The sequence below is a fragment of the Camelina sativa genome, chromosome 17 (assembly GCF_000633955.1).
Source record: "Camelina sativa cultivar DH55 chromosome 17, Cs, whole genome shotgun sequence".
Lineage (NCBI taxonomy): Eukaryota > Viridiplantae > Streptophyta > Magnoliopsida > Brassicales > Brassicaceae > Camelina > Camelina sativa.
This window is the reverse complement of record NC_025701.1, coordinates 10,225,099-10,296,166: the sequence shown is the minus strand read 5'-3', so window position 1 is coordinate 10,296,166 and position 71,068 is coordinate 10,225,099. Positions and strand designations below refer to the sequence as shown.

Here is a 71,068-nt window from a genome sequence, read left to right as displayed (position 1 = left end):
TTGAAACAAATATGCATGTTGTCACTCATTTTGTATCTGATTTTTTTTTACATACATAGGAATCCAAATAATGTAATTTATAAGTTTTTATCGCGTATATATACTAAAGTGTACTTAAAAATCATTGCTACACGGTTTTATCTTTCGGAAATCTTAGATCCTATGCCAACAACTCATAGTACACACACACACAAAAACAAAATAAAATTATAAACTCCGTCAAACAATGTAACTGAAACTCGTTTGGTTATGTATAAACATTAACCTTAACTTCAAAATAATTATATTTATCGACAGGTGGATATTTTTTTAATGTTTGTGTTATTTAGATATTAGAATTTACTTACCAAAAAAAATCATAATTTTGAAGAAATTTGATGTGACAAATTTTCATGAAATATTCTCTGAGGTTACAAATATCCCATATATGGTTGGTAATGGAAAGGGAGAACAACTACCGAAGAAAAACTAGAATTGTAGAGAAGTAAAAAAAAGAAGAGCGACAGAGAGAGACTCATTCGAAAAACCACACCGGGTTGGTCGCATCAGGCTTCATATCGTACGTGGATGGGTGTTGTCCCTCCTTGTCCAAGATAAGAGTCGCAGTGTAGGAAGAATCATATAACACTGCATGATTTAGCTACACAAAACCTAGCTAAATCATATTGTTTATCATAAATTGTACAATATCAATACATTTTAAATTTTGTATAAGTTATTATGGAGGCTCAAATTAGTTTGAAGAAAACATGCAGTGTTCTGATCATTACATGCAGATATGTGTATCAAACATTGTGTCTCAAAACAATGTGTTAAAGAGGTGATCAAAAACGCCACTCCTGCCATGTGTGAGGATGCTTGCAAAAAACTTTGCAATGAACAACATGTAGGTCAAGAAAATTACTTTAAACCGGGTTCAAGTCTGTATTGCACATATTTTGCTAAATGCTCCTAATTTATAATCACAAAAGCTCTCATTGTTTTGTTAATTAATTTTCCATTTATATATTATCAACATCTTGTACATGTGTCTTTTTTTCTCAAGTAATAATTAATTAATATTTTTCTTGAAACAAATATGCATGTTATCACTCATTTTGTATCTGACTTTTTTTCATTCATAGGAATTCAAATGATGTAATTTATAAGTTTATATTGTATAGTGTACAATCATTACTTCACGGTTTTATCTTTCGGAAATCTTAGATCCCATGCCAACAACTCATAGTTACCACACACACACAAAAACAAAAACAAAAATCTAAACTCCATCAAACAATGTAATTGAAACTCATTTGGTTCTGTATAGTCTTGACTCCTTCTCGTTTGACTTGACTCTCAAATCAAAATGTGACTCTTTGTTAAGACGAATTTCATTTGTTAAGGTTTTGGAATTCTAAATCGAAATATATTCACAACTAATAGAAAAAGAAAAAGAAAAAAAAAACATCATATAAGCATACACGCGCGTATGATAAGAACTCATAACCTATAGAGGAACAATTATTTTCATTTTATCATTTACATCTCTCTCGGTCGTTCATGTTTCTCCACCCGCTAATCTTGATCACTAAGAGGTTCTGGCGTCTCTGCCTCAACTCCTTCTCTTCTCCATGTCTTTGATAAGTTCTTATTTATCACTCCTATATATCTAATCTACCTTTCAAATTCTCTGGGTTGTCCTTGTTGAGCGACGTAATTTGCATATAATCAGCCCCGGCGCTGACCCGGTGCCGGAAGTGCATTTGCACCATGTCAACCAATTTTTTTTTTTTCTTTTATCTTTACCCTAATTATTATAAAATCTGAACTGAATCAATAAAACTATTTATACTTTAACCTAAATTTAAATATATTGTTTTCTTTTGGCAATCTATAGTTGTTTTTCTAGTTCTCATCAAAATCTGGTAAGTAATTCGAATTTTTAGTGGGTAAAACTTGTTTTTTCTCCAAAAAAATTCAAATATTCAGTGATCATCGCACCGGGTGTAGCTGATGTTTAAGCCGGCTCTGCATATAATCAACAACAACTCTTACTTCCTCGTTGATGAAAGATACATGGATCTGTTCTTCTTTGATCTAATGAAAGATTTGAAGGCAATGTATCATCATCATGGACTCCTAAATGAAAATCATGTAATTTCCAGCTATTTAACAAAACTCCAATTTGAATGCCTTGAAAAGTGAAAACACATATATATATATATATATATATATATATATATATATATATATATATATATATATATATATATATGGCCAAGAGTTTTTATTTATTTTCTATCTTGAGAAAATTAATATTACGCAACTACGCGTAATAGATATATCTTTTCTCACATGGACTGATGGACAAGCTTAGGGTCCAAAAGAATATTACGAGAGAGTTATTCAAAAATAGGTTTTCTTAACAACCCGTAAGAAAAATAAAACGGTCACTATGATATTGTTTATTTTGTTGGCTTGTAGCATATAGTTACGCAGATAGTCAAACCAATATAGCACCTAAGAATCTAAGATGTCCAAAAAAAGAAACCAAGAACAAATTAACCTCCAACAGTTAAATAACTTTTAAAACTGTTAAAATTTTGTTTATATAAATCTCCTAAAACCACCCATCATTTTCACCAAATCATCTCATTGAAAACTAGAACTACAGTAAAAGAAAAGTTTTTAGACTTATCAGAATACCAACGAGATGGCGGGTCAAATGTCAAAGAGAATATGCAATATCTTAATGATTATAACGTTATGTACGATGATGTTTTCAGCACAAGTCGCTCATTCGAACAAGATAGCGCTAGATGTATGTCTTAGAAACTGTGTTACGAACGTGTGCATGAAGACCGGCAAAAAAGCAACTCCAGCCAAATGTTCTGATGCTTGCAAGCAAGTTTGTGATGGAAACCCATACAATAATGAGGAATACTTCGTCCCTGGAGGTAAAAGTCCTGTGCAAAGGTTTTGCGAGCAATTTCCCCTGATATGTTAGTAAAATGGTAAGTACCAAATTAAGCATACAAAAAAAGTTGTTCCCTCATTTAATCTATAAACAATTTGTTTTTTTTTTTTCTTCATATCATTAGTTTTCGAAAAATAAAAAGTTGTCTTATTTTATTCATAAAATGATGTAAGTTATCAATCTTTTTTTTAATAATAAAAAATAGATAACTTAAATCATATGCTTATGGGCTTTGAATGGAATGGGCCGAATAAGCATATGAAGTCCACTAAAGCTTGTTCTGCTTCTTCTATTCTTGGTTTTCTTTGAAGCTTCGTGAATCGTGAGTCTTTGTTTGCGTGGAGCTCAGTTTCTTCCTTTGATATTGTTGCAAGTTGGTTACGTGAGTCGTTAAGGGAATAAGGCTTCGAAGTGTGAAGGTAACGGAAGAAGTACAATACATCATGATTGTGCTTTCTCTTCCATGATTTCAATCTTTAATTGTTTTATTGTACATGCTACGTAGGATGTGATCATGCCAACTACATTTATCCATGTAATTTACTAAACATATATAACATTTTTGGTTTAAATATCATCCAGATCATTTCATTCACTTAGAAATTCGTCAATATTTACAGCATGTATATATGTATTATTTTATGCGTGAAAAAATGATTTTTGCATAACTCTGAAAAGAAAAATAAGAAAATTCACATGATTCCAGTTTGATATAATAAAATATTAAAATTTGACATGTAAAAAAAAGCAAGGAGATTGCTAAGCTGTGATAATTTCGAATGTAATGACTAAAATGCATATATACGCATGGCTCTCTGTTGCAATTGGCCTTTATCGTAGCCGAAAGTTAAAACGGATGAGGAGTTTTGACTTTAGATCTCATTTGAAAGAGATGTTTGCTTAAATGATAATATCCTCTTTAATCCATTTTATAATCCAACGTTGTTAGCAATAAAAAGTAGTCATGAATTAAAAAAGCTATCAAATGGAAGCAATATCATGGCAACTATACTAAAATTGTTGTTGTGATTTGACTAGTAAGAAAAAGATTGTTGCACTCTCTAGTCTCTACGACGTTTCAATTCAATCTAATTAGTACAAAAGAACCAAACTATTTTATATATACCATACACACACACTTTGATAGAACTTTCTAAACCATACCAGAAATTAGATGAAACAGTGTAATATACATAGCTTGTAGTTAAGTTATGTTGTTTGAAATATAACTAACTAATCTCGGAGGCTAATAACATCGAACTACACCAAACAAGGATGTTTGGTTAAAATGGGGGTTGTTCACGATTTGATTAGATCCAACCATCCTGCTCTCTTTTTTCTAGTATTTTCTTGGCCATTAATATTTTGTTTGAAAATAAAAAACAGATTCCGTGGATAGTAATTGATCGCGGGTTTCAACAATCCTGCAGGCAGATCACCTACCAGATTTCTTACCAAAAATGAAATGAATTCAAACGTTGTTATTGATACACATATTAAGTTATTACTACTCCTATATGCATGATTAGTATAAAGCTGGCTTAGGGGTGATGTTTATGTATGTTTTTTTCTTTTCCTCCAAGGGTGATGTTTATGTATGTTATTAGTTATTACTATGAAAAGTTTAATTTAGATCCATTGAATTGATCTGGTTTTTAATTTAGATACATTTTTATAAAAGTAGTTTATAAAAATGTATATGCTAAAAAGTATTGAGAAATGGCAAAATTACCACAAATTGTTTTTTATATATTATTAATAAATTTACCACTAATTGTTTATTTTCCCAATTCCCTTTGTTTTAGACTTTAGATTGTAATTGACCTTTAGGTGATTAAATTAATATAATTAAACTATTAAGAGTATTAATCTGAAGATAATCCTTTTGTATAAAACTTTGTAATTTTAAAAGAAAAAAATATTTAGGTTAATTTTAATTTGTAAAAGAAATTAACCAAAAATGGTTTTTTGTCTATGAAAATAATTGAAAAATTAAAATTGAATTTAACAAACTAAATAAAATTAATCTGGTAAACATAAGTTATTCCTATGTTAAGTGGAAATGTAAAGCTGGCATCGTGGTGGCATTTTGTATGTTTTATAAAAAAATGATTAAATTTAGACAAAACTATTAGCCTAATCCGATTTGAATAGAAAACAAATCTTAAAAAAAAAAAAAAACATAATTCTAAAGTTTCTTTTGATGTCCAAACTAATTTAACAATTTTATCAAAAAGCAGAGATTTTTTTTCTGTAAATCAAGAAAAAATAAATATATACTGCGTAAAAATAAAATATTATTAGAGACTGTGTTAAAAGTAAATGGCACGTGCCAGCTTTTGCAACAGTAAAAGCTAAAAAACCGTTCATGTTTGGATCCGTCGACCAATGTATATTCCCATCATCACCGGTCACACAAACATCCAACGGCTCTCCTTCTCCTCTTTACTTAATCAACCGTCAGATCTTAATCCAACGGTTCTTATTAAATCTAATCTCATCTCTTTCTCCTCTTTAAATTAAAAAGCCCAAACCCGGTCCATTTCTTCTTCGCTTCCTCTCCCCTTTCTCTCTCTCTCACTGAGCTTCGCCGTTTTTAAAAAAAATTCTCCGGTACCGGAAAAATTAACAACGAAGAGAGCCAAATAAAAAAAAATCACTGTTTATAAAAAAGTAATCTCAAATCTCTCTCTTACTCTCTAACAGAGTCGTGCGTGATGCTACTTACGGTGGTGAAGCAGCGGTTAGTGTACTCTCGCCGGAGAAATCGATTATGACCGGAATCTCACCTCTGTTTTCGTTTCGATAGTTTCGAACTTTTGGTGTTTTTTTTTTTGTTGGAAGAAGAAAATGGAGAAACAGGCGGCGAAGCTAACGAGGACGCAGTCGTCGTTGCTCCGGTCATCTTCAAATGTCCGATCGTCTTTTCAAAGCTTATCTTCAATCGTCGAAGGAGAGCAACAAGATCTAGAAGCCGGAGAGAAAGAAGAGAAGCAGAGACGAAAACCACCTAAACCATTCGGTTCATCAAATCCTAAAACCGGTTTAACTCGGATTAATCCCGGTTTAGCTTTCACCATGGTCTCTCTCTCTTTCCTCAGCCTCTCCTCCTTCTTCTTCTTCGTCGTCTTCTCACAAACCGATGAGATCCTCACATCGGAGAATCTTTTGCTAGCTCTCATCTTCGTCGCCGTAGCTCTCTTCTTCGCTTCCAAGAACATCGCACTCCTTAACCAAACCGTAATCGCAATCAAACAAATCTGCGACGAAACCACCAGATTCTTAGGGTTTCAAGGAAGAAACCCGAAATCTAAACCGGTACAATGGTACATCGGAGACGATACCAACAAACCGGATAAGAAGGTTGTTGTGAAGCGATTCGTGAAAGAAGGTGTTCAATTCTACAGTAATGGAGACTTCTACGAAGGTGAATTTCACAAAGGGAAGTGTAATGGGAGTGGAGTTTATTACTATTTCGTAAGAGGTCGTTACGAAGGTGATTGGGTTGATGGGAGATACGATGGTTATGGGATTGAGAGCTGGGCTAGAGGGAGTAGATATAAAGGTCAGTATAGGCAAGGTCTTAGACATGGTTATGGAGTTTACAAGTTCTACACTGGTGATTGTTATGCTGGTGAATGGTTCAATGGTCAGAGTCATGGGTTTGGTGTTCAGTCTTGTGCTGATGGTAGCTCTTATGTTGGGGAGTCTAGATTTGGTGTTAAACATGGTCTTGGATCTTACCATTTCAGGTATGTTATCTCTGTTCTGTTTTTTTTTTTTTCTGGGTGAATCTTGTTTTGACAAAAAAGTAATAATATTTGTTTTGGTGTTGTGTTTTGTTAGAAATGGAGATAAGTATGCAGGGGAGTATTTTGGAGATAAGATTCATGGGTTTGGTGTGTATCGGTTCGCGAATGGACATTGTTACGAAGGAGCATGGCATGAAGGTCGTAAACAAGGGTTTGGTGCTTACTCGTTTAGAACAGGTGATGCTAAATCTGGTGAGTGGGATTCAGGGAGTCTTGTAACTTCTCTTCCTCTTACGAGCGAGCCTGTTTCTAGAGCGGTTCAGGTACATTAATTTTAGTTCAAACCGGAGTTACTCAACTGTTGTTTGAATTGACACACAAAAAGTAAAAAAGTAAAAAAGTGAAAAACTTTAACTTGAAAAATTGCANAGTATGCAGGGGAGTATTTTGGTGATAAGATTCATGGGTTTGGAGTGTATCGGTTTGCGAATGGACATTGTTATGAAGGAGCGTGGCATGAAGGTCGTAAACAAGGGTTTGGTGCTTACTCGTTTAGAACAGGTGATGCTAAATCTGGTGAATGGGATTCAGGGAGTCTTGTAACTTCTCTTCCTCTTACGAGCGAGCCTGTTTCTAGAGCGGTTCAGGTAATTTTTTTAAGTTGAAACCCCGAGTTGTTGACTCGATTGTTGTTGGAATTGACACACAAAAAAAGTTAAAAAGTGAAAAACTTTAACTTGAAAATTTGCAGGCGGCTCGAGAAACAGCGAACAAGGCAGTGAATCGGAGACGGGTAGAAGAGCAGGTGAGCCGAGCCGTGGCTGGAGCTAACAAGGCTGCTACGGCTGCAAGAGTGGCTGCGGTTAGAGCTGTTCAGAATCAGATGGATGGTAAATTTTGTCAAAGTTGAAAAAAAAAAGACCAAAATGTAAAAAATCTTTTTTTTTTCTTTCTTTCTTTTATTACCAGTCTCTGTAACCCTGATTGAGCTATATAACCAAAAAAAAAATGGTATAGCTTCTTTCAGAGGTTTGTAACAGAGAGAGTAATTTTCGATTTTTACTAATGTAACAACAATCTGTAAATAGTTGAAGAAACAAGCTGGTGTTTTTATTATTTTTTGTTGTAAATCAACGGCTTAAAATGAATCTCTTTCTTTTTCTTTTTTTGGTATATGTTTTTAATCGAATCTTTGGGAACAAGTGATTTTGATTGATAATATTATGATCTTGATCTGGATCACTGACAATATCGATTCCCTTTAGATATTTTAGTTATAACAATAATAAAAATGGCAAATTGTTTATTCGAGATTAAAAAATAAGTATAACTTTTGGTTTTGCCCAAGAAAAACAAAATTTTTTGGGAGGGAAGCATGAAGAAGATTCTTTTGTTCGGCGCTAAGCATTGCGATTTCCCAAAAAACTATCGATTAAACAAACATCCAATGTCGTGATCCAGAGATATCAATGGTCTATGTTAGGAGACTTACCTGTTCTAGATGCATACTTCTATTCTATTCTGGATGTTTTAAGTACCGCCAAATTCTTATTAATTTGGCTATAAGTTCCAATGCTTTTTGCAATATCAATCTTATCAGAGGCAGTAGTTAAAATATATGTCATTCACAAAGCATATAACGTAAGTTTGCTGGTGAGTTTTAAAATTTGTCTGTTAACTACATAGTTTTAGTAATTCTATGTATATTCATCAAAACGTAGAGTTTCCAAGTCGGCGTTGATCTCAATGCATGTTTCGTTTTGAAATGGATCACTTAGAAAAGGCAAATTTGAAATCGTTTTCTTTTTTGGTTACTTCAAATTTTGAATTTTCTAGGTGACAGCAATGTTGTACTTAGTTTTTCTTATTATGGATATGGATAAGAATTTAAAAGGAAAAATGATTGCCAGCTACTTAAAGTATACACCAACACATAGCCACACATACAAACAATATAAATGTCTTATTAACTACGTGAACTATTGTCATCACATAAGGACATCCATAAACAAACATATGTTATGTCTACAACACCATAAACATTCGAGGTTAGCCAGAATCCGGCGTTGACCGGTATTGACCGACGTTGAGCCATATTTACCGGTGTTGACCGGCATTGACCGCTGTTGACCAGAAAAAAATATTCAAAAAAAACAAATTTCCTAATAATAATAATTTTTATTTTTATGTATTTTTGAAAATACAAAATTAAAAATGATATTTAAATAGAAAGAGTATAAATTTGTTATTGTTTATGAAAAAATCTACTACACATCAAATTTTGGTGGTATAGTTTTATTATATTATTTTTGGTATATTTTCTGTATTAAGAAACAGACAATTCGTGGGTTCACACTTACGGACTAACCTCTCTTATTCATCCCCTTTAAATTAAGGAAAAAAATATTAATTAAAGAAACAAAATATGTTGATCAATCAATTTTAAAATTGTTAATTTTAATATTATATTATAGTTTTTAATTATCACATATAAAACCCTAACCATTTATTATAAACTCAATGAGAGTTGTTCACCCCTAGGCTTAACAAAATTAGTTACTTTATATACCACAAATTTTGTTTTTCATATTATTTTTATTTTTATTTTGGTAAATAATTTTCTTGTATCTTTTTGTTGTTATATGTTGTTTTTGTAAATTATACAAATCATTTATTTTTTTTAATTTATTTATCAAAAATACATAAAAACAAAATTGTTATAATTTTTAGAAAAAAAAAAAAAATATTTTTTTGAATACTTTTTTTGGTCAACGCCGGTCAATACTGGTCAACGTCGGTCAACTCTGGCCAATGCTCGATTTCGGCAGACTTCGAATGTTTATGGTGTTGCACATATAACCTATGTTTGTTTATGGATGTCCTTATGTTATGACAATAGCTCACGTAGTTAACAAGACATTTATATTGTTTGTATGTGTGGTTATGTGTTGACGTATACTTCAAGTAGCTGGCAATCATTTTTCCGATTTAAAACTACTCAATCAATCATAGAAATAGGTTATGGTATACTTTTTTCTAATTATAAGTTTTGGTTACGACAGGAACACATCCGATGCATAAAATACATGTTTCGTCGCATAAAAGAAATGTTGTAGAAGCCATGTGTCCTTATCGATCATCATATATATATAGTCTAGATCGAGATATATCATTTCTGATTTTATATTATCCTTATCCTTTCGTTTTCTTCTATTTTATATTTAGTTATAGACGCCACTGATCACATGGTTTCTTGCTGGATTGGTCTCCCTTCGCATCAATATACTCCAAACAAATATTGCAAAATATTTCAATTTATTTTACCCAAAATATTATGAATTTGTAAACTAAAAATAAAGTGTTTGATTCAATTTTCTTTATAATGCTTTCGAAACTTATTCCAAAACCTTATCAAGAAAATACAACACATGTGACATTATAATATTATATATATAGATAATATAGTGCACCATAGCATCCGAGTGGGTTGAGTAGGCTATTCGCTAAGAAAAATTAGTACTACTAGTAATTTACCTTCACATAAACCACTAGACTGTAGCCTAATAATAACCAAATAATTCAACGTAGGTTACTCTTTTTCACGGAAATTCAAAAATATTTGAAATAATTATTCAACATAGGTTACTCTCTCATTCACGAAAATTCAAAGATATACAATAATTCAACATATTTGAAATGGATCACCAAGTAACTTGTATGATTTAACTAAATTCTTATATTTATAAAAAGCGAGATTTCTTTCTTTTTTTTATAATCTTTGTTGTCTAAAAATAATACAATGTTAAAATTTTCATAAAGCATCTAAAAACAATGAAACTCAATTAATATTCATGCAAAAATTATTCAGATTGTTTCATTTTTTTTTCTTAGTTTTACTCATAGAAATTATTGAACTTTTGCAATATTTTCAAAATATTAGTTAAATCTTATACTTCTGAATAATACTAGACTTTGGAATATTTAAAAATCTTGAATGAATTACACTAAGTTTGAAATCTTTGAAGTATAAATCTATATATACATTTTTGGAGACAATTATAAAATAAATCCTCAAGTTTAGTACTATTTACAGAGAATGCCACTGACATTAAATATTTACTTAAATTTATTTTTTTAATAAAAGCTAATTGTTATACATAATAATTGTTAGAGGAGCATACGCCATAAATTTTGGTTTAATTGTTATAAATAAATTCGAAATGTATTTATAGAAACTAATTAGTTCTACCTAAATTATTAAATAAAATAAATATACCTTTTATATTTTAACACCATTTAAAAAATGATTATTTCTATGTTAAACTTAATAAAAATTAAAATATTATGAATCTTTAGATTTATAAATGTTAAAAATCTCATAAAACAGGATTTATTTCAAATCGGGTTATAGCAACATTAGCATAAATTTTAAATTTTATTAATCAAATGCTAGAACATAGGTTAAATTTTAATTAATGTATAAATATAAGGGATAAAGATTTAAAATATACAAAACATTAGTCATATACTCATATATATATATATATAGTTAGTCTACTAATTAAATTATATTTTTCTTTTCTAAAATAAAATATAGTTCCGCGGTGTACCGCAGGATAAAATCTAGTATTACATACAAGAGTATCATATCTTAATCTGGAATATTATTAATCCTTTAAAACAATTTTCAAAAAATAAAAAAATAATTGGAAAGCGTCACTTTCATTAATAAGTTTTGTATTCATGTAAAACTATAGTTGTAGTATTAATTTTTACAGCCCGCATGTAATTGTCTGACAGCATTTTGACTCAAAAATGTTGACTTCAAACTTGGAAATCTAACCACTCCACACATAAATTAATTATCCTGCAGATATAGAGTATTTACTGGTTTACAAATTTCCCATAAAATAAAAAAGTTCAGTGCCTTCAAATATCCCAAATTCCCAATGCATCTATTTTAAAGTTTGAACTAATACATATTATATCTTCATATTGTTTAGGTAGACTGAACTTTTTTTTTTAACAGCAATTTTTTTTTCTTAATATAGACTGATCAACTTTTTTAAACGAGTAAGCTTTTTTTTTTGTGGTCAATTATATTTTAACTAAACGAGTAAGCTTTTATGACAAAATGTAAAACCTTAGAATACTTCTAACAAAAATACGTGCATGAAATATAATTTAATTCCTCGAAAATGGTCGACGACACCATATGAAGTTTACATAACGTATTAAATATAGAGGCATATACGTACCGTCAATAATTGATGTATAGAACCTAAATTTTCTTTAAACAATCAAAATGTCGACCTATATCTTTAATTATTTGCTAGTATTAATTAGGATATAGTATTTTTTTTAAAAACATTAAAAATTGTGGACGAGAGAAGTCAGCAGAGGAATGCTTGTTTCGGCATGCATGTCTCTGCCTCTTTGATTGCGAAATTTATTAAGATGTAAATAGTTGCATATAAACTCGAATAATCATTGTTATGACTTGTGCGTTTTAATTTTTAATGTATTTGAAATTAATTGTTGTGCATATACTGTATATATCTAGTTTAATACAGATTGTTACAATTAAATTAAACTAATGCGGTGATTGCTGAAATTGTTGGTCCAATGGGTGCCATCCACTGACAGAAAATTAATAATACCTTGGTCAATGTAAGTCTTCGTAGTTTTACAGTTCTACAAAATATTAGTATGAGACTAAATTCTCCCATTATTTCAGCACGTACTACACCTCTCTATGTTATAAAGATTGGGCATTGGAAACTATTATGTTATACTCCCTTGTCTCATGAAGATTGATGTTTTGAGACTTTCACATATATTAAGAAAATTTTTAGTTTTTATTTGTTAATTAATTTATAATTATTTTTTGGTAGAGAGAGAAAATATAAATCAATAACAATTTAAAAATATTAATATTTTAAATGATTACTTCTTGAAATTTGCAAAACATCAATCTTTATGGGACAAAAATATATCCTAAAATATCAATCTTTGTGAGACAGAGGGAGTATGCTATTAAAACTTCAGACCCCAACCACTGAAAACTCGACCCATACTTCATACTACTACTTACTTGACACAAACCATATTCGGTTCGGTTTATCCTATACATAAAGATATATGCGAGTAGATACATTGAGTTGAGATAAGGTGGCTATGATTAACGTTGGAGATTTCTGTGAGCGCATATTTTTGTGAGTTTATTTTTAACTTCACATTATTTGAATTCAAAAACAAAAAATGAACTTAGAAGTGAACCTCACCAATGCTTATGCAATCATCACACTTGCAAATAATATTGAAATTTATCTCTTTTGTGTTTTTTATTTTTATATTGGAGCATTGATCTCTTAACTTTAAGCAGGTTACTACAAACATGCAAGCAGACAACATAATTACAACTTGCATTATTAAAACAAATAAAATTGAAGTTGCCTTTTCAATTTTGATGTTCTTAAATTTGGAGTTTGCCAATTTGCTATGGGCCATTGCCAGTTGCCCAATTAGTGTTGGCTCATCTTCCGATAACATTTTTAATGTAGAACATTGCTTACAATCTAAACAACCATCTTTCTCTGCAGATATTGTGGGTTCCAATATAATCTTCAGCAGACTATACTAACTGAAAGTGTTTACCCTTATGATTAAAAGTGTAATTATTCTTAATAATCCTTATAACATAAATGTGCTAACGATATAGAACATATTACAAATTTTAACCTATTTCCTTACTTAGGTTGGTTTTTTTTTTTTTTTTTTGCTTTGAGCAAAACGAACACAATTTTATTTAAATCTGAAACTGGTCCAGTCTCTGTGGACAAAATCTTTTATAAATGTGTGCCAATTTATTGCCAAAAGATTTCTTTACTAACGATTTTCACAAATATTTTAACAACGAAATTTAATGAACTCCCTCCGGATAGAAAGAAACAGACATTCAGATTTTTGCATGGGTGATGGGTTAAAAACCTCTTAAGAACTCCACATATATGTCTGAATATTTCGTAATTGAATTGTGATTAAGAACAATGTAAATGTCGTTATGATTTAAGATCCGATCATAGAATATCAATTATATTGTTATATTATATCGTTAAAAGACAAAGCACATATGACCTTAACTTTAACTCAATCATACATGTATAGAAAGTTTTCGATTTTCTTTTACTAGCAAACAATTCTTTGCTACAAAGTCTATTTTCTCCAATACAAAAGTGCTTGGAATCACATGTTTGGTAATGTAGCTACTGATTTTTTAAAGCGACCAAAAATATAAGTTAGTATTTTGTTTTAGGTATTTTATTGGAATAATTTTTTTTTTCCACACGACAAGTACATGATAACACTTTGTTATCCGCCGCCAATTCTTTCCGAATCAAGATAAGTACAAATAGAAAATAAAAGTCGAGCGAAGACACGAACAAATACAATTTTTTTGGAAACTGTGATGCATAAAGCAAACTAAAAAACCTAATGCTGTTGACGATATTGACTTCTATTTATCCTAATACTACTGCTACATGTTATCATAAAGGTAAGGATCTGACCATGGTGATTCACTTTGTTGTAAAACTTATTTCTTTTTGCTTGTAACTCTATATATATACCAAACAGCATGTTTTCTTTCAAAGATAATCATCAACATTATATATGGTTCTTCCACAAATTTCGTGAAGGGAATAAGTAGGTTTCAGTTTGAATGATTGAATCTACTAGAAGAGAAAAAAAATCATCACAAGTTATCCTATTTTCTAAAACTTCTCATCATCATCATCTAGAATTATTTATTATCGATTGAACCGTATATTTTTCTGATCTGAAAACTGAAAGATGCAATTCTTATACAGTATAACATTTTAGTCCATTAAACTTTGTTAGCCTCATCATTTCATTTGCCTATTATATTCAGAAACTGGAGTTAAATAGTTCAATCTGGGTTGATAAAGCCTTAGCTGAACCAAATTATGCAGGGCTTCTTTCTAGCCATGTGCATTTTGCAATACCTTTAAATTAACCTAACAGATTTAAAGTTCTATATTAACTTAGCCGATAGTTTTAAAATATTCATTACGGTGGCCTAAATCGATAATGGACCCAAGACCAAAGCCCATGTATCCGAATCACATTACTAAAAAATAAACGCTAAAATAAATATAGCTTTGAGCAGGAGACGACAAGTCATGTGGCTTCAAGGTTTCATCCCAAATGAAGTTTAGATGTGCCTTTGACAAAGAGATGCAATATTAACACTTTGATGTGATAAGATATGAATATTATGAATCATATGAATGTCTTATCAAATCACGTTATCTTCTCGAGTATGGGGTCCCATCTTTTGTACTGTATTAGTTTGGCCCTCAAATTTGTGAACAACCCATTTAACTATGTTTTTTTTTCCTGTCTTTAGCTATTAAATAGCCGATAAATGTCTTCAACATTTTTGTTACATTTAAGACCATAATGTATCGATACTAAACACTAAACTCACATGATCTCATCATTTATTCTTTATAATAATATATATGGTGTTCGTATAATGTAGATTCATGGGATATGATCACAATACTTAAACAAGTTCATCTACGCTAGCCAACAAATAATATCGAATCATACACGCACACATGCACTAGGAGGTAACAGTTATGCTTGCGCAAATTCATGTGTATTGAAGAATGTAAACTTGTCTCAAAAACGATGTTGAAAATAAGAATAACAGTTGGAGCAAACTTGTGAAAAAAATATTCGAATGTTATTATTTTGTGTTTTTTTTTTTATATATAAAAATACGAATGGTGATTTCTTCAAGCGTAGGTGATTGTAATAACATCAATACACAGATTTTGAGTTCGCAAGTGAGATGGAGGACCTAGGCTTCTCTTTATGTAAAAAACCTGAGTAACTCTATTTACAAATTGAAGCAAGGCAGGACTCTTACTATTAGCTAGAAGTCTCATACATTTTGGTGCTATAAAATATCTGATTAAAATTAAATTGAATCATATACACTATTGTAGTTATATCCCTTGACTGCAGTTCTGTCTCCATGAGATTCTTTCCCAAAAGAGGAAAAATAAATAAAATTAGAAAAAATATGTTATTTTAAGTTCAAGTTTCAAAGATATGAACTTTGTCCCCAAGCAATGTGTTGCATTATTTGCCATACCAAACTTTTCCACGGCACATGAAACAGTAAGATTCCTCTGAGAGTATAGTACTACACATAATACTATTTAATCGAACTATTTATGAATCATGAAGGACACATCGGGAAAGAGTTGTTCAGATTTGATTAGCACATTAATTTACATATAGTTATCTTATCATCTTAAGAACTTTACTATCATCAATAATGACTTCTAAGTTCTAACTAATGATGCTTGTCAACTAGTGAGGGAAAAAATGATTGTAAGTTATTCACATCATCGCCTTTACTACTTACCAAAACAGGAATTAACAAAAAAAAAAACAAAAATAATGTGTTGGATTGCAAAATCATCACATATTGGTAGCAACTTGGCACACATATATACAAGTAAACGAGTTGAAGAAAATGATACAAAATCTCATATAGTGAATTATCAGATTAGTCAATACGACACTGTTTTATTTATCATTTATTGTTAATGAATTGATTAAAAAAGGAAACTCCACACATGAAAAACAGAAAAAGTCAAAGAAGTGAGAAAAAAAAATCTCTTGTTCATGTGAACTTCCCAAGTTGTATTATCGAGTACATATAAAAACCTTGAATTATTGTATTACTATATTCGTGTCCGTCGTCAATTCTCTCCAAGCAACAAACAACTTGGAAAATAATAGTTACGACAAAGGGTAAAATTAATTAACATATTTTAAAAAGAATTGAAAAAATGATAGAAATATATATATATGATAAACTAATTAAAAGTATGTATTCTGGACCGTCGGATTCAACTGAAGCTCCAAAGTGGAATGTCACCATCTTCGTACGAGTATTCATCGAGCATCGTCGTGAAGTTTAGTTGAGGAGAGTAATCAAACGGAGCTCCATCATCGAACAAGAACATTCCATTATGATCCTGATCATACCATGATGATGATGGATCCATCAAAGGCACATGATTGTCCACGAAAGATCCTAATAGAGATTGCATCCCATCATCATCATTATCATTATCATCATGATCGGACGGTGACGAGGCGGCTGATGAAGAAGAAGGGGCAACAAGGTCAAATGAGTTGGCAGCTTGAGCGGCGACTCTTTGGATGGATTTGGGGGACATAAGGGTCTTTTCGTCTAAGATGTCATCAAGAAGATGATGAGAAGAAGAGGTAGGGAAGTTGAGATTGGCTTGAGGGCCTTTGAGACACAAGAGTGCAACATCGTAAGCCCTAGCAGCTGCTTCAGCTGTTGAGTAAGAACCTAACCAAATCCTTGTCTTCTGATTTGGTGCCCTGATTTCAGATACCCATGACCCCCAGCTTCTCATCCTCACTCCTTTGTACTTCTTAATCTTACTCTTCTTGTTCTTCTTCTTACACGACAACGACGAAGACGAAGAAGAAGATGAAGATGAAGAAGGAGATTGTGATGAAGAAGACAAAGGCATTTCCTTCTTCTTGTTGCTTTGGATCTTCCGTTCTTGTGTCACCATGGTAGTGTTGATTTGCACAATGTGTTAGTATATATCGATCAAGTGAAGAGATTGGTCGTTGAGTAATTTGTTTTTGTTGTTGTGATGGATAGAGATTTTTGGATGAATGTTAAATGTGAGCTAAGGAGATTATATATAGAGATGGGATTGATTTGGGAGGGGTATGGGAGACGAAGAGATGAAATATTTGTTTATTGATATAAATCTAAAATAGGGTCAAATGAAATATATTATGGTTTTCTTGTGTATGAATCTGACATTGTGGTGCATGACAGGTGTTTTTCTTCTATTTTCTCTTTATCTCGCAATTGGCATTAATACAATTTTGTTCCTTTCTCATTAAAAAATAAAAACACACAAAAATATAAAACAAAGAACTTAAATCTTTGGAATTTAATTATTTATTCGAATTCGGATGCATGTTAAGGCTTTGTCCAAGTGAACAATGAACCTGAACATGGCTTTATTTTAACATTTTGCTAGTTCTGCATCTTCTTATTAAAAAAAATACATGTATATAACTAATATTCTTGGTATTTAGAGGAAAAATATAGAAACATATAATGATTTTGATTGGCTTTTTGTGGAATCACAAATACATCTCTTTGATTATTCGATCACGTAAACTTTGTCTATTGCATATTATTGTAAAAAGACAAAAAAAGAAAAATATACATTTTTATTATACAGTTATAAAATGAAGAAAAAAAAAACAAGAAAGCCTCTCCTTAAATTTACAAGGACCAATTTTTAACCAATTAAATTTTCAATATTTTCCTTGTAAAATATTTTTAACGGTTTGTATTCTTACCGAACGGAATTGGAATTGTCCAACAGAAATTACTGATAAAAAATAAATTACCGAATGGAGTCAATTTTGACAGGAATAAATTAATTCGGAGTGTATACATATTACATACATATTGTAGTATTAGTATATAGCTAGCTGTGTACGGAAGCCACTTGATGAGCAAATCGAGGAGAGATGCTAAAATAACCTATAGTATATTTTTAGGTTGAGATATCAAAATTTTCTTTTATAATTTGACTATACACGTACCTATCATCACTATCAGGAGATTACGAATTACAGCTACGTTTTAACTCGTTTATACGAATTTTCCAAGAAAGAGGCCCCCATTTATGGGTTAGTTATGTTTATTCTTTACCTATAAAAAAACTAGTGGGTATTAATTTGTAGCTTATTATACGAAAAAAAAATTCTAGTATCATGTTTCTATAATTTAAGAAAAAAAATTGACGGTAAATTCTCCAAACGTACGTGCACAAAAATGTATATATATATCCAGTTTATAAAAATTAGATTCACGAACTTTTTGGTTTGATTGTACCAAAGTCTAAAGAAATGTCTGGCTTGGTTTAATCTGTATGACAACTTGGTATTGGATTTTCATCATCGTGGCTTGTGAGTAAGTTACGCGTTAACTAAACAGAGACGTCGAACGCCACAGTAATTAGTATAAATACGTTTGATTGTATTATAATCATCTGGTAATATTTATAAACCATAAGGCAACATGTTACATACAAATGCTAATAAAGAGGACTGACATTTTTGGCCTTTTCTTACATCATTAAATAACATACGTACATATATTACTAGATTAGGATCGGTTGAAATTTCTTTTATTTATATTATAATTTTATAATAATATACGATTCTGAAGATCATGATTAATGCTAGATTATGACCTTAGAAACTTTTAAAATCAATCATATAAATGATATTTTATTCTAAAATTATAATATAAATAAAAGGAATTTCAATCCGTGCTCTAGCACGGTCCTAATCTAGCATTAAGGTTTAATTTTTAATTTCTGAATACGATCCCGAAGATCACGATTAATCTTGTTAAATTAGCGAGATTTGATTACTTTTTATGATTGTGAGTATATTTTTTATCCCTTTAATAACTTTTTTATTGATGTGGTTTATCAATAAAATATGTGGAAAATAAATTGGTAATATTGTGATTCTAGATATTTTGAACCATATACGTGATCTTCCGAAATAAAGTTTAGAATATCCATGAACTATCAATTTAGAATAACCCGTTTAATATTTTCTGCTACAATTAAGGTTTTATTTGTTACAATTAATATATTGATTAATTTATAATATATGTATAACCTATTTGTAACCATTTATTAAAATTATAAAATCTACCAAAATAATGTTGTGTACTTCCGTTTTATTATAAAGAGGATGAGCCAATTAAATTAGAGCAATCAATTAGCGGACCATTGATTAATCCAAATCATCATCAAACTAATTAGTTATGTGATAATAAATCTCTATGAAAAGGTCAATATGTACTGAACTGATCGATAGTAGCAATCATATTTAAGAAAAATAAGAAACCTAAAGATACAACATAGAATACATGTATCTTGTTAATAAACATAAAATACCAAAGCAAACAAAAGTTTACTAAAGAATAGTGAAATGAAAATAGCGAAAGCGAAGAGTGAAGTCAGAAGAGTGTGGGAGAAGGTGATGATGCTAATTCGATAAGAGAGTGACTTCAAATAACAGCTGTTCTCACTCTGTCACTTTGCTACCCAAATCCAAACCGCGTTATCTCTCGTCACACTCACTCGTGTATCTTCCTAAATTCTGAAATCTAATTATTTTTTTTATTTTTCAAATTCATACTAGTTGATATCAACGCTAGTAATATATATATATATATATATATATATATATCATACATATCGAAAATATATGTGCATTCCAAATTTATAATACCATCGTCTTCTCCACATACAACTTGTGTTAGTTTTTTTTTCCATTTGTCTTTGAGTTATTTTTTTTTTAAATACTAAAATCAAATTAATTAAGCTCGATTTAGTTCCTACTGTCGATTTAGGATTTCGAATTATGAAGAAATTTTGTCTTACATAATTTTAATAAAGTAGCTATAGCAGCGTAATATATAGGAGCAAACTGTATGTAACTTGCCATATGCTAAAGACTGGTGGTATAAACAATTGAAAAAGGGAGAACAAAAAAAACAGTAAAGCATATATAGCTTTAGGACACGCAAAGAGCACATGATCGTATGTAAGAAAAGATTGGAGATGACATGTTCTTTGTGGACAGCCTTGACTTTCTCACAAAGCCTAAGATTAATCATGGGATGGTACTTTAATTTGTTGTCTTCGTCTTTAGATTTCACACTTTGGTCTTAAGCAAAACTCTCCAAGATGTCAGAGATCAGTTAGAGAAAGAGAGAGAATATGGGCAGTTTTTGTCAGCTTTCCAGCCAAAACATGCGTTTGCATGACGAGACGAAGCATCTCGATCGTGGCTTCTTTCAATTGAACTTTTTTGAGTTTTAACACTTATTTCATCTTTGGCACCTACGTGAATGTCCTCTCTTGAAACTTGAAAATTAAGCAATAAAATTAGAAAGCTAACCATCAAAAAAAAATATGCTAAGAAATAGATTCTTAGTTTCTTAAAGTTATCACATAAAATAATATCTTATTATATAAAACTTAGTTTTCAAAATTAGTTTTTCAAATAATTGCGACATGTGTCAAGTATATTGATAATATTTTGATAAATGTAAAAATAAATTTTATTAAAAAATTACAGGAAAACTTAAAAAAAAATAAAAAAATAAAAAATTACAATTAATATTTTTGAAAAGTATATAAAACTAAAAATAATATATTATATGACTAATTCTAATAGGAAAGTTATCTATTAATTTACTAATTTAAATAGGAAAATATGTACAATTATTTTATATTATAAATATTTATAATATATCTATAATATAATTTATATAACTAACTCTAGTAAGAAAGTTATCTATTAAATTACTAATTTTAATAGAAAAATATGAACAATAATTAATGAGAAAATATGTGTAATTTAATTGCAATTATTATTTATTATAAATATATAATAAAAAGAAAGTTTTACAGAAAAGTGATTAATATATATATATATATATATATAATTTGATGTGTTAAAATTAACATACAATTGAAAATATATTGTTAATTTTCCTTTTTGATTTCTTTTTTAGATATAAATTTTTTAAAACGTGTCAACATCTAATCAACATATTAACAAGTTTTTTTATCAAAACCTAAAAAAATCACAAGTAACATCTTATAATATAAAGCTTAATTTTTTAAAAAGAAAAATTTTAAATTTTAAAAATACTAAAGATAAGAAAATTTATATTGTGACAACATGTTAAAACTTAAAACTGTAAAAACATAATTATAATATTATTTTATAAACAAAATTTTCGTTTAAAACAATTTATAAATAATATTAAAACTCTTTGCAAACCCAAAACAGAACCGAACCTGAGAAACCACAAACTTGGTCGTTGTGCAGAAATTGAAGAACTTTAAAATGAAAAAATGGAGATTTTAGAAGTAACATTGGTCAACGTCTTGTTGCGGTGTCCAATGAAGAACATCGCGAGATTCAGATCAGTGAGCAAAGAATGGAAATCTATAATAGATTCAGACTTCTTCGGAGATCTCTACATCTCTTTCAACTTATCTTCGTCAACTTCATGGTCGATCATTGAAAACAACCCTCACAAACTTACACTTGAAATCGTCAGCCATCATGGATGCGAAAGATGGGTACTTTCTCGTTCTCCAGGATCCTTAGTAAGTTTCTTTGCCGAGACGACGATCACTTAATTTTAATTTGTTAGATTTTATGAACTTTCAATTCAAATTTTATTGGTGAACAATGGATTGACCATGTTCATTATACTTTACGTTAGGTTTTAGGATCAAACATGTCCTGTTTAGATCACCTTATCTGAGTTATATTTGGATTTTGCATGCTAAGTTTCATAGATTTCTAATTTACTATCAAATGACAATGAGTGATTGTTTTATATTCCATATTATTCTAATGTGAGAAACCTAACATAGTTTTAACTTATAACTAACAAAGAAATATTAATTTAAAAAAAAACAAATGTGATCTTTCTTGATGTATGGAAAATCCAATATAATGCATGTATTTATTGGCACCGTACTCTCTCCGTACCAATCGCCAGAGATGACTATATAGTCTCACCACGGTACAGTCTCAACCTCAATAGTTTATACATTTATTATCTGTGTAGATTGATCATAACAATATCGTCGGAGTATTATAGAATGGCATAGAAATTTCGAGGAAGATGAAGGTTTTTTATAAAATTATTATTTCCATTAAATATGTACGTTGAAGGTTCAGCCATATATAATAGATCCAGTGAACTAGGTTCAACCACCGAATCAATTTTTTTTTTTCTTTTTGTATATCTCAAATCTATGATTTAGTCGGTTTTGAAAATGTTAAAAAAGATGTGGGGACATAATATACGTTAGACCCCATACACATTTGTTTGGTAACAAAATTCATATATTTTGTTTTTCGTCTTCATCGAACACACACATATCTATATTGGAATTTGAGTTAATAATATAATGCCGGCACCCATACAAGTGAGTAAAAGCTATAAAGGTCAATCTTATACTTGTTCCCTCTACCTTAGAAAATATACATGTCTTCTGTTCATGTTCTCCTTAAGTATTTACCGTTTAGTAAAAGATTGTTAATCAACTAGGAGTAGAAAGAAACAAGTAAAAAGATAGAAGACGAGTAAAGGTCGTTGACAAATTGAGAAAAACGAAGGTAGGTCGGAAGGCATTGCAAGCCCAAATTATGAATTATCATCGGTCATGTAGATTAGTCGTTGGCCCATTTAAAAGTCGGTTTGTAATGCACTAACCAGCACTAAGCAGGCCTGATGATTACAAAATATTTAAATTTTAATGTTAGTTCACATCTTTAAAGAAGAGAAAATTAATTATTCCTTCTCTTGTTTTATGTTTGCAATTACAAATATCTAAAACCATTTAAATGCAAATATTGATACACAATTTTGTGATTTTAGATGATTACAAAACAAAATAAATTCCAATAACTTGGTGTTGAGTTCATTTACCTTCATAATCACAATAATTTCTTCATTCAATGTTTGTACCTGTATTATAAACGATGGTAATTAAATGCAAAAATAACAAAAAATGATATGTTGAAAAATAGTGTTAGGCCCATAAACGAAAGCCGCTAAATCAGTAAGAAGGTTAAAAGGTCAACACAATGACGCGCCACCTTCTTTAAAGAGATATGCCACGTCGACAATTCTTCAGAATATGATTGGCTCATCTTACGTTGAAACAAGTCACCAAATCCCACTCGCACGATTTAAACACGCGCGCGCGTGTACTCGCTCTAACTCGTTTGTCTTCTTCGTTTCCTGTTTGGTTTTTTTGAGACTTGGTTTGACCTTTTCTCTTTGGCTTCTTCGGACCGTCGCTGCATCTCCGATGGCGATTACTAAAATTGCTCAAGTCTCGTGGATTCTTACGTTTGTATTGTTGTTGCTGACGGTTAATTACGGCGAAGCTGTATGGTTGACGATTCCGGCGACGGGAGGGACAAAGTGTGTCTCAGAGGAGATACAGAGCAACGTCGTCGTTTTGGCTGATTACTATATTGTCGATGAGCATAATCCTGAACACACTCCTGCTGTTTCTTCTAAGGTATGCTTATTGCTTCCCGAATTGTGCTTCAAAATTGAATATTTTTTAATTAATTAGGAGATTGATGATTGGTTCAATGATTGTGGGTCTTTACTTCGATTCTAGGGTTTTGTTTTGTGTTTTTAGTAATTAAATTGTGTAATCTCTGTCTGTGACTTGGTACGGATCAAACTCATTGATATGTGTTGTTGAGAGAGCAGTTAAATTTTGAAGATAAGGGTTGATGTGTGTTAGGGTCCTCTGTTAAATTTTGAAGATAAGCAGTGTATTTTCTTATAACCAATAGCTAATCATTGAACACAGATGATTGAAGTTGGTGCTTCTTCCTAAATTTAGGATAATCAGATTTGTGATTTTTTTTTTTAGAGATTTGAGGATGTAAATTTGGTTTGTATGGCTAATGTGGTTCATGTAGAGTTTATCATTGGCATAAGGTTTTTCTTATATGGTGTTTTTGAAATTTCTGTGATGACTTTGTGTATAGGTAACATCTCCTTATGGGAACAATCTTCATCATCAAGAAAATGTGACACATGGTCAGTTTGCGTTCACAACTCAAGAAGCTGGTAACTACTTGGCTTGTTTCTGGGTTGATGCTAGTCTAAAGCTAGCTAATCCTCTAACCCTTGGGGTTGATTGGAAGATGGGTATTGCTGCCAAAGATTGGGACTCTGTTGCTAAAAAGGAAAAGATCGAGGCAAGTCTTCTTTTCTCATTGTGACACATATTTCCCTCTTTCTTCTTTCTGATATGAAAACTTCACTGTTGTGAATGTGTGTATCTGCAGGGTGTTGAGCTTCAGTTGAGGAGACTCGAAGGATTGGTGCAAGCAATTCGTGAGAACATAAATTACATCAAAGACAGGTATGTGTTGTTCGCCTTGTTGAGTGTTACCTCTTAAATTCTGTGAATCAAATTTGGTATGAATTGGGACAAGAACATAGCGATAACAAGCATATTTTGTTTTGGATACAGGGAAGCTGAGATGCGGGAAGTGAGTGAAAAAACCAACTCAAGAGTGGCTTGGTTCAGTATAATGTCACTCGGGGTCTGCGTCGTGGTTGCTGGTACACAGATATTGTACCTCAAGCGGTATTTCCACAAGAAGAAGCTCATCTAAAAACTTGGCTTGAAGGGTACCTACTATATATATAGTAACATCACACATCCCCCACCTTGAAAAGAGGGATAAAGGATCAAGCTTGTAGAGTCAATTGGTTAACGCCTTTTCGTTTACATTTCAGTGAAACTTTACTCTACTATCGATAGTTACTTTAGAGATCATTGAGTTTGTGCACAGATCGCTTTGTGTTTGATTGATCTCTGTTGGATTAGACAAAAATACAGTAATGTGACAATGTACCAAAGTTTTTGTTTTTGTTTTTTTTTGTTTCTGACATTTTGAGGTCATCTTAGTATCTGAATTCCGAAACACATCTTATAGTATCTGAATTCCGAAACATGGATGCTAGTTAACATGCTTATCTATAATTGTTGTTAGCTAATAATTCAAGATTTAAATAAAAGTAAAATTGGGTGACGTGATCGTTGCAAAGACGACAGATCTGATTATCATGTGGACAAGCTTCTTTGTATGTTATGTCCTTTTCTGTCATGTGTGGGAACAGTTATTAGACATCGAATCGGAGCAAATATAATACATGTTTATTCATAATGGAAGAACCAATATATGTGGTTAGGTCATCTAAGAATTTACCACTAGTTTATTGACAACACTCATTTTTATAAATGAATACTACATGTCAAGTCAAGCTAAAATATGTATATTTGTTCTCTTTTTTTTTTTTGTCTGAATTTTAGTTTTACTGTTGTTTTGCTGATATCATCATCTTGTTCACATATACAATGGATCTCTAATTTAATAACAAATAAAAGTTAATGCTAGGAGAAATAATAGAAACTGGAATATCTATAATATTGATTAAAATAAGAAGAGGTGTAATCCATTAGCCCAAGTTATGGAATGGAGTCCAAGCATGAATCCAACTCCATGTTTCTTTTCACTTTTGCCTAATCTCTTTCGTACGTCATCGTACGAACCTCATACGACTTACCATTACCATTAATCACTTTTACTTCTGTACACGGTAAAATTTATCTGTTGTACATTGTTTATATCTTGTAGACAATTATGCATGTTAACGAAGAACGAATCATTGTAGTTGACACAAAAAGAACATAGCATTCAACTCAACATTGAAATGAGACACATCTAAACTCGAACTAATCAATGCGTTAACCCCGTAGGAATGTATCTTAAGCAAACAGTGGTTATATATTATATATATTCTCATTCTGATTATGTTAATATGTTATAAGATTCCACTACCCATGAAAACAGAACAAATATCCAATTGGCTGGTAATGGGTTACATACCACGTCATTGTTGTTTGTGACGCAAACTCGCAAAGTGTGAGAATTAATATCTATAGATTCGCAGAAATTAATTCCCATATCGTTCTTATTTGCATAGCTAGTAATCAAATCCTTAACACCTTTTTTTTTTTGGCATCAACGTTAACAACTTTTAAAAAAAAAATTATTTACTTCCATATAATCTAGAAGTTCTTATTCCTCAAATAATTTCTTATTTAATCATTAAAAAAAAAACAGAAGTGTAAAAGTCGATTATTTTTAATCTAGATATTATATACAAGATCTTCACAAGCAGTAGAACCTCTATAAATTAATATTCTTTGAATTAATACTCGTTATAAATTAATAAATTCTTTTGATTCCGAGTTGGGCCGGTGTAAAAACTGACACATTTCGATAAAATAATAAATTAATATTTTTTTAAAACCCAGTATAAAAATATGGTCCCATCAATATCATAAATTAATAATCAAGTAAACTAATATATATATATATATATATAATATCTAGTGAAATATATAACTATATTGTTGTTTGCTTATTATTGAATTTGTATTCTTGTTGGAGCTTATCTATAATATTTCTGACTGCAACAAAACTTCTAGTGTTGTTTTCCCAAATTGCATCCAAAAACCATAAAGAGTTTTATAAACGATAATTGATTCATTACATATAACTTGTTATTAATGTACCGAAATATCTTCTTTAACTTCATCATACTATAAAAAATAGTAAGAGTGATTTTTTCTTAACTATGAACTTATACATGTATCATTGTTACGTTGATAATCTAGTAAATTATTGGCATCCATCCTATTACGATAGCCAAAATTATTAATCAAATCATCAAATTCAGTTTATGAATCGTCAACTTCATAAATTAATACTTTACTAATTTATCAATAAATTAATAATTATTAATTTATCGATAAATTAAAACTTCTATAAATTAATAAAATTTCATGGTCTCGACATTATTAATTTATAGAGGTTTTAGTGTATTAGCAAAACTTCTACGATGATATATTATATCCTTTTGGAACGAACGATTAATATGAGAACTGAAAATGGTACATCGATATATCATATAAACCCTTAAAATGGTATCACATGGAAAATCAAACTTTAGAATAAATGTGAAATGCCCGTATATATACTTTGGAGTAATAAGTCGCATCCAACGATATATAAGATATGTTGGAATAAAATTTCGTCGATTGAGAGGGAACAGAGTACATAAGAAGAAGCATCTAAGTAACGTGGAAGATTGATGCCATGCTTAATTAGCTTAAACAAGAGAACATAGAATGTAGTTCCTTTTACTACGTTATGTTTCTTTCTTCTTATATATTTTTTTTCTATAAAAAGAGATATACATATTTATACTTACAGTTACAGGTATAATTTATCAATTTATTTATTTTAACATGCAGAAATAAACGTAAGTGTTATTGCCCCTATAGGCCATGGTTATATTCAGATTTGCTAATTGTTTTCTTTTGCATGCGTATATGTTTGTTTATAATTTTTTAAGGAACACAGAGAAAACCAATCTTACCAATCTTGATCTAATATGAATATAATATAATGGGACACAAAAGCAGGCAGCCTTACTGATGACGAAACGAAGAGCACTAGTAGCCGCGTCGCATTAGAAGGACCTAACCACGCTTGTCGTTTCATGGGACGAATCACAACAAAATGCATCACAAAAAGCACATTTATTTTGCTTTTGCTTCATTAATTTAGGTTTATTGATCATTTGTTTATGGTACTCTTGATTACCCGTACAAAAACGTGGTTCATTTTTACTCTTACTATTTAATGCATGAAATATCCAAACATCATCCCTTTGGAATGTTTTCTTGATTATTTGATATATAAATTTTTGTACATTAATAATATAGATTATGAATATGATCTCGCATCTTTTTTTAACACCAAAACAAAACAAAAATCATAAATTATGAAAATTAAATATAGAAAATACAAAAGCACTAAATTTCTTGTAACGTCCTCCTTCAGATCCATATAAAAATGTAATTTTCGGGCTTCTATAGCTAATTATGATTACATTTTTCACAAACAATATCAAGAGAAACTGGCCAGCAAATTTAATCCGTAATATTATTCAAGCTGTGCATATATATATATATATATATATATTCCGCCAATCAAAAGAAAAAATCAGATCGATTACCATTGATAGTCTAGAAAAAATCAGATCGGTTACGTTTTATCAAGCTGTGCACAGTGCACTATCATGTACTTCGTCTTTATATGTGGTACGAACTAACTATAAATTAGCCTATAGAAAATATTAGAATGGATTAATCTTTGGACGAGATGGTGTCCACTCTTCAAATCACCACAATGTCCCCTATCTGTTTTCGGCGACAAGATGAATCGGTTTATGCTCCCATTTATTTCAAGCACTAAACACAACCATCATTCGCTTCTATATTATGTTAAATATAATATTAAAATCAGCTATCTCATCGGATAAAATTCAATATTTTTGGCTCATTATCTACACGACACAACGGATCATTCACGCAACAGATAATTCACATATGGCTCCACAAAAATGAATTCATAAAAATTAATATAATAAAATTGTTGGAAAATGAAAGAGTCATGTGTCCCGTTAATTCTAGTACTTAAACATATTCTGATTTTGCACATATATAGATAGACATATATATTCGTGGTTAAAACTTGTTGAAGGTGCAAAAAATTATAGTCACTCACGTTACTCATTGCAATAAAGGTTGCATAATGGTTTATATATAAGGTTGCATAATGTTTTATATTATAACTAGAGGTGAATTGTTTCGTGAATATTCAGGTTGATACTAATTTTTCTTTTCCTAGATTCGACAAGTGTGATGAGTGGATAAAAAATGGATGACGTCTGAGTGGATTGTATATCATACAAATAAATAATGTAAGTGCATGCTTTTTGATTCTTAGAAACTACTATTTGCTTATAACTTACGAATTATATATATATGGTTCGGCTTGAACGTTAAAAGTCTAAATAGAATTTGGTGTATATTGGTACATTACACGCTTTTTATTGGTACGATACTTTATGATTCGTTATCAAATATAGTAATACTACATTGACGAGAACATTCTCATTATAGTGATCTTAGATTAATAATCCAGCCAATCTTATTTATCCAAATATCCCACAAAAAATGCGACATTATACGCAAGTGTTCACAACCAATAGTCTTTTATATAAATTAAGTAGGTACGTAACCAACGAAATTACGACCTAATCCGGTTTTGATTATCTAGAGCAGGAGCCAGGAGTATAGTTAGCCACACATAATGGATACGTACTTGGTAACATTTAAAAAAATCAATATTTTAAAAAGTGATATGCTAAAATAACGAATGGATGGTAATATGCACTCGTATATTGCTTTTTGTGTCAGCACAATTTGGCTATATAAGCAAGTACCCTCTTGTAGTGTAAAATCATTCACAGATCATAACTAAGTACGCTTGAATACATCCAAAAACACCAAGAAAGAGAAACTTAGAGAGAAAGAGAAAGATATAAAAATGGGGAGTGAGAAAATGTGGGGAGGGTTAATGAATAGAGTGAAACCATACTTAGCAATGATATCTATGCAATTTGGTTATGCTGGTATGTACATAATCACCATGGTCTCTCTTAAACATGGCATGAACCATTACATCCTAGCAGTTTATCGCCATGCAATCGCCACCGCCGTCATCGCTCCGTTTGCTCTTTTTCATGAAAGGTATATATTTTCTCATTTATTTGTAAACCGGCTAATCATTCCGGACTGAATCTTTAACTTTGTTTTATTGATATGGTTTACGCAGGAAAATAAGGCCCAAGATGACGTTCCGAATATTCCTCCAAATTGCGCTGCTCGGTTTTATTGAGTAATACTCTTTAACTGTTCTATATATATCACACACACACGACAAAACATAGGAACACTCTCTCTCTATGTTTTGCTTTTGTAATTTTTATATAGTTAACGCAAATATCAGTAGTAATAATTTTTGTTAGAAAAGTTAATTAATCATGAGGGTCGATAAAATGACAGGCCGGTGCTGGATCAGAATCTCTACTACGTCGGGATGACTTACACCTCAGCAACTTTCGCTTCTGCTACGGCTAATGTCCTTCCCGCCATCACCTTCGTCTTGGCCATCATTTTCAGGTTTACATTATTTAAAAAAAAAATCTTTTACTTATATTCATCAAACATGTCATGCTTTTAGATTCTTATATATTCCATCCCAAAAAAAAAAAAAAAAAACTATTGTTATGATCAACTTATTTAATGAAATTACCGTTAGAAATTTTTTCTCTTTGATAAAACTATACAGATTTATTTTACTTTGATTCTGATCTTGAGAATAATTTTTTACTTTTCCCATACCGTGGGAACAAGATTAATGGAATCATAGGAAAACACAGTTAATATGTTCGTGGAACTTGATACCACTTGAATAATTAATTAATATAACCACCAAAAAAGAAATATACTGGGTGAGATCATCACTTCCACTTACGTAAGTTGTCATTATAATGTATACGGAACATATAGAACATTACTGTTTGATCATGCACATATAACTAGATATAAAGCTCGTTTATTTAACGATTGTAAAAAAAAAAAAATCAGATTAGAGAGCGTGAACTTTAAGAAGGTACGAAGCATAGCCAAAGTTGTGGGGACGGTGATCACAGTATCCGGAGCACTTCTCATGACTCTCTACAAAGGTCCTATAGTTGACTTTATCAGATTCGGCGGTGGCGGAGGAGGAGGTAGTGACGGTGATGGTTCCTCCCACGGTGGTGCAGGAGCGGCGGCGATGGACAAACACTGGATTCCGGGAACACTTATGTTGTTGGGAAGAACTTTTGGTTGGGCCGGTTTCTTCATTCTACAAGTGAGTAGTACCAATTAATTTACAATTTCCCGGTATATACACACATTTAACCAAATCTAACCGGGTTTTGTCTTATTACGTTAAAACGCAGTCGTTTACACTGAAGAAGTACCCAGCTCCGCTGTCGCTAACAGCTTTGATATGTTTAATGGGAACGTTAGAAGGAACCGCCGTCTCATTGGTAACGGTACGTGACTTGAGTGCTTGGAAGATCGGCTTCGACTCTAACCTCTTCGCCGCCGCTTACTCCGTAAGACTCCAATCATTTAATCTAAGTTTTATACTGTTAATGATTATTAAACTAATGAAACTAAAAATTAATGGTGATTAGGGGGTGATATGTTCGGGAGTGGCGTATTACGTGCAAGGAGTAGTGATGAGAGAAAGAGGACCAGTTTTTGTTGCGACATTTAATCCACTTTGTGTCGTTATAACTGCTGCTCTTGGTGTTGTTGTCTTGTCTGAAAGTATTCATCTCGGAAGGTACTTATTTATTTTTCTATTTGAAAATCAGTATACATATAAAGTTTTTTTTGGACCCAACTTAATTAATTGTTTCTACTAAATTTTTCCAGTGTGATTGGAACGTTATTTATAATCGTGGGCCTATACACTGTTGTATGGGGGAAAGGCAAAGACAAGAGAATGACTGATGATGACGACGAATATAGCAAAGAACTTCCGGTTAAGAGTCCGGTTAAACCAATAGATACCGGTAAAAGCTTAGCCTGTGAACCCGAGATGATAGCTAAAGAAGGCCAGGAGACTAATAAGGCTACTCAAGTTGAGGTTTAAGGATATTAAACGGAGATGAATCAGTCCCATCTTTCCCTTCTCTGTATATTAGTCTATGCTTTTGCTTTATTTGCTTTCCAAGGTTAACAGAGATTTTGGCAGATCAATATGTAATATTACGAGATGAATTAATCATCTTATAAGTTAACTAAAAGTTTTTTTGTGAGATATGTAACTTCAAAAATAATTAAAGAGATCAATAACCAATGTTTTGGTTTTACTCATCACAAAGGGGTTTTTTTAATGCGCGGAAAATAACAATTGTTGTTGAATCAAGATGAGAAAACAAAGGAGAAATAAGCAATGGAGATGAGAAATGTGATACAGAAGTGGCTAACTGAGGAGGAGGCGGTTGAGACGCTACCTGCTGGACCATTAGCAGGGTTACCTGGGAAGGAACCACCGCTTGAAGGAAGCACAGATGATCTTGGTGAAGATGCTATTGATCCAGGACCATCAAAATCCGGTGAAGGTGCTGGTGCATACATTAGATCCTTAGGAACGGTATCAGGTGGAGCTAGAAGCGGCGCAAATTGTTGAGGTCCTGCATTTTTTACCATTGCACTTACATAAGATCGGATGATATTAGCACCTGGTTTATCCTTTAACCAGATATATGGTTTAGAAAGAACTTACCGGGACATCGGGGTTGAAGAGACCTGGTCAGCCTATCAAACGAAAGAGAAAGAATTGGTAAGTAGTTCAGAATCATTAGTAAGGGTATTGTGAAAGAGGTGAAAGACAAGGTGAATTGTATTTTACTAACATGGTCAAGATAGTGCCGTTGGCAAAACCATTGTAATCACAGGTTGTAACATTACAGCCAGCGCTACTCTGCAGCACAGTGATATTACCAAGCATGAGGTTGCTGTTCCTACACTGCATACTTGAGCATGAGACGGCTAAAGAAGCAGGCTCACAATACAAACTGCATCACATCAAACACACACACAAACACCACAAGTAAGTAAAAAATGCAATCACAGAGGATTTGATTAGTAATATCAATCAACATAGCTTGAGAGAGGAGAGAATCTTAGATATCATTACTTGCGACTCCCAAGCGCACAACTGCATTGCACACAGTGACCTGCAGCTAGAGCGTAGCTACCATTTGGAACAATCAATCCGAAATCTGATGCATAGCTGGGGAACTTTGAAGCGCAAGCTGAGAAGAGGTGAAAATACAACAGAACCAAAAACATTAAAACAACTGTTATTGTTTGCTAAAACTCAAGCAAAAAAGGCCACAAAAGAGGCAACACTTTTGGTAGCTCAAACACATACAACGCCAAAAACAATACCTTAAACGAGAATCAAAACAACATAAAGCAATCAAACAGCAACTAAAGAAACAATCAAAAGTCCACAAAGCTACACCAAAACAAAACTCCCAATATGGTAAACAGATTTGACTGTAACTAACAATAAAAACAACTTCTCTCACTATAACATAACCCTAAAGATAGAAACTTTTGATATTCCAATTTCAGTATTTAGAGACCTCACCTGACAAAGGAACAGCAAGAATATCTCCAGAACTAACATCAGGACCACCCATAGCATTCACATTCATCAAATCAGTAATAGTAGTCGAATACCTCCTAGCGATTCCGACCAATGTATCAATCTCCCTCACAACATACGACAAGTAAACAGCGGGCAAAGAATTGTCGGTGCCATTGAAACAAGCGCAAGGCAAGGGTATAACAAGACTGGTCCCAACATCGAGCAAAGACGGGTCATTGACGGAGTTAGCTTCCTGGATCTGCTCGGAAGATACCAAACCTCCGTAAACAGAGTCAGCAATGGATCCTAGAGTATCTGAAGGTCGGGTCTTGTAATGGGTTGAGACAGATTTCCTGATACCGTCGACGCAGGAGCAAGTGATTGGGATTTTGAGGAAGAGCTTGGAAGGAAGGATGTGGTTCTCGACGTCTGGGTAAGAGATATCGATGGCGTTAGCTAAAAGGACAGAGATTGGGTCGACTTGGAAGAGAGACGCGACTTCCGAGACTTTGAGGTCGGTGTAGAGTGTGTAGCCGAGTAAAGAGTTGCAAGTGTCGTTGCTTGAGCAAGGCTCGATTGTTGATTTCGCCGTCACTGTGTAGACGAGACTCGAAGCTAGAAACAGAGTGACGAACAAGAAAAAGGTGGGCTTTTCTGGGTTTCTCATTGTTCAGACTCTCTTTCTAGGGTTTTATGAAATTTTGAAAATCTCTCTTCTAGGGTTTTTAAATCTCTCTTACAGGACCAGTGACAAGAGAGAGTAGTACAATAAGACAAAGAATAAAGTTGGAACTATCCGAAGATGAATCTGGAAATTTTAGAGGTTTGGTATAGAGAATCTCTGTGTTTTCTTCTAGAAAGAGAGAGAGAAGAAAAGTTTTACTTTATTTTTTGAAATGGAGAAGAGAGAAGAGAGGTAAGGAAGAAGGAGACAAGTGTGTTGTACAGACAGACAGAGAGTGAACAGGAAACGGTAGCTTTGCGATCTCCAAGACATACATCTCTTTTTTTATTTCTTGAAGCTGTTATGACTGATTTGCCCTTTACTCCTTAACTCCTTTGACCTGTTTCAGACAACTGTAGAGCATGAAGATTTTTGAAGGACATGGCGGTAAATTCAGCAACATAAGCTGAGGCCCACTTAAGAAAAGGAAAGCCCATTTCAACTTTTTTTTTTTTTGGAGAAGCGAAAGCAACGAATTTTATTTAGCTGTTTGAGAGCTTAAAGAGCCGCCGCATTATTATTCTTTCCCCTCAGACACGGTCTTAATGCTGTCTCTTTCTTGTACTAATCGATCATTGTCAAATTAACGTTGTTAATAACTTTGATCCTTCAAAGATTCCCCAAACTGGCAAAAAAAACTTTCATGTTTTAAGGCCTTGATCTTAGAACATGGGATGTTTTTAAGGTAGGGGGTTTTGTTTCTGAATTAGCTTGTCAATTTGGTATACATATGTGAAATCAGGCCTTTGTGAAATCAGTAGCATAATTCAATACAAAATGAGCTTGCTTTATGTATCTTTTGTGGTCATCTCTTAGTTGGTTTTTATGAGGATTGACAGTTCTATAATATGGGATGCAACTTATTATGTAGCTCTTTCAAATGTACTGATGTAACTAGCACGAGGGGAAGAGTAACTAACCACATCAAATGGTATATATATTGAATTTTTCTCTCTCTAATTTCTCTGGTTTGAGTAAATAAATGGAAACATATAAGTTAAACTAAAGTCACTTGGGGTTGCTTCAAGATCAAATCTAAACTCCTTTGGTTAAGTACTTCTCAGTCTGAAGAATGTACCGATGATATTTAAACTTTACTCTCCAGTTTATCATTAACAAGAGGAATCAGTTCTGTTTTGTTCCTTGGTGTACGAGGAGTACGAGGAGTCCTGGGAGTTCCCGGTTGTTTCTGAGATAGCATGTGGCTTACATATCCATAAAAAGTGCATCCCACTAGGGTGATTCCGCATCCTACAGCATTCATTGGTGAGATCGGGTTTCTGAATATCATCCATGATACCAACACAGCCACAGCAACCTGCAAATCACATAACCATCCATCAAAACAACATTATGTTTGATTCAACTGTTATGGGGTTTGCAATTTGTTCTTTACCTTGAGGTTTCCAGCTACATTGAATGTGACTGCTGTAGTGGAGTGAATGACATAGAAGATGGAGAAGTTAAGACAGAAAGCTAGAACACCTGAGCTGAAAATAATCATGAGAGCCGACCATGGAGACGGGTGTGCTTCAAACCAATCCAAAATTCCATTCCCTTCGAGTAAAAATGCTGGTAGTCCGAGAATCATGGTCGCAAAAGGCGCCATATAGTACACCGTGTTTATGCTAAATAGAGAGACATAACAATGAGGAGGACACAGACACTACACTCAGTTCCATGAATTAGAAAAACACCAAGTTAAGTGATTCACAATTGGACAATGAGGCCATGACATGAACAATCCAACTGTAAGTTCTCATATTATCAGCACCCATCATGTGAAACTGAAGATTATAAACCTCAGAAAGCTGAACACTAATGACTAACCTATCAAATTTGTATCCATGAAGAAGAGATTCAGCAAGAATGGTCTTTGTAGAGGTAGCTAAACACCCAAACAGAGCAGCACAGAATCCAAAAACATTAAAGCTAAGTTCTGTAATAGAAGTCAGAAGAATCCCACCAACAATAGGCACCAACGACGCCCAAATACGCCAATCAAAATATTTCCTCCATACCAACCACTGTAACACAACTGCACATTACACACAAAAAATAAACACAACTCAGAAAACAAAAACAAGACCACTCCCTTTTTTACTCCCAATCTTTAAAAAAAACTCAAAACCTGTTGTTGCAGGAGTGAAAGATTTGATAGTCTGCATAAAAGAGACAGGAATGTATCTAAGACTGATGTTTCCCAACACAATGTTGATACAGAACACAAATGACATTGGAAAAATCCTCTTCCACCGGTCTTCTGGATCAACCACAATCAAAGGTTTAAGCTTTAAGACTTTGATCACAATGTAAGCTCCAATCGATGAACATATGAAATGAACACATGAAACCGACAACGGAAACTTGAAATCCAGCTTCTGGGGAAACAGAAAGATACCAAATTTGAAACACAGATCAGATTTAAAGCTACGTTTTTAATAATGAAATTTAAAAGGACGAGACTTTTTTAAAAAAAACCTGAAAGATCCATTTGTTCATGATGATAACAGTAACGTTGAAACCCCACCACTGAAGAATCGCTAACAGAGATCTGAACATACTCCATTGTTGCCACAGACTACTTCCTTCCTCCATCCTCACTCCTTTTTTTAATCTCCGTTCGATGATTCGTCAAAACGTAGAATTGGAGCCACGAAATCAACCAAAACCCAAAATTTTTTTGAAGGGTTTTGAGAAGAGATGGATCCAAATTTTTTAGGGAATGTGGCAATGCCAAGGCTATAAGAAACCCTAATTAAAGCGCGAGAGGGAAGAGTGTACGTAACGGTAGCAGTATTATTCTAATCTCTCTCTCTGCTTCATGCTTATATGCGATTTTTTCTCTCTTTCGTATGTTTCCATGTAGTTTAATGCATATATCGTTAATGTTTATACAAGTTACCATTATAAGTTGTTACAGATTAATTATAAATGTAACTAATTTAGCTTTAACAAATTTTCCACATATAAGTAAACAGTTTTAACAAAAAAAATAAAAAAGGTAAACAATTGAACAAATAGTTGTTCACACACAAATCAAATCACTAGTTTAAGTATCTTGAAGGATAAATAAAGTACACTTGAAAAATTTATTGTTAAAAAAACACAAATATATATAACTTATGCATCAAGAAAAAAAAAAAAAGACAATTTGTAAATTTTGGTAAATTAGGTACATATCCAGCTAAATTGTCTGCAAAACTTTTTTATGGGACTCTCACCTGGAGGGACAATGTATTGCCCACCGCTGATAGGATCACATAGCATCTTGCAAGGGTTATCACATATGGCTGGAGTCGCTTTTTTTGATGCTTTCATGCACAGGTTTACGACACAATCTTTGACACACGCGTTGGAATAAGAAACTTGTGCTGAAATTGAAAACATCATTGTTATTAGAATTACAATAATCATTGAACTGCAGATTTTCTTTGATACTTGAGCTGCCATGTCGTTTTAAGTATCGCGATCTCTGCAAACTTATTGTAATGTTTGATTTTTTTTTTTCTTTTATTTTTTCCCGTAGTGCGTTTTGAAACGAGATGAGTTGGTGAGAATGTTGGGTTGATGTTTGATGATTTATATAGTACAAATAATTCTACCAGAATTTAGTAGTTACTATATTTAGGAGGTCAAGTTGTTTTTTTTTTTTTTTTTTCATCACTTCTTATTTGGTAAATATGTCGATTGATTTTTGAAAGACTAGATGTGTTATACTGTTTTGGCCATATAATTAAACAACTATTTGCTGTGCATAGATAAGTAATAAGTAACAGTAATTGCTAATATTTAAATATTAGCCTAAACAACACATATCTAAATGGCATTTTAAGTTTACGTTGATTTTAGTAATAACTCAACATATATAATCGTGCTATGTACAGTAATTTTTGGTTGACTGCCAAACTAAAGATAAAAGAACGCTATGTGAATGATATGGCTTCGTTTTGATATAAATGAGAAATTTATAAGTGGTAGAAAAAAAAAACATGAAGCGAGCGAAGAGAGGAGCCAAAAAGTTCATAAATTGCGGTGGTAAAGGAGAAAGAAAGAGAAAAAAGGAGAGAGTCTGAATTTGAACGTGGAGAGAATCAAATTAATCGTATTTAGTTATCATTCAATAAACTGAAAACGTTGAATAAACTGGGTAAGGTGAAAGGTATTAGTCCATTCTGAATCTGAAACGATTTCAAGATTTACATATATATATAAAGTTTCTTTCATAAACTCACAAAATAAGTGTTTTCACAAAATTAAAAATCCAAATAATTTGATTTTTTTTTTCATTTTAAAACTCATACTAGATTAGTACCCGTGCATTCATGCTAGAGCACTTTATTTCATATAAAATTTTTGAATAATTATATATATATATATATATATATATTTTTATGTTGTATTAGCTTTAAATCATAGGCCAATTTGTGTGATAACCAAAATGATAAATAAAATAAAGAATATAGCACATATTTTTTTAAATTAAGAGAATAGAGTTATGGGTAGTTAAAATTACACTTTTAACATTTTGATGGTAGTGGTGGTAGAGGAGGATGGTGGTGGCCGGAGGAAGCGGTGGCCGATGGCCAGAGGTGGCGGTGGCCAAAGGTTGCGACACTGGTGACGGTCAGAGGTTGCGGCGGTGGCTGGAAGTGGCGGTGGCCAGTAGCCGAAGGTTACGGCGGTGGCCGGCAGTCGGAGGTTGCGGCGGTGGTGGTAAAGGGATAGTAGTGGTGGAGGTGGAGAAGATGAGGATAAATTTGATAATAATACATAATATACATAGAATATGATAGATATGTAGTTAGTATAATTAGTTTTTGAATTAAAGGATTTTTTTTGTTATACATTGCAATTCCTTTTAAATCATCTTATCATATAATTTTGACATTCTATATTTAATCCATTGTTTGAAGATCATAATTTATTCTATCATACACAGCACATTATATTTAGAACATGTAAAATCAATAAAAGATCAAAATTGATTATATGATCAGAGCAAAATTAGGAGAAATATAACATAAAGTGATCGTTCAAAGATGGTTTATGTAAACCTATACATATTATATTAAATTTAAATTAAGTATATATAAAATTGAGATATATAAGATTAAATCAGTGGCACAACACGTGAAATGATGAATATATATTTCATACACTCGTTTGTGAATTTCATATGGTTGTAAAAAAGCTACTAATGTCAAATAGTAACTTAAAATAAATATATTTCAAATAATAACTTCAATTTATGATATTTATTCAAATGGTAAGAATTTAATTATGTAAATCTTATAAATAATAGGTTACTTTGGCAAATGTACTTCCGAGTTAATAATAGGAGGATGATCTTCTTATTAAAATGTTTCAAATTATAAGTGAAAATGATTTCAAGTAATATATACTTTGCACAAAAAAAATATTTAAAGTTTATTGGTCAAACCCACGATTGTTTATTAGTTTTGGGTTAGAATTCTATATACACTACAATTTTTTTTCCTAACAAGTTTGTCTATATTAATCATTAATAATTTGTAATATCTGACAATCAAAACCAGTCTTTGGTGTAGAAATTTTTTTATCCACCGGTACGACTAAAGAGATTCTTGTATTTTCTAGAAATTTTGTAAGATGTAAATCATTATCTTATTTAAAATACCATAAAAAAAATTAAAATAATATAATAGAAATGTTACATAACTATTATAAATTTACGATCGATACATTATATATTTTGCATTGACTAAATGTGTACAAAAATTAAAGAAAGAAAGGAAAATATGCTTAAAATAATAATGTTAGAGATCTAAAGTATATTTTTTTGGTTTACATAACTTTACAAAATTTACTTCATAATCGAGTTTTTGACGAGCTTCAGTATTTGTTCTATAAGATTGATACCAACATAACATGTATTATGTTAACTTCCAATTATGCACCTGTTAACTTCCAATTATGCACCTTATGGATTGGAGCGCTATTTATCCTAAAATAAATTCCATCTTCCTTAACTATCCATTCATATATGCTTCCCTGAGGTACTCTTTGGGATCTGGATTTATACACATCAAATTTTTGTTCAAACTTATAGTTAGGCCCATGTCTAAAAGTACACCAAAAAAGCGTATTACGTAGCCAGGTCTCTTTGATAGGAAATTGATATAATTTTCCATACGGCACATATTGTGGTCCTTTGTCGATACTTCCAGATTTACAATGCACAAAGAGGGTTGTGTGTTTGTGATTGGGATCGAGATTGTTCCATATATTGAGCTTGTTTTCGCGCGCGAATATAATGGTGCATTGGCCATAAACAATTAGAAAAACTAAGAGATGTTTCATTGTTTTTATTTTTAGATGTTTTGATTCTATTTTTCTTGTGTTAAATTGCTTTGGTGCTTGCAATATTATTTATACACTTAGATTGCTATTTTTGGATTTGCATTTTCTTATCACCAGGCTTTTAGGAATTTTTGTTTATTCATGATTAAGTAGAAAAATTAGTGTTTAAAATATTTTTGAATTTTGACTAATTTGAGGCTATCTTGTTTACTAAAACTTTTGAACCACAGAAATTTATGTGGTCTCCTGATGGGTTAAATCCGAACAACAAATATATCTTTGCAGGTGAATAACAGTCACAATAATATATCTGGAATTATATTGACGTCAAATATATTATGATGAATCAAGCCGAGATGCTATAATATATATATATATATATATATATATATATTTCTTAACTAAAGGCAAATTAAAAAATAATTTCTTAAATTTTGGCGAGGACACATCAACATTTTTCAGAGAATGCTTAACTATTAATATATACAAAGGATTAAGACATTTTTATTTTTCTTCCATAAGATCTTTAAATGAAAATGCCTAATTAAATATTTTACACAAATAATTCAAAATGCCTGATTAAATCGTAGTACTTTATACTCCCTCAGTTTCACAAATAATATCATTTTAGAGATATTTTTTTTTCTCACAAAAAATGTCATTTTACATTTCAAAAAGTGTTTTAATGCTAAATTTTCTGTTTTACCCTTAAACCCAAAGCTGTTTTCATTGAATTTAATTCATTAACTATTTATTAAATGGGATAAACATGTATAATTCAAAATTTTTTAATTTGTGTGAAATGTGTCAAAATGATACTCTTTATGGAACAAATAGAGTATATTGTAATAATGCATTTATGAATAATTTGTGTAATAGATATTACTCCTAAAATCCATCAAAATTTTTGATCATTATTAAATCATGACTTCTAAAATCCACTATATTTTGGAATTCATTATTTTTCTATTTTGACAGATTTTTAAAATGATCTTATTGGGAAAGGTAACCTATTATATAGTAGTAGATTAGATTGTATCTGCATTGATTTTTAAAAAATAACAAAAATAATAAAATGTACTTTTATTTATCTATTTTAATACTCTACTTTAATTGGAAAATTGTATAAAAGAAAATAGTACATGTTTTGATAAAAAAAAAAATTTGTTTGTGTGCAAATCTTAACTTAACATCTTAACTTAATATGTTAAGTTAGATATCAAAATTTTTTTTAATATGGATGAATAATTTAATAAAGGAAATTAATATGGTAAGTAGATGATATCAAATGATTTTTTAGAATACTCTCTTTAAAATTTTCGGAAATAAATTAAAGTTACACCCACTATTTAATTTGTAACCAATTAATCTATCAATTAATCTATAGCCTATTTGTAACCAATTTATTAAAATTATATAGTCTACAAAACAATGTTGTGTACTTCCGTTTTATTATAAAGGGGATACCTAAACATTGTTACTTGTTGGAATTTTGAATTAAGTTTTGTAATCTCTCTCCTTGTAGGATTTGAGGGCACAGCTCGATAATGGTGGAAATCTTTATTTACCAGATGGAATTCTCATCAATGGTCGCGGTAGTGGCGTGCGCCACCCTAAACGTTTAACCAGGTTTTGCTCTTTCATCACTTCTTTTGTCTCGCTTGTTTCTTGGTGATTTTCTAACAATATATAGTATTGATAAGTTAATTATGATGTGAAACTTTTTTTGTAGGTAAAACATATAGACTTAGAATATCAAATGTGGGATTACAGAACTCTCTCAACTTCCGAATCAAAAACCACATGATGAAGTTAATTGAGGTCGAAGGAACACACACTATTCAGACGGCCTTCTCTTCGCTTGATGTTCACGTTGGTCAATCTTACTCGGTTCTTATTATCTTGTGATCTCTAGTAGGTTTACCTCGAAGATCCTCACCGCTACGGGTGTTCTTCATTACAGTAATTCTGCTGGACCTGTTTCAGATGGACCAACTCAGTTGAAGTGGTCTTTTGACCAAACACGATCCATCAGGTATTTTTTATATTAATTCTTGGATTCAGTGACAAGTACTATAGCTGATTTTGCTCACTTCATGGTGCAAAAACGTTTCCTAGCTCTTTTTTCGTGTGTCTTGTAGGACCAACCTTACAGCAAGTGGACCAAGGCCAAACCCACAAGGTTCATACCACTATGATAAGATAAAGATCACTCGAACGATCAGACTTGCTAACTCTGCTGGACAGATCAAAGGCAAGCAACGATACACCGTGAATAGTGCATCATTTTATCCAAAAGACACCCCTTTGAAACTAGCAGACTACTTCAAAATTGACGGTGTATACAATCCTGGAAGCATACCTGACCATCCCACATATGGAGCAATATTCTCAGTCACTTCTGCAATGCAAACTGATTACAGAGCTCTATTTTTTTTTTCTAAGAATGTAAATATTTCATTAAAATGAAAACAGTTCAGGTTTACAATCAAAAATTATAAACCTATACAAATGGTCCCATGGCAAAAAAAAAGGTAAAAACATGGAAGCATAAATTATAGTATACAAATTTCGGTCCATCCACTCAACCAACGTGTTGAAGCTGAAGGAGGTAGATGAAGCGATACGATTTTGAAGTTCTTCCTAGATAAGTAGCTGAAGTAGAAGGTTGACTGCAACTTAAAAACACCAAATTGCGCTCGACTCTTACCACTAGAAGCTTTTCACTGGAGGTCCGAGGATGAGCTGTCAACGGCAGAAACTCAAAGTCCTCGATCACATACTCCTCCCGCATCATGTGAGAGCGAATCGTCAATCAAATCCATGAGCTTTCCCAAAATGGAACCTCACGAACAGAATCCTACGAACGATGTGAGCTCCCTATACCAAGTTCATTCCCTGAAGTCGGCTAGCGCAGAGCATGATTTAAGCTACTCATAACCACATCGAACACCATCGGTCTTACAAGCTCCTCTAGAGTACAAATAAAAAAAAACAACCAAAGGCGAGAACTCATCGCAATACTAACTTCAACTCAAAGCAACCGCAATAGTTAGACACATTCAAAACCAGGCCTTGAAGCATAATCAACAAGCTAATAAATACTAGTGACGTCAACAAATGAGACAGCAATTTAGCCTCCACCGGAAGCTATACCATCACCAAAATTCAACAACACCGTAGCTACGAAAGTCATAATCTGAGAACCGAGACGATGCCATACACTTGACGCTTCAAACATGGGCACCCTCTTACAAAAACTGAAAGCTGTTGATGAGAACATGGAAAGCTCGACCAACGAACATGGACGTGAGGATAAGCTCGAACTAGAGGAAGCATTGGAGGAGCAGCTTGAACCAGAGGAAGCACCGGAGGAACAGCTTATACCAGTGGAGGAAGCACTGATCGTCCCGGCGGGTCCTATAACAAGGTCACGGTAAAGGAGGTTCAACCAAGCCATTAGTGAACTACTCAAGGAGCTGGACAAGAAGCTAGAAGACGTGGCTCAAACCACTTTCACCAAGCTCACAGCTCAAGGTGCTCGGTAAAGGGTAAAGTGTTGCTTTGGTGCTCTTTTTCCCTTGGTCAAGTTTTGTCCCATTGGGTTTTCTTGACAAGGTTTTTAATGAGGCCTAAGTAACATTTTCAAGCCCCTTTGCCAGCCCAATTCGTGGTCCAAGGTTCCCCACAAAGGCTTTGACCCATTTTCTTTCTATCTCTTTGCATTTATTGCTTTGTAATTTCCAAGACTTTATGCATGAGCTTGCATGAGTATGGACTCTTGCATGAGCTCGACCTTTTCTCCTTCTAGACTCTTCTTCTTCGTTCCCCTTCTTCTATTTAAACTCCTTGTATCTCTCATTTGTTTCTCATCAAACATTTTAATCTAAAACCTTTCTTTTACTTGTTTGATCTGAGAAGTGTGTAATATCTTCTCAACTTGTTTTCTTCTTAGTGTGTGATATCTAAGTTGAATTCGAGCCTGAAGTCTAAGAGATTTCCATCTCTCTTAGAAGTTCATTTCAATCCCTTTTTCATCCGCTGCATCATTTCACCATTCTATCTCTTTCGATCCGCTGCATAAACCACCCCTTCACCTTCCATTTGATCGATCTATTGCATCTTCGTCCCTTCGTTCATCATCAATCCGTCTGAATCATCTTTCAAACCTTGCGAGTGTGTTCTTGGGAGCAGATTCCTCTTTAGGAGTCTATCAGCTATCCTCTAGCAGAAAATGCAAACAGAAAGATCTCATCGTGAAGGCAAGCTAAATCATCAAAGTTAGAGATCAGATTGAAGTCGTGAGGCAGCGGTGCCCTGAAACCTATCTGAAGGAGGGAAGCAAGAGCAATCAATGAAGACCACTCGATTCCATCAGCTCCGACAGACGAGACGATCCACACGGAGGGGACATGGGCAACAAACGTCAGGAACAATGCCGTCAACCAGCAAGAAATCCCATCGGAGATAAGCCCAACCACCGGAAATTGCAAGTCGACACGGCCGATTCCAAGCAGAGACTTGAAAATTGAGAAACCCAAAGAGAAGGAGACGCCACGCCGCAGCAACGTGGTGCAGGGCTTGAATCCAACGCAGGGTTTGCGAAGGAGGAGGAGTAGATCTGAAACAGACCCTCGCTGGTCGACGTCGTGAGACGCAAATAAAAACGCTGGATCTCCGTCGAAACTTAAGCCGTCGACTAGCGAAGAGAGTCGAACGGAGGAGTGCCGTCAACACCACGAGGTGGCCGTCACACGCAGCGGAACTACTCCCCTTCATGGCGAGCTTCAGGGCACTTCAGAGGCTTGTCGATTCACACAAGTGCCAGAACCTGAGCTGAAAAGAAAAATGTGGTGGCCCTCTCACAGCGCCGGTCAAAACCGAACACCGGAGAGGCGAGCAAGATGACGGCGAGAAAAAACTTTAGGCTTTAGGTTAGAGAGAAATCAACGTATACATACTGGCACAATCAAAGTTTCTTACTAATGATAGAATAAGATGGTCTTAATCCATCTTCTGTCAAAAATTCGAAAATGCTATAAAATCTGAAAGTATGAAAGCATATATTGATCATATTCTATCTCAATACATGAGCTACCTCTTTCATCATCAACACCAAATATTTTTTGGGCTTGGAACTCATGTCGGGCGCCTTCAAAAACAGGGAATGGGGTTCATTTCTTCCTTCATGTAGTATAAGAAAAAAAATTTGTTGAACAGTTTTTCAGATCCTACAATAAACAAAAAATATATATATTTTTTGAATGAAAGAGAAAAAAATCATTAGTTTATTTTTCTACATTAACACAATTAAAAGATTAAGACCAACTCCAACCCATCTCCATTTCCATCTGCATAATAGAGTTTGGAGTCAATTTTACTCCAACCCATCTCCAAAATAGAGATCTCCATTTTTTTCTCTATATTTGGAGACCTCTTTTTTGTCTTTACACTACAATTTGGAGAGCTCTATTTTTTACTCCAAAATGGAGTATGGTTGGAGTAAAACCCAACTCCATAATAGAGTTACTCCATTTTGAAGAAAAAAATAGAAATATGGGTTGGAGATGACCTAAGAAGATAATCATAGAATATGAAAAAGAATCTAACCACTTGGCAAAAAATTTATCGTTGGTGCAACTTTAAACAATTTATGCTTATGATTACAACAAAACAAAACAAGAAAGCAAAAGCTACCTAGCTAAAGGCAGGATGCCTTGGGAAGGGATCTAACTAGACGAGCTAGCGAAGACGCTTAATCAATGAGAGTTGATCCTATATAAAAGATTAACCCGACACTGCCAATGACATTTTCCCATGAGTCCATGACATTGGCTCCTTTCTCAATTGCTGGAGGTCCATGCGGAGGATTGATTCCATATTTATTTTCCTATCAGAACATACAATGAAAACTAAAGTCATGAAATGATGGAAATATGAATGTAAGGATAAATAAAAGCTACAAAAAATAAGCATAAAATTCATGTTAAGAAGAGAGATCGGGTCGAGCTACGTAGCTAAAGGTGGGGATTCCTTGGCAAGCTAGCAAAGACGCTTAATCGATGAGAGTTGTATCCTATATAAAAGATCAACCCGACACTGCCAATGTCATTTGCCCATGAGTCCATGACATTGGTTCTTTCCTCAATTGCTGGAGGTCCATTCGGAGGATTGATCCCATATTTATTTTTCTATCAGAACATACAATGAAAACTAAAGTCATGAAATGATGGGAATATGAACAGTAATTGTTTTAATTTTGTAAGGATAAATAAAGCTACCAAAAATTGAGCATAAGGTTCATGTTAAGAAGCGAGATCGCTCTTCCACGGCTTTGATCGATGAAACCAATTGTAGCATAATCCAACCCCGTTGTGAGGCCAAACCACTACCATCGGTTCAAGCACGTCTCCACATGTTTTAGATCCTAGATGAACTAAATTTGTAGAGGCCTATTGACAATCACTTTTTCTTATATACCGTGAGATATAAAGCTCATAGGAACTGATTAAGAAACAAGAGAAGTCTTATTCATGAATCATAATCAAAGATGAAAAAACAATGTTTTGTCTCTAGGACTGCACCCGGATTCCCAATCCCTACACAAGATCCACAGAAAAAAATTTCAACGGAACTCCATAATTCTGACGAGACAATCGGCGTAGAAATCGCTCCTTACAAAAACTCCCACAAACACACCAAACCCTACCTCATCTAGTTACTGAGTCGCACAACCAACAATCCCTAGGGACCGAGTAACAAGAGAGGTGGGTTGGAATATTTGATTCCGTCCACCCATGGACAACACTTTCCCACAAATACTTCAATTCACTATCAATTCCTCTAGCGCCCCCGATGCCCACGACATCACTTCCGTCAATCTCTCCTTATCCAAACCTAACTACAGCTGTCCTCCTAGGACCCAAAGACACAAAACAAGCTGATTTCGACCGACACCACCTTGGTGTCGCTCGACACCACAACTTTTCCACAAAACTGTCTATTCCAGATCACAATACAAACACTTAACTAAAACAAAAACCAACCGTTACTTTCATAAACCCAACGTTGGATATGGAGCCTGTAGCACGACGAAGCTCTCCACCAAATTTCAGCCAAATCGTATTCCGTTTCATCCTCCAAACGTTGCTCCGAAATAGCAATCCCGGACCAGTTCACGCTGTCGAACGACACCAAGCCTGAAACACTATCCGAAGTCGATTGCAAGCGCCTCTCGGCCACCAAATCCTAACTCGATGACCAATACTCTTTTCCGCACGATTAATCACATACCTAACATATTCACAAGGATAACAACCATAAAAATAACCCATGGATTCTTCTTAATCCATTTTACCCATAACCAATCCACCACAATCATCCCAAAAACCTAGATAAACCTAACATCAATCACTTACCTTGGATTAGGAACGAAATCTGAAGAAGGAGCAACAGCACACCACCAGCAGTGTTTCTTCCTCCTCCTCCACGCCACAGCATCACCACTCCACTTCATTCTCATTCCCAAAACCATCTTCTCACCTTCCTAACATCAAAAGATACTCAAATCTCTCTTATTTTCTCTAGGGCAGGAAAACGGCTTGGAAAAGGAACCCCCCAACACGAAGTAGGCGTTTTCCTTTTATAGGAACCTTTAGGGTTTCTCCAAAACCACTAAACCGCACAAAGCCGGAAAACGAACAAAACCGAAAAACTTTAAACAATATGGTGTTGACCGAATCCCTACCTCCAAAAACCGAACTCGGTCCACGGGCATTACATCAATTATCAAGTTTCTTACCATATTGTTTAATTTTTACAATTATAATGCAGATTTTGTTTTTGGTAACCTAATCAAACCAACATCTAAGAATGTTATTAACTTCGTTAAATTCGTAGTCAATATAATAGGGATGTATTACTAGTCAAAATAACAATAAATTACCCTTTTTGTAGTCAAAATACTTTTACTCTAGTATATCATTTTTAGTAATGTAATTTAATTTATATTCAAAATGTTCAAATATAAAGAAATCTTCAATGAACAACTTCAGTATTGTTTTCCTATAAATACTTGTCCAATCGAGTTTATAAAATTCATCACAAAATAAAATAAAATCAATAGAGATCCTTTAAGGAAGAAAAGTAGTATTCATTTATTTTAGCTTTCAGAAATATCAAGAATTTCTCTCAATTTCATTAGATATAGGTATTCTGCTAATTCTATATACGATTAGTTTGTTGTTTCTTGTTGTCTAAAATTTCATAAAATCCAAAGCTATGTTTCTAGCATATAGCTTTGAATAAACAACTTTTGAATGTGAAAAAGCTTTAAATACTCAAACTCATTTATTGATATGAATTTGTTTTTGGTATTGATGTGTGTTTTGCTTATCTACATAGAAAATATTTGCCAAGTAAATTTTTTTTGTTGAAAAATTTAAAATTTAGTCAATTTTTTTTTTGGTTCATAAAATAAAAGATATAGTTCCTAAGTAAATTAATTAAATTGAGTTGAAAATATATTTTCTTTTATCAACAAAATTTGGTTTGCTTTATGTGCCATTTTGTTTTCTCATGGCAGAGAGGGAAGTGGAGCAAAAAAAAAAAAGTGGTATTAGTACTGTTGAAAGAACATATTTTGGTATATTGATCTTTGCATAAGAACTGATGGAAAGTGGCAACGTTGTGAATGAACAACCTGAATTATCAGGCATAGGTAAAAAAAAGAAATAAATTTGTTTCTTATATTTTAATTTTAATCAATAATATTTTTGTTTTTGTTTAGTAGTTGATGAAACCAAAAGCTATATATATGAACAATTATGGAATCTGTGTGCTGGACCTTTGTGTAATCTTCCAAAACTTGGAGATAAAGTTTATTATTTTCCTCAAGGCCACATAGAGTTTGTAAGTCCTCTCCGTTTCGATCTATTCTCTCTGTTTTTTTTTTCTTTATTTAGTCTTTCAACATTTTGATTACTTTTAAAGGTTGAGGCATCTACAAGAGAAGAGTTGAATCAAATCCAACAAAATTTTGATATTCCTTCCAAACTTCAGTGTCATGTTATTGCTATTCATCGTAAGGTATATTATAGCGAATACACATGAGCAACTTTATCTTATTTTTGTATATTTTAATTTCACTATTAAAAGAAGTTATTTGTTAATTGGTTAATGTTTGATTTTTAGGTGGAAAAAAATACTGATCAAATTTATGCTGAGATCACGTTGATGCCAGATACAACAGTGAGTGAAAAAATATCAAATTTTTACTTTTTAGTTAATTGTAATGTTCCTCGAGTTATCTCTCACTGATTTTCTAATTTTGTTAATGTTTAGCAAGTTATAATCCCTACTCAGAATGATAGCAATGATAGGCCAAAAATAAATTTTTTTAAGAAAATTTTAACGGCATCAGATACAAGCACCCATGGGGGCTTATCCGTTCCTAAAAGAGATGCAACTGAATGTCTCCCTCCGCTGGTATTTTTGTTTAGTTTCTCTATTAATTAAATTCAAAATTTAAGGTTTCACTTGAAATTTATGTACTAAATAATGACGTAGGATATGAGTCTACCTGTGCCGACACAAGAGTTTCTTACTAAGGATCTTCATGGTAATGAATGGAGGTTCAAGCACAGTTTTAGAGGTAAGAGATCCTTTTATTTTCAACAATATATGAAAATTGTGATGAAGAAATAATAGCAATATTCTTGTTGCATGCAGGGACACCACGTAGACATCTCATAACTACAGGGTGGAGTGCATTCGTAACAACAAAAAAATTAGTTGCTGGTGATGTTTTGGTATTTGTTAGGTAAATAAATTAGTCTTTTTAAAAAAATCTGTTTTGGGTCAAGATAATTGGCTTTAAACTATTCACTTGTGGTTTCAGGGGAGAAAATGGAGAGTTACGAGTTGGTATCAGACGAGCAGGACATCAACAAGGAAACACACCTTCATCACTAGTATCAACAGAAAGTATGAGACATGGAGTAATTGTTTCTGCAGTTCATGCTTTTCATAGAAAATGTATGTTCTCTGTAGTTTACAAGCCAAGGTAATTTAAAGAACCACTTGAACTAACATTTATGATTCTATTAAAAATTATGATATTAGCTTCTTTAACATATATGTTTATATTTTGGTTTTTGATATGTATCAGGTCAAGTCAATTTATTGTCAGTCACGACAATTTTTTAGATGCTATGAACAAGAAGTTCAATGTCGGTTCACGATTTACAATGCAGTTTGAGGGTGAAGATTTCTCTGAAAGAAGGTAATACCATATGATAACTTGTTTTCTTTTTCTTTTCTTATCTATTCTCTATCATAACACATTTTTATTTATTAACTAAGATATTTTGGGACAATTATTGGAGTTAATAATTTCTCCCCTCATTGGAAGGATTCTGAATGGCGAAGTTTACAAGTTAATTTTCTTTCACACTTTATAACATTACTTTAAATTACAATTTTGAGTGCAATAAATAAAATATCACTAATTAACTCTAATTTTGCAGGTACGATGGGATGAATTTGTATCCTTTCCAAGACCTAATAGAGTTTCCCCATGGGAAATCGAACATTTAACACCTTCTTCAAATGTTATCCAATCATCTTTGCTGAAGAACAAGCGTTCTCGACATGTTAACGAAATCGGTAAAAGAAACATAGACATTCTTATAATCTTCTATTTAATGAATAAAATATTTCTTTTGAATACTTTCTCACTATACATATTACATACATAGGTTCATCATCATCACATCGCTTGCCTCCTATATTGATCGAAGGCCAGGAAATAGGACAGCCAAGCATGACCTCTCCCATGAGTATTCCTCAACTCAGTAATCGTGATGCAGTTGAAGATGCTAAGAAACCTTCTAATGGGATAATGAGCTATTCTGTCCCATCAATGCCTGACAGATATTACAATAATGATCAAATGATTACACCAATAAAAAAAAATATAACCATCAATGTAGGTGGTAGTTGCAGATTGTTTGGAGTTACTCTGACCACTCCTTCAGAGATCAAAGATCCTGTGGAACCAAATGACTCATACCAAATATCGGATACTTCAAAACTCTCTCAAGAGAGAAGCAAGCAGTTTAATTCTATTAGAAGTTGCACTAAGGTAAGCATAAGATCACCATATTCTTACTCTTTATATATGAACATGTTTGATTGACAAAAACAAATATATGAACATGTTCATTATATTCTCAACTCACACAATTTTGATATGGTGTTATTGAATAGGTTCAAATGCAAGGTGTAACTATAGGAAGAGCTCTGGATCTTAGTGTTTTAAATGGATATGATCAGCTAATACATGAACTAGATAAGCTATTTGATCTCAAAGGAAAGTTGCAAACCCGCAACCAATGGGAAATAGTTTTCACTGACGACGAAGGCGATATGATGGTTGTTGGAGATGATCCATGGCCGTAAGTCTTCTTTATCTTTTCTGTTTATAAAATATTTGTTAAAATTTTAAGAGATAATATTACATTTTTGGCATTGTGTGCATATAGTGAATTCTGCAACATGGTGAAAAAGATATTCATATTGTCAAAAGAGGAGGTCAACAATTTGAAGTCTGGAACCAACATTTCAAGCTGAATCAATAATTTAAAGATCTTCTAACATATACCACCATAAGTAAAAAAGAACTATCCATGACTATGTTTTGTGGTGCAATAGAGGTAAAAATAGTTGGAGAGGATTTTTTTTTTCTTTTTAAGTTGTAATTTTTCTCTTTATTTCTATGATGTCTTCTTCTGTTTTTTTTTGTTATTGTCAACAACGTTAATTGTTGTTGTATGATTCTATATTATGACATCTCTATTGTTCATTTATAATAATAAAAAAATCTCCTTCGTCGTGTGATATAATGCTTATGTCTTCTGATGATATTTTTACTTAACCTATTTTATTCTAGTATTTGTAAAAACGAAAACCAAAATGTGGCTCAAATTTTATTATATAGTTCTTTAGATTGATCAATAGCTACATTATTATTAGTATGTTTATCATCATATAGATGTACTATGGAAAAATGCATATAGTCAAGTAGTTAACTGTCCACCTTTTTGATATTTCTTACCAAAGTTTGACTCCAGTAATTCATGTTACCTTGTGACATTCTTTGGAACAATGGGTATTCATATAAGATAAAACAGAATTCTGGTAAACTTTTGAAAAATGAGAAGTATGAAATCTCACTTTGCATCGATCATTTTTTACCCTACAAATGGAAGATTCAATTCTTATAGCAAGCATTTGCAACGTCATCATAACAAATTCAAGAAATAATATTTTTTTCACTGGTTTTGGGGGGAGTTTCTACTTTGTAGTACAATAAAATTTTGTTGATATAGTCTAAGGAAGATCAGCCCATTCTACTCCAACAAAACTAATAAGTCGACATCTTATGTTAACCAAATTCATAATCTACTGAATTCATCAAATGAGGTGAGAAAGGCAAAAGAGAGAAAAAATAATGGAAATAAGTCATCGTCGATTAGAGAGTAATGGCATCATTAGGATTCATATTTGGAGAATCAGAGTAATTTATTCATTTTCCTGAAAATTGGTACACATGGACTGTATAACGACAAATTTCTCAACAAAACACACTTGGAACCAACAATAACATTGCATTTTTGTCTATTTTTATTGTACGTTTATAGGTTTGTAATAAGGTTTCAGGTTTTATAAGGACTTTCAAGAGTCTTTACATGTTGTAACAAAAAGGGACAAAAGGCGAGAAAAAGGGTTTCATGACAATTTTCAAAACATTAGAAGTTTGGCACCTGTTAAAGACCTTCCCAAACACCAGATGTTCAAAATCTTCTTTGAATGGTGCTAATTACGAAAGATGTTCAAAATGAACCATAAATTAACGTATTCACTCTGATTTGGTTCTATGCTTCAGGCATAATGAGCTTCAACCGGTTGGTCGTAATCTTGGATAAGACCTTATAAATAATGTTGCAACAAATAACTGGTGGATAGTCTCGCATGTTTGTTGTGTCGGTATCAAAGACAAAGTTCTGGCGTTGACACCACAAGGCATGAATACATACACGGAAAAATATTAAACAGCCATGACAAAATCTTTTCCAAAAATATCACAATTGGCTTTAAAAATATTTGTCAGATGACTTATTTTGTGACATTATGGTTGCTTCTCAATTGGAACTTCTACAAGAGCCTCCACAAGGTATTTGGGCTATAGATGTTTTATTGATGGCTCTTGAAAGGATAGTGATTTTTTGTAGGAATAGGGTGGTATTATTCCCGTTGTAAAGACCCGTCGCCAACCATGGGGGCTGCAAATCTCTGTCGTAGTTTGTCAGCTTTACACGCAGAGGTGGAAGCACTAGTGTGGAAAATGAAGTGTATGATGAAAGCAAACAAAAGAGATGTGGTGTTCGTAACCGACTGCTCAGATTTGGTGAAAATGGTATCTTTTCCAATCGAGTGGCCCACCTTCTCAACCTACCCAGAAAAGATTCAAAACGATAAGAAAATTTTCACCAAGTGGCTTCACGCGTCCGACTTCCGCTTTTGTATTTGAAAGTGATCGAATATATATAACCTAAAGCCTAAAGTTTACAGAGCTTTTGTGGAGATTGTTTTTGAGAATTGGGAATATATAGTCCAGAGCTGGCACTTTGATGGTTACTCTTTCTACGTGGTTGGGTAAGCTAAGTATTATCTTCCAACTGTTGTCTTTCATCTTCTTTTAGGACTCTTATTTTCTTGAACCTAAAACGCCAAAAATTGCGTCCATATATATGGTAATCAACTAATAATTCTCTAACCAAGAAAGGGTCCAAATTTGTGCACTTCTTCTAACTATTAGAATGGAATTTGGGAAGTGGAGTGCTGACAGTAGAAAAGTCTACAATCTAAACGATGCAGTCTCACGCTGCACTGTTCAGGTTAAAGTCCTCTAAAGTTTTAGATTTTGTTTTCACAATTGGCCATAAAAGTTCAGAATGGACTTGTGTAAAACATTGACCGTTGAATGAATATACATAGGTCTATCCAAAATCATGGACTGCGATATACATATCTCTGGACAATGTAGGAATGTGGAACCTGAGATCAGAGTCGTGGGAAAGGCAATACTTGGGACTTGGGACAACAATTCTACATGCGCGTTAACACAACTTCCACTTCTCTCAGAGATGAATACTTGATTCCGAAGAACGCTCTTCTTTGCGGCAAGGCCAGTGGCCGTCACATAGCGCTGACGTGAGTGAAGTGAGACATCAATAGACGATTGCAATGACTTGCTGAAAAACAGACTGATATTTCTTTTGGGTTCTTGGACATATATGTTTAATGTAATTAACAACATATAATAGTCTGTATTAAATATAAAAAAGGAGTAAAATTGCAACTAAATTTGAAGTACTATATTTTACAATGTGCTATGTTTAGAACACTATGAGGCAGCTGAGGTTACAACGTATGCTTTCATATATAGGTATTGCTGTAATAATTTCAGGGTATAACGCATTAAATGATAGATTATTTTCTACATTGAAATATGACAACGAGCTAATCGATATTGGTAGGTTAATTAATTGGTATATACTGCAAGCCTCATCGATTAACTAGGATTCACAAAATTATTAACCACACTACGAAAGATAAAAATGCAATCGAGAGTTGAAATCTAATGTGTTAAGACTTGAAATTGTGCAGCTACTGCGATCTAGGCGGTCAAAAGAATTAGTGTACCTAAAACTCGTTAATCCATAGACGTGACCCTAAATTGAAACTTAAACTAACAAGTTATAGTCCAAACGTTAAGAAAGGGTCAAGCTGATTTGTAGAAAAAAAATTATTTATTGATCAATATATACATAGCATATAGACATATAGTACTGAAATCTACGTACATAAATCTGCGTATATTAATTGTTTTTTTAAATGTTATGCAATATGGGGACTAAATAATACAGTAAAAACAAACTTCCAGCCTTCATAGAAGTAATGATTCATTATAGAGACATATAGGCGTTTGACCCAAAAAAAAAGAGACATATAGGCTAGCTTCATAAACCATGATCAATAAACCAGAATGTGGCTTCGATCGCATGCATGCATAGGATCAAGCCTTATATCAAAAAAAGGTTTGTTACATTTCGACTAGTTTGATGACTTAGATATTGATCGATCTTTTAATTTGAATAGTAAATATAATTTGCCTGACATATACTAAAGTCTACAATACAAAGAGTAGTGATTGCTAGTTGTCATACAAAATAAGAGTTTGAAAATAGTGATTAAGGAATCTACATTTGTACGGTAGGCTTGATGTTCACGATACTAAATCTTAAGGGATCTATAACCTTAATTAGGGTATGGGTGAGAGCTAAAGTCAAAACTAATTGCTATTGTCATACAAAATTACAAATTACGATCAATTTATTTGGCAATACGACGACGACATAAGAATATCATGAGAATTATTCCTCAAATTTTCAAATTATTAAGAAAAAATGGAGAATGAAGATTAACAAATATTATTTTTTAAAAAAGAAACATGAGATTCACATAAATATAATCATAAAAATATTTATTTTTATTCAAATATTATATCCTTTAGTGACCAGGTAAAACATATAAGTAAAACCAACAACGATCTATCAAAATGATAGTAACCTAATGTTGGAATCAAAAGGACTAGATAGTTGAAAATCGTGATAATAAGATCGAAACAGCAAGACTCTAGACTGTGAAAAGACGAACACATACACAATCCGCCATGATAAAGGTTAAAAAGACCCAGATGATTTCCACCATAATCATTCCACTGACAATGATGAAACGCAGAGCTCCCTTGGAATGACTTAACCAAACAATCACAAAAAAAGCATTCGAGAAAATGTTAAAGAAGAGAGATAACTTCAAACAAGACATGATGAATCTTTCGGCCCTTTGATTCCAAGGATGATCAGTCGGATGGGAAGCTTGTTGAGCTGCGAGAAGAACTGACACTGGGGGGAGAGCAAGTAGAAGTGCTAACTGACTCAAAGCCTTAAAACACTTTCCTGCTACGTGTATGCGTCGAAGGTCTGTGGCTGTAGGCTCTGGATCTGATGGGGTAAGACCAATCTGTGGTACGAGCATGAATGCGAATATGTTGAACATGATGACGAAGGCTAGTCTCATACGACGACCACGATTGTCCACGACCAGATGATGTAGGCGATCAATGTTCATGTCTGAGCTAAATTTGAGATGAAACAAAAGTGAAAAGAAAAAGAGTTGAGAGGTTTTTGTAGTCAAGATGAAATGGGATGTGTCACTTGATCACATTTGGACAGCTTCATTTATAGTAGTTAAATTTTGGGTTACAGAAAGACCTTGTTACATATTTGGTTCTGTTTCTGACTTTCGGTTCAAATTTCTGATTATAACCGGTTTAAAACCTATCGTCCAAAACATTATTGTAGTGATGGTGGATGATAGTTGTAAATAATTTTCTACATAGATGTGTGAGTCACACCTAATCTTTTCACGAATTTCTTCATCAGTATGGTATTTATAGTATAGCGATCAAGAAATTTTGTGCATACGTATGGTATTTATAGTATTGATCAAGAATAATGGAGCATAGAGGATGCTCATTTCTCCACAACAAAAAGAAGCTAGCTGTTTCCATAATAAAAAGTGCAAAAGATAATAAACAACTCATCTTTACATTTTCTTACCTCACGATGAAAAGTTTATGAGTTATCAAGAAATTGTATTTTGAAAAACAAAAGAAAAAAGAGAGGAATATTTCTTCATTTAACGCACCGCTTCTATCACTAATTTTCGAGCACTTTGAATATTTTTATTCATGCATGCACAAATTGATAACCCAACAAGCAACACAAAAGATATATATGAATGAATATCAATATATGTTGTAGATTAAATTAAAAGTGTGCACAATTCAATGCGTGCATGGTTTAGTGGATTCTATTGCAATTCCTTCGTATTCTTATTTTAAATAAGATGGTTTTATACATGACAAACTTAGAACGCAATATTTGTGTACATATATATTTGGTTTTGCTCATAACTATATCTATATCTACAGAACACAGATGCAAGTTAACAAAAAGAAAGCCAAGTAAACGCGTTAATTTCACAATGCAATCTCACAATCGTATATTCGTATCGAAAACAGAGAGATATATAATTAGTTCAACTCGATTTGATTTTTTTACACGGTTCAATTCAAACCAAACGAGAACCGACCGGGTTGCTTCTAAGCCGAACAAAACTCTTTTGCGGATACAAATGATACTTTACCAATCGTAATGTTGTTTTGTTGACGTAGACAACTTGGTTTATGGACGTATTTATTCATAAGAACAATGAGTAGTCGAACACGCGTACATATTATGTCGACGGTTATGGTGATATCAAATAGATAAATACGTATAATAATGCAGAAAATAAGATAACATGAGTTTCTGTAATTGGTAATTCATCAAAACCAGTAGCATCCGTTAAGCAATGTAATTTTGTTACAGGCAAAATCGATAAAGTATCACCATCACGAGATTGAAGGGTATCTTAAAAAGACGAAGCTCCCCGACCCCTTGCGAATCTAGTCAAAATTTTCCTTAAACTTTATAAAACCATTAATCTGATCATCATATTTTGGGTAAATACGTATGTGTATGTCCAAACATTACGTCACAAATCAATATAAGAAAACTGTTAAAAAAGGCAATGATTCTTTTTTTTTATGAGAATGAAAAATTAGAGAGCTTCTTCCAAATTATAGCTACGAAATATAATACTTATAGTTTGTAAGAATAGAAACTTACAACTTAAATCCTCTTAGTTTTATGCAAAAGTAATAGTTAAAAATGTGTATGCTATTTAGTATGTAAACTATGATGCTTGTTGACGTGAATATATTAGTTTGCAAAAATAAGCAAAAGATACACGAGAATGAATAATGGAAGTTACATATGTATTATGTCAATGATATAAGGTATAATACGTCTTATGGTGATATCAAACAGATACATACATATAATAATGCCAAAAATAAAAATAACATGAGTTTCAGTTCAACCAGTTGCATCCGTTAAGATATTCATTGTCACAAACGAAATCGACAATAGGATCACCATCACGAACTCGAACATGATCTTCCTTACCATTTTGTTGTTTGTTGCAGCCTTTTTTGCAAGTTTCTTCACATACTGTAGGAGTAGGTTTCTTCGACGATTTCGAGCACTGTTGGAGGCAATGCTTCACACACATTTCTACATTGTTTGAATGAACAATGTGTGAAGAAAACATCATCGTCAATATAGTTACAATCATGAAAACACTCCATGTTTTCTTCAACGATTGAGTTGCCATGTTACAACTATTTTTCTTTTTCACCCTCTGTTTATAGTTATGAAGAAGATGATTTGGTGGGTAATGTCGGGTTAGTCTTGGTGTTTTATATAGTAAAATTAGTGCTGTCCATTTTTAGCAACAGGCTTTAAATTCTGATTATTATTTCTCTCTCGTGTGATGTATACAGCCAATTAACTTTGTACAGCTTAGTTGTGTTTTACCTTTTTAGTTAACAAATTACTACCATGAAATAACAAATTTTGATATTTATGGCATTTTGGTTTATTCTGTAACCACATGTTGTTACAAATATTTATTTGTGGGAGCACAGATATATATATATATATATATATCAGTATTCAATAATATATATTGGAATAATCTATTTAAATGCATGCATGATTCAGTAATTAATATATGTGATTTGTGAATGAATGCGTGCCATCATTATAACGTAACAAGATCCGAATCTAAATCAGTTAAACTTGATCACAACTCACAACATCTCTTAGCTCAAAAGAGACGTAACTGTGCAGGATCTCGATCGATCGCTATACTATCGTCTTATCCTATTTGTTTTCTTGCCTTTTTCCATGTGATGCTAAAACTTTCAATTGAAAACACTTAACAAAAATAAAAACTTTAGGATTTTCTTTTTAAAAATTAAAGACTCTCGAACCGAAAACAATGAAGTGACCCACAAATATGATACAGTAAAATTTTAATAAATTAATACTCTTTAAATTAATAAATTCTTTTAATCCCAAGTTGGCTGAGTGATATAAACAAAAAATATATATGTAAGAAAGATTAGTAAACATATGGTCCCATTAGTATTATAAATTAATAATGATATATATATATATATATATATAAGAAAGATTAGTGATATTTGATTCTAGTGTTATTTTTTTATTATTGAATTTGTATTTTTGTTGTAGCTCATATTTAATCTTTTTTCTTGTTTCAAAAACTTATAATGTTGTATTACAGATGAGGACAACGAAGATCATATATAAAGAGTAACAATCTCTATGATACCACCAACCACAATCTATGAATGTGATTAAGCAAGGTCTCAACTTCAAACAAAAAAAGAAGCGATTTTTAAAACTTGAGATAAATCTAAGAAATTGTAACAGAGCTACGACAGTGACTACTATATCAGAGATTCTCCAAAAAACAAAACGTCAGATTCTTTAGATTCCAGTGAGCAAATTAATCAATCCAAAATATAGAAAAAGGAGAAGATGAAAACAGAATATGCTCAACGAGGAATCCAAAACCTAATCAATTATAAGATCTGAATTGAATGTGTAAAGCTTTTTTTTGTTTTAATATAATTTCTGAGAGGCGTAGAACGAAGATGAGTGATAGAGAGATACTTCAGCGTCTCCTCGACGGACACAGAAGCGGAGGGATAATTCTGACAGAAGACGAGACTAAAGATCTTAATTGTTAAAATTTAATCTTACTATCATGTGACATATTACAAAAAATGTCATTACATTTTAATTAAATAACTAACAAAATAAAATTTTCTATTGGTTTATAAAATAAGAAAAAAAATATTTTCAAAATTAGTTAACAGATTCTAATTATTATTTCAGAAATCTTAGGAAACAATAACAAACTATTTAGAACAATTATAAAACTTAATTTTATTTATAAAACTAAGATTAAGTATTTATATATCTAAATCGTTTAATAATGACAGATATATTTTAAAACTAAGATACAATATTGCTTATATTTTAAAAATATATCTATATACTTATTTAAGTAATGTTGTTAGAACTTTAACTAGCTTTGATGTGGCATATTACAAAAAATGCTATTGTATTTTAATTAATCTAATAACTAACAAAAAAAAAGTTTCTATTCTTTACAAAATAATAAAAAAGTATTTTTAAAAATATTTAATGAAATTATTTAATACATTCTATTTATTGTTTCAGAAATTTTACGAAACAATAACAAAATATTTAATTGGCTAAAACTTGTTTTTTTATACGCAGTATTCACTATATAAACAATACTAAGTCTATAATGTTGACAATATACATATACATAATCTAATTATAATTTTCACATATAAAGTTAATATATACTAACATCTTATACCAATAACTGCAATTTATAAATTTGGTATATTAAGATTTTAAACACTATCACATCAATTTGTAATAATATACCACATGTCGATACATGTTTTGGTGGGTCTTTTTGCAGACTTTACCGAATGTAACTTGAATTTGATATTGCACCCAAACCAAAATAGTAGTATCGACTACGGATCAAAATCAGATTATGAACTTAAATAAATTAACTATATAATTTTATAAAATAAAATGTATAGAATATATAAAATTTTCTAGTATTATTTTGTAGTAATATTTAATTTAATCACTATACTCGTCTAGTATAAAATTCAGCGTGGAGAAATATTTAATTAAATTTTGATTTGTTTGTTACAAAATAATATTTCTATTGCAAGGATGATCAGTCGGATGGGAAGCTTGTTGAGCTGCGAGAAGAACTGACACTGGGGGGATAGCAAGTAGAAGTGCTAACTGACTCAAAGCCTTAAAACACTTTCCTGCTACGTGTATGCGTCGAAGGTCCGTGGCTGTAGGCTCTGGATCTGATGGGGTAAGACCAATCTGTGGTACGAGCATGAATGCGAATATGTTGAACATGATGACGAAGGCTAGTCTCATACGATGACCACGATTGTCCACGACCAGATGATGTAGGCGATCAATGCTCATTTCTGAGCTAAATTTGAGATGAAACAAAAATAAAAGAAAAAGAGTTGAGAAGTTTTTGTAGTCAAGATGAAATGGGATGTGTCACTTGATCACATTTGGACAGCTTCATTTATAGTCGTTAAATTTTGGGTTACAGAAAGACCTTGTTACAACTTACATATTTGGTTTTGTTTCTGACTTTCGGTTCAAATTTGTGATTATAACCGGTTTAAAACCTGTCGTCCAAAACATTATTGTAGTGATGGTGGATGATAGTTGTAAATAATTTTCTACATAGATGTGTGAGTCACACCTAATCTTTTCACGAATTTCTTCATCAGTATGGTATTTATAGTATAGCGATCAAGAAATTTTGTGCATACGTATGGTATTTATAGTATTGATCAAGAATAATGGAGCATAGAGGATGCTCATTTCTCCACAACAAAAAGAAGCTAGCTGTTTCCATAATAAAAAGTGCAAAAGATAGTAAACAACTCATCTTTACATTTTCTTACCTCACGATGAAAAGTTTATGAGTTATCAAGAAATTGTATTTTGAAAAACAAAAGAAAAAAGAGAGGAATATTTCTTCATTTAACGCACCGCTTCTATCACTAATTTTCGAGCACTTTGAATATTTTTATTCATGCATGCACAAATTGATAACCCAACAAGCAACACAAAAGATATATATGAATGAATATCAATATATGTTGTAGATTAAATTAAAAGTGTGCACAATTCAATGCGTGCATGGTTTAGTGGATTCTATTGCAATTCCTTCGTATTCTTATTTTAAATAAGATGGTTTTATACATGACAAACTTAGAACGCAATATTTGTGTACATATATATTTGGTTTTGCTCATAACTATATCTATATCTACAGAACACAGATGCAAGTTAACAAAAAGAAAGCCAAGTAAACGCGTTAATTTCACAATGCAATCTCACAATCGTATATTCGTATCGAAAACAGAGAGATATATAATTAGTTCAACTCGATTTGATTTTTTTACACGGTTCAATTCAAACCAAACGAGAACCGACCGGGTTGCTTCTAAGCCGAACAAAACTCTTTTGCGGATACAAATGATACTTTACCAATCGTAATGTTGTTTTGTTGACGTAGACAACTTGGTTTATGGACGTATTTATTCATAAGAACAATGAGTAGTCGAACACGCGTACATATTATGTCGACGGTTATGGTGATATCAAATAGATAAATACGTATAATAATGCAGAAAATAAGATAACATGAGTTTCTGTAATTGGTAATTCATCAAAACCAGTAGCATCCGTTAAGCAATGTAATTTTGTTACAGGCAAAATCGATAAAGTATCACCATCACGAGATTGAAGGGTATCTTAAAAAGACGAAGCTCCCCGACCCCTTGCGAATCTAGTCAAAATTTTCCTTAAACTTTATAAAACCATTAATCTGATCATCATATTTTGGGTAAATACGTATGTGTATGTCCAAACATTACGTCACAAATCAATATAAGAAAACTGTTAAAAAAGGCAATGATTCTTTTTTTTTATGAGAATGAAAAATTAGAGAGCTTCTTCCAAATTATAGCTACGAAATATAATACTTATAGTTTGTAAGAATAGAAACTTACAACTTAAATCCTCTTAGTTTTATGCAAAAGTAATAGTTAAAAATGTGTATGCTATTTAGTATGTAAACTATGATGCTTGTTGACGTGAATATATTAGTTTGCAAAAATAAGCAAAAGATACACGAGAATGAATAATGGAAGTTACATATGTATTATGTCAATGATATAAGGTATAATACGTCTTATGGTGATATCAAACAGATACATACATATAATAATGCCAAAAATAAAAATAACATGAGTTTCAGTTCAACCAGTTGCATCCGTTAAGATATTCATTGTCACAAACGAAATCGACAATAGGATCACCATCACGAGCTACAAAGTTATCTTCCTTACCGTTTTGTTGTTTGTTGCATCCTTTTTTGCAAGTTTCTTCACATATTGTAGGAGTAGGCTTTTTCGACGATTTCGAGCACTGTTGGAGGCAATGCTTCACACACATTTCTACATTGTTGGAATGAGCAATGTGTGCCGAAAACATTATCGTCAATATAACTACAACTATGAAAACACTGCATGTTTTCTTCAACGTTTGAGTTGCCATAACGTGAGATGATGATTACTGCAAATGGTAAATGAATACTTTTACTCTTTGTTTATGATTTGTGAAGAAGATGATTTGGTGGGTAATATTGGGTTAATCTAAGTGATTTATATAGTAAAACTAATGTTGTCCATATTTAGCAATTGTTTCTAAGTTTGTTTCTTGTTTCTCTCTCATGAGATGTATACAACTGGCAAATTTTATACAGCTTAGTTGTGCTTTTATTTTTTTTGTTGTCCAAACAGATATTATTTGGCATGGAACAGAAAATTTTGATGTCTATGTTTGGTTTTTTCTGTAACCACATGTTGTTACGAATTTTGATATATATGGCAATTGAGGTTATGTTCTATCAAGAAATTCTTTTAAACACAAGAATGAAGGAACAAAGAGTTAGAAACAAATAAAAAAGAGGATTAATACGAAATTCAAATTTTCTCATTTAACATACATCATCTATCACTAATCTCAGTGCACGGTATTATATAACCGAATGAAGATATGGATATCAATATCTTCTAGATTAACATGTGTTCTACGTGAGCATGGTTTAATTAGTGGATTCTATTGCATGGTATAGCAATTAGTTTTTCCTCTAATTCTATATAAGATGGTCTTAAACACTCAAGGCCGGCTTAATAGATGATACCTAAGAATGAACAACTGAGAGTTAGATCGTTCCTAAAAGTTACTTAAAGTTCTTCACCAATGTGATATTTATATAGTTGAGATAAGACTTCCTCCTTAAAAAACAACACAAGTCATCCATCTTTGTTCTCTTACATGAGGTGTTCTCTTATTTTGTAATGGCCGGGGCACTTTTATTTAAACGGAAATGAAAGACAAATAGCGTGTGCTAGCTACATATCAAAGCGGTAAAGAGAACAGGCCACAAAGATAGAAAAGCTAAAAGTGAACTTTGCAAGAAGATTAATCAGAGGGCAAGCATGATAGTGGGCTAAACTCTTTAAAAGACGATGCTCCCCTTGGGAATGAGGGTGAGACTTGTTTTCATTTGTAGTCGATGGCATAAAACCTTCATGAAAGAAGAACTCACAATTAGGAACACAAAGAAATGCTGGTTTCTTCTTCAACCTTGTTAAATTACTTTATCAAAGTTGTTCAAGATCATGATTACAAAGCATTTGACTGTACCTCTTATTTTATGTAAATGGCTTTGCTCACAACTATATCTACAGAACACAGATGCAAGTTAACAAAACAAACAAAAAAAGCCAACTAAACGCCTTAATTTAACAAAGGAATCTCACAATGTGATCACAAGTCATGGTTTAGCTAAGGAGCTTCATCAAGAGCAAAACAGTCTGGAAAACAAGTAACCGTGACAACCTTGCACAACGTCCAGTAAAGGAGACGTCTGACACGCTTCACTAGCTTCACGATCCATCCATTTCTCTAAAATCGTTTCAGCGACAATAGCAATGCGATGCTGCATCACCGAAGCACCCATCGGTCCAACTAAGTTCAATCTCGTAGCAGCCGAGACAACATCTCTCAGCGTTACAAACAGATAAGCTCTCTGAGAAGTCTCGGAATCCATGCAGAGTAGACCACACACAAGCCCAAATATAGGTGCATGGTGGAAACACACGTTCTTGGACCCCAAAGAGGCGTCCCGAATCGTTTTCAGATTAGGGATCTCAGTGAAAACCGAAGCAGCTATACGAAACAACGCTGATCCTTGTGAAACAGAGGCCTTCGAAGAGACTTGGTTGGTTAAAGTGGCGTCAAGAGTTCGGTCTAGTTTGTGCCATGTCTCTAAATCAGGAGACTTGAGAGCAGAGTAGACAAAAGGAAGCAATAAGCTAGCCGTGTTATCCAACAGATGAATGATATGAGTTTCCAAATCTTCAGGAGATGAAACTAAACGAGTCTGAACAGCTGCTTCAAGACCAAAGGAATGAGCAAACCCTCCTGTTGGTAAAATTGAATCAAGTAATTGCCACTGACTCCACTGCGTAATACAAGATGCTCTTAACAACGCAACACCCTCGCTTCTTTCGTTTTCCTCAATCGTTTCTTCCATCAAGAGAATGCTGAAACAGAGAATTAACACACAAATTATGCATTTGTAATACACAGAAACCATGACAGCTCAGATCAGATTACAGATCAGAACTCAAGAATCATCTTTGTGAAACTTCAGAGCTCAGATCAGATTACAGATCAGACAAGACAACGAACTTGATCATATATATAAAGAGTAGTAGTCTCTGTGATACCACCAACCACAATCTATGAATGTGATTAAGCAAGCTAGCGATTTTTAAAAATTTGAGATAAATCTAAGAACAGAGCTACAACAGTGACTACAATATCAAAGATTCTCCAGAAAATAGAAAAGTCAGAGTCTTTAGATTCAAGTGAGCAAATTGATCAATCCAAAATATAGAAAAAGGAGAACATGAAAACAGAGTATGCTCCACGAGAAATCTAGAACCTAATCAAAATCATAAGATCTGAATCGAATGAGTAAAGCTTCTTTTCTAAAAATATAATTACCGAGAGGCGTAGAACGAAGATTGAGTGATATAGAGAGAGAGAGAGACTTCAGACTTCAGAGTCTCCTCGACGGATACAGAGGCGGAGGCATAACTCCGGCGGAAGACGAGACTAAGGCAGTGAATGGAAGACACAAATTTGCGGTTTTCAGGAAAAAAAAACCAAAACCGCCAATGTACACCCAATCAGAGCAAAAATAGTTAATATGTGTTTTTCAAAAAAAAAAAAAAAAAAACAAAAGCGGAATTGTCCAGCAGATAATGCCATGGACCGCCTTTCAAAAGTATAATGGGTAATAATACCCAGCGGTTTTTGGAACCGCAAACAGATAATGTTTTATTTAATGCTTTATTTAATTCTATATAATTGTACTATATAAGCGTATGTAACTATACTCTATCAACAAGCAAAAAAAAACATATCTCATATATTCCTTTTCTCATCTCTCTCGAGATTTCACCCATCACTTTGGTAATGTTTTTTTTTTTTAATCACTTCTCATATTTTATCATTTCGGTAATGTTTTTTTTAATCACTTCTCATATTTCATCACTTTGGTAATATTTTCTTTTTATTTTTTTCTGATGGATCGATCTCATTTTCTTTTTTTAAACATATCTCCTATTTTCTTTTTTTTTTTTTCAATCACTTCCCAATTTTATATAGGTTTTGTTTAATATATTTTCTTAATAAATTAATAAAAAATACACTTTTAAATGCTGTTAGATTTTAAATTTATAAAAACTGATTTAAAATGCAGTTTCCATGTTATGGATGCTAAAAAAATTTCGCAGATGTAACGACTGAGACGAACAATAACCAAAATTTTGAGTATGATATAGGTGACATTGGTGCAACAGAGATAGCAGATGGAGAAGCTATGATGCAAATAAAAGATACTATTGCAAATATGTTATGGGAAAATCAAAATAATCGATAAGTTTTTTAAAAAAATTGTATCTTTATATAGTTGAACTTTTTATCAATATGTCAAAAAAAAAATTACTTTTTGATCAACTATAGTATTTAAAGTTTATAAATACAATTATTTTTATTATTAATTCATAACATAAAATAATATACAAACATACTAATTATTAATAAATTTATTTATTATACATATATGTAATCTGCACCGCTTTTTCTTTTTTTACCATTCACACAATTAATATTGAACCGCAAATAGTTTTTTCACCAATCAAATATCATTCTGTACCGCTTATTTTGTATAAACCGCACTTGTCCCGCAAACCGCACGTACCGCAGTTAAACCGTACCACACTCCAAAACCGCTTTCCCCGCACAACCAAAACCGCGGTCACCATTCGGATTATAACAACCCACGTCACAAACCTGGTCATGCACTCACCTGCACACCACAAACAACAATTGAGATGCGTAAGTATTATCACAAATACTTAGTGAGGCAATCCTCCCATCTACTGGACTATACACACAAGCAACTGAGAAACCAACGCTTAACAAATGACAACCAAACACAAACAAACCAGGAAAAATCACGAAACAAGCAACTTGGTGTCGACCGACACCAGAGAGGTGTCGATCGACACTGGCCAAACATGGTGTCGACCGACACCTAACTGGTGTCTATCGACACTCCCTTCGCAGACGCGAACTGCACGAATCCGAACGACGAACCTCCGTTTCAATCCGCCTACAATCTGTCCCAAACTCTCCCAAAAGCCTCAGGAACCTATAATAACCATAACACAACCACCACAAACAAGAACAACACCACAAAACACAACAATCAAGCAAACAAAGGATTCTCAAGCTTAGATAAGCCATGGTCATGCACTCACCTTATCAACTGATTATAACAACCAATACAACCAGTTGAGACTCTCCTAACGTCTGAAACAGCCCAGCAACGCCCTACAACAAGCCATACAACCAAAAACGACTTATAGCAAAACTGGACAGAAACATCAGAAAAGAACAGTCTCAAAGACGAAACCCTAAAATAAAAACCAACCGTTAACTACCAAATCGCTCCGGTGAAAGGCTACCCCTAGACGTCACGAAGCTTCCCACAAAATTTCAGCACGATCAGGCACCACACGAGACCACGATCTCAGTTACAATCTCCGATGGTCCCAACTCGCGTCTGAGAAAACGTGTCTTACGAAACTGCCAATAACTCATGGAGTTTAAATCCAAATCTACTTCTGTAAAAAGGCGAATGACAATGAAAGACTTGNAGTTACAATCTCCGATGGTCCCAACTCGCGTCTGAGAAAATGTGTCTCACGAAAATACCAATAACTCATCGAGTTTAAATCCAAATCTACTTCTGTAAAAAGGTGAATGACGATGAAAGACTTGGAATAAACCTACTAAATTTCATTACCTTTGAAAACGATTTGATATGCCGAAACTGATTCCTCCCAAACCCTAACGATTCTGATCTTTCTCCTTTAATCTCCTTCACACCACAATAGGCTCTCTCCTCTCTCTCTATCTCTGAAAACGGCGACCAGACACCCTAAAACCCTTAATTTGTCGCTTCTCCACTAATATACTCGGTTTAGATAACTAAACCAAACCAACCAAACCAAAATTGCGAATTAAAACAAACCCGACGAACCCAGAAATAGTGGTGTCGATCGATACCACAAGGGTGTCGATCGACACTCCTACCAAAATCGCATAATCCGGTTCGTGGATGTTACAGAATTATCGAGAGGCGTAGAACGAAGATGAGTGATAGAGAGAGAAACTTTAGCGTCTCCTCGACGGATACAGAGGCGGAGGGATAACTCTGGCGGAAGACGAGACTAAAGATCGTAATTGTTAAAAATTTAATCCTATTATCATGTAGCATATTACAAAAATGTCATTACATTTTAATTAAATAACTAACAAAATAAAATCTTAAATTGGTTTATAAAATAGGAAAAAATAAGTTTGAAATTATTTAATAAAATTAGTTAACAGATTCTATTTATTGTTTCAGAAATCTTAAGAAACAATAACAAACTATTTAGAACAATTATAAAACCTAATTTTATTTATAAGACTAAGATTAAGTATTTAGATATCTAAATCGTTTAACAATGACAAATATATTTTAAAACTAAGATACAATATTGCTTATATTTTAAAAATATATATCTATATACTTATTTAAGTAATGTTGTTAGAACTGTAACCAGCTTTGATGTGGCATATTGCAAAAGCATTGTATTTTAATTAATCTAATAACAAACAAAAAAAAATTCTATCTTTTACAAAATAATAAAACAATATTTTAAAAAATATTTAATGAAATTATTTAATACATACTATTGCTTCAGAAATTTTACGAAACAATAACAAAATATTTAATTGGCTAAAATTTTTTTTTTTTGATACGCGATATTCACTATATAAACAATACTAAGTGTATTATGTTGACAATATACATATACATAATCTAATTATAATTTTCATATATAAAGTTAATATATACTAACATCTTATACCAATAACTGCAATTTGTAAATTTGGTATATTAAGATCTTTAAACACTATCATATCAATTTGTAATACTAGATCACATGTCAATACATGTTGTGTTAGGTTTTTTATAGACTTTACCGAATGTTATTTTTGTAGATTTTTTGTTTGGGAATGTTTTGTTGACATGCCATAGACGACATTTGCTTTATTTATGGAGGTTTTTTACTATTACATAAGAACAATGAACACATACATATTTTAGTGATATCAAACAAATACATACATACATATTTTGTATATGATTAATTATGTAGAAAATAAAAGAATAATTTAGGAGTTTCCGTAATTTAGTGCCATGATGGCCATTTCAAATTGCATAAATTCCATTTACATGGTGAAGGTTTTCTAAAATTATCTTCATGACCGTTTTGTTGTTTCTTGCAGCCTTTTTTACAAGTTTCTTCACATACTGTAGGAGTAGGTTTCTTCGACGATTTCGAACACTGTTGGAGGCAATGCTTCACACACATTTCTACATTGTTTGAATGAACAATGTGTGCTGAAAACATCATTGTCAATATAGTTACAACCATGAAAACACTCCATGTTTTCTTCAACGATTGAGTTGCCATGTTACAACTCTTTTTCTTTTTCACCTCTGTTTATAGTTATGAAAAAGATGATTTGGTGGGTAATGTTGGGTTAGTCTTGGTGTTTTATATAGTAAAATTAGTGCTGTCCATTTTTAGCAACAGGCTTTAAATTTTGGTTATTGTTTCTCTCTCGTGTGATGTATACAGCCAATTAACTTTGTACAATTTAGTTGTGTTTTACCTTTTTAGTTAACAGATTACTACCATGAAATAACAGTTTTTGATATTTATGGCGTTTTGGTTTATTCTGTAACCACATGTTGTTACAAATATTTATTTGTGGGAGCACATATATATATATATATATATATATATATATATATATCAATATTCAATAAAATATATATATATATATATATCAATATTCAATAATATATATATATCAATATTCAATAATATATATTGGAATAATCTACTTAAATGCATGCATG

At 32.5% G+C, this 71,068-nt stretch overlaps 10 protein-coding genes and 1 pseudogene across 14 annotated transcripts; 5 read left to right on the top strand and 6 right to left on the bottom strand.

Annotated features, from left to right (window-relative positions):
- Positions 5,500–7,859, top strand: LOC104756537. Of its 2 annotated transcripts, XM_010479139.2 has the most exons (4): positions 5,500–6,711; positions 6,806–6,825; positions 7,150–7,358; positions 7,463–7,859. In XM_010479139.2, the coding sequence occupies exons 1-4, from the start codon at positions 5,810–5,812 to the stop codon at positions 7,619–7,621; spliced, it is 1,290 nt and encodes a 429-aa protein (XP_010477441.1). In that variant the 5' UTR covers positions 5,500–5,809; the 3' UTR covers positions 7,622–7,859. The 2 variants fall into 2 exon arrangements, with proteins under 2 accessions (XP_010477441.1, XP_010477442.1); XM_010479140.2 differs by lacking the exon at positions 7,150–7,358 and having other exon boundaries at positions 6,806–7,034.
- On the bottom strand, positions 16,412–17,560 carry LOC104756536 (ethylene-responsive transcription factor ERF012-like). Its single transcript, XM_010479138.2, has one exon. The coding sequence runs from the start codon at positions 17,364–17,366 to the stop codon at positions 16,662–16,664; it is 705 nt and encodes a 234-aa protein (XP_010477440.1). The 5' UTR covers positions 17,367–17,560; the 3' UTR covers positions 16,412–16,661.
- LOC104756535 (transmembrane emp24 domain-containing protein p24delta5-like) lies at positions 23,677–25,415 on the top strand. Its single transcript, XM_010479137.2, has 4 exons — positions 23,677–23,969; positions 24,454–24,666; positions 24,757–24,833; positions 24,945–25,415. Exons 1-4 carry the CDS (start codon positions 23,754–23,756, stop codon positions 25,087–25,089), a joined length of 651 nt encoding a protein of 216 aa, XP_010477439.1. The 5' UTR covers positions 23,677–23,753; the 3' UTR covers positions 25,090–25,415.
- On the top strand, positions 29,878–32,231 carry LOC104756533 (WAT1-related protein At1g21890-like). Its single transcript, XM_010479136.2, has 7 exons — positions 29,878–30,146; positions 30,232–30,294; positions 30,462–30,578; positions 31,047–31,314; positions 31,406–31,564; positions 31,646–31,797; positions 31,890–32,231. The coding sequence occupies exons 1-7, from the start codon at positions 29,944–29,946 to the stop codon at positions 32,107–32,109; spliced, it is 1,182 nt and encodes a 393-aa protein (XP_010477438.1). The 5' UTR covers positions 29,878–29,943; the 3' UTR covers positions 32,110–32,231.
- On the bottom strand, positions 32,302–34,596 carry LOC104756532 (lysM domain-containing GPI-anchored protein 1). The gene is made up of 5 exons (XM_010479135.2): positions 33,619–34,596; positions 33,160–33,277; positions 32,876–33,037; positions 32,746–32,777; positions 32,302–32,653 (listed from the first exon to the last, which is right to left on the bottom strand). Exons 1-5 carry the CDS (start codon positions 34,283–34,285, stop codon positions 32,382–32,384), a joined length of 1,251 nt encoding a protein of 416 aa, XP_010477437.1. The 5' UTR covers positions 34,286–34,596; the 3' UTR covers positions 32,302–32,381.
- On the bottom strand, positions 35,430–37,034 carry LOC104756531 (GDP-mannose transporter GONST5). The gene is made up of 5 exons (XM_010479134.1): positions 36,824–37,034; positions 36,474–36,723; positions 36,173–36,380; positions 35,739–35,970; positions 35,430–35,660 (listed from the first exon to the last, which is right to left on the bottom strand). Exons 1-5 carry the CDS (start codon positions 36,938–36,940, stop codon positions 35,430–35,432), a joined length of 1,038 nt encoding a protein of 345 aa, XP_010477436.1. The 5' UTR covers positions 36,941–37,034.
- Positions 37,514–37,795, bottom strand: LOC104756530. The gene has a single exon (XM_010479133.1). It carries the CDS (start codon positions 37,793–37,795, stop codon positions 37,514–37,516), a length of 282 nt encoding a protein of 93 aa, XP_010477435.1.
- On the bottom strand, positions 40,104–40,707 carry LOC104756529 (pumilio homolog 15-like). The gene has a single exon (XM_010479132.1). It carries the CDS (start codon positions 40,682–40,684, stop codon positions 40,274–40,276), a length of 411 nt encoding a protein of 136 aa, XP_010477434.1. The 5' UTR covers positions 40,685–40,707; the 3' UTR covers positions 40,104–40,273.
- Positions 41,672–54,962, top strand: LOC104759340 (annotated as a pseudogene).
- LOC104756528 (putative auxin response factor 14) lies at positions 49,355–52,406 on the top strand. 3 transcript variants are annotated; one of them, XM_019239257.1, is made up of 14 exons: positions 49,355–49,397; positions 49,476–49,594; positions 49,676–49,771; positions 49,877–49,933; positions 50,027–50,170; positions 50,252–50,336; positions 50,414–50,504; positions 50,583–50,747; positions 50,931–50,966; positions 51,047–51,119; positions 51,211–51,349; positions 51,442–51,711; positions 51,951–52,140; positions 52,228–52,406. In XM_019239257.1, exons 1-14 carry the CDS (start codon positions 49,355–49,357, stop codon positions 52,313–52,315), a joined length of 1,596 nt encoding a protein of 531 aa, XP_019094802.1. In that variant the 3' UTR covers positions 52,316–52,406. The 3 variants fall into 3 exon arrangements, with proteins under 3 accessions (XP_019094802.1, XP_019094801.1, XP_010477432.1); XM_019239256.1 differs by having other exon boundaries at positions 49,355–49,403; positions 50,853–50,966; positions 51,484–51,827; positions 51,953–52,140; XM_010479130.2 differs by having other exon boundaries at positions 49,355–49,403; positions 50,853–50,966; positions 51,442–51,827; positions 51,953–52,140.
- On the bottom strand, positions 64,796–66,746 carry LOC104756527 (urease accessory protein F-like). 2 transcript variants are annotated; one of them, XR_762309.2, is made up of 4 exons: positions 66,523–66,746; positions 65,271–66,056; positions 65,155–65,192; positions 64,796–65,035 (listed from the first exon to the last, which is right to left on the bottom strand). XR_762309.2 is itself a non-coding variant. In XM_010479128.1 (2 exons), exon 2 carries the CDS (start codon positions 66,044–66,046, stop codon positions 65,309–65,311), a length of 738 nt encoding a protein of 245 aa, XP_010477430.1. In that variant the 5' UTR covers positions 66,047–66,056; positions 66,523–66,746; the 3' UTR covers positions 65,076–65,308. The 2 variants fall into 2 exon arrangements, 1 of the variants encoding a protein (XP_010477430.1); XM_010479128.1 differs by lacking the exon at positions 64,796–65,035 and having other exon boundaries at positions 65,076–66,056.

Bases quoted from the DNA above. Each gene is read 5' to 3' on its own strand.
- LOC104756537 (XM_010479139.2), top strand. From the start codon at position 5,810: ATGGAGAAACAGGCGGCGAAGCTAACGAGGACGCAGTCGTCGTTGCTC. The intron at 6,712-6,805 runs GTATGTTATCTC...GTGTTTTGTTAG, and splicing joins CTTGGATCTTACCATTTCAG to AAATGGAGATAAGTATGCAG. The intron at 7,359-7,462 runs GTAATTTTTTTA...GAAAATTTGCAG, and splicing joins CTGTTTCTAGAGCGGTTCAG to GCGGCTCGAGAAACAGCGAA.
- LOC104756536 (XM_010479138.2), bottom strand. From the start codon at position 17,366: ATGGTGACACAAGAACGGAAGATCCAAAGCAACAAGAAGAAGGAAATG.
- LOC104756535 (XM_010479137.2), top strand. From the start codon at position 23,754: ATGGCGATTACTAAAATTGCTCAAGTCTCGTGGATTCTTACGTTTGTA. The intron at 23,970-24,453 runs GTATGCTTATTG...CTTTGTGTATAG, and splicing joins CTCCTGCTGTTTCTTCTAAG to GTAACATCTCCTTATGGGAA. The intron at 24,667-24,756 runs GCAAGTCTTCTT...GTGTATCTGCAG, and splicing joins CTAAAAAGGAAAAGATCGAG to GGTGTTGAGCTTCAGTTGAG.
- LOC104756533 (XM_010479136.2), top strand. From the start codon at position 29,944: ATGGGGAGTGAGAAAATGTGGGGAGGGTTAATGAATAGAGTGAAACCA. The intron at 30,147-30,231 runs GTATATATTTTC...TGGTTTACGCAG, and splicing joins TTTGCTCTTTTTCATGAAAG to GAAAATAAGGCCCAAGATGA. The intron at 30,579-31,046 runs GTTTACATTATT...AAAAAAAATCAG, and splicing joins GTCTTGGCCATCATTTTCAG to ATTAGAGAGCGTGAACTTTA.
- LOC104756532 (XM_010479135.2), bottom strand. From the start codon at position 34,285: ATGAGAAACCCAGAAAAGCCCACCTTTTTCTTGTTCGTCACTCTGTTT. The intron at 33,278-33,618 runs GTGAGGTCTCTA...ACCTCTTCTCAG, and splicing joins TCTTGCTGTTCCTTTGTCAG to CTTGCGCTTCAAAGTTCCCC. The intron at 32,654-32,745 runs GTAAGTTCTTTC...TAAAAAATGCAG, and splicing joins TCTTCAACCCCGATGTCCCG to GACCTCAACAATTTGCGCCG.
- LOC104756531 (XM_010479134.1), bottom strand. From the start codon at position 36,940: ATGGAGGAAGGAAGTAGTCTGTGGCAACAATGGAGTATGTTCAGATCT. The intron at 36,381-36,473 runs GTTTTGAGTTTT...TGTAATGTGCAG, and splicing joins TTTCACTCCTGCAACAACAG to TTGTGTTACAGTGGTTGGTA. The intron at 35,971-36,172 runs GTTAGTCATTAG...CTCTCTATTTAG, and splicing joins CATGGATACAAATTTGATAG to CATAAACACGGTGTACTATA.
- LOC104756530 (XM_010479133.1), bottom strand. From the start codon at position 37,795: ATGGCAGCTCAAGTATCAAAGAAAATCTGCAGTTCAATGATTATTGTA.
- LOC104756529 (XM_010479132.1), bottom strand. From the start codon at position 40,684: ATGAAACATCTCTTAGTTTTTCTAATTGTTTATGGCCAATGCACCATT.
- LOC104756528 (XM_010479130.2), top strand. From the start codon at position 49,355: ATGGAAAGTGGCAACGTTGTGAATGAACAACCTGAATTATCAGGCATA. The intron at 49,934-50,026 runs GTGAGTGAAAAA...GTTAATGTTTAG, and splicing joins CGTTGATGCCAGATACAACA to CAAGTTATAATCCCTACTCA. The intron at 50,748-50,852 runs GTAATTTAAAGA...GATATGTATCAG, and splicing joins TCTGTAGTTTACAAGCCAAG to GTCAAGTCAATTTATTGTCA.
- LOC104756527 (XM_010479128.1), bottom strand. From the start codon at position 66,046: ATGGAAGAAACGATTGAGGAAAACGAAAGAAGCGAGGGTGTTGCGTTG.